This window comes from Brassica napus, chromosome A2 (genome assembly GCF_020379485.1).
Source record: "Brassica napus cultivar Da-Ae chromosome A2, Da-Ae, whole genome shotgun sequence".
In the NCBI taxonomy this organism is placed as follows: domain Eukaryota; kingdom Viridiplantae; phylum Streptophyta; class Magnoliopsida; order Brassicales; family Brassicaceae; genus Brassica; species Brassica napus.
This window is the reverse complement of record NC_063435.1, coordinates 21022323-21093869: the sequence shown is the minus strand read 5'-3', so window position 1 is coordinate 21093869 and position 71547 is coordinate 21022323. Positions and strand designations below refer to the sequence as shown.

Here is a 71547-nt window from a genome sequence, read left to right as displayed (position 1 = left end):
ATGCAAACCGATAATAACGCAATAGCAATAATCATCTATGCATGCAATCTAATAACCTAGCAAGCATGATTCTTCGAAAAAGCGCAGGCTGACTTGGAGTCAATCCAAGATAGAAACTGGTATAGTAACTGATCTCGAAATTGCTGAAAATGTGACCGAGGACTTGAGGAAATTGAAACACTGTCCCGATAGTGCTTTGTAAGATCGGATGATGTGTAGGAGGGCAGAGACACTAGAAACACTTGATCGACAGAAAAACATAGTATCGTTCGCAAAGAGTAAGTGATTGATCGATGGGCAGCCGCGAGCCACGCGGATACCCGCAAGAGATCCATTCAATTGCGCTTTCTCACATAGGGCGGAGAGTACTTCTATACAGAGTATGAAGAGATATGGGGAGAGCGGATCTTCCTGCCGTATACCGTGGGAGTTGTCCACCAGCTTATATATACACACTACACAGTATAAATTGCCTCACATATTTGAAACTTTTGGGCTCCACAATGGGGTTGAGTCAGAGTAACCCCAGTCCAGGACATTTCCTAATAGGATAAGATTTTCTATCTTGTTGATGATTTATTCTGTAATCAAGGCGATAACAAATAACAACCACTTTAAAAACAAAGTAATCGATCATTTGACTGCTATAATAACTTATAGATTCGACGCCCACTTTATCAAATAAGGAAAAGATAGACTCAATTCTAAATCATATAAAAATTATGGTTAATAAAGAGATCATTTATAAATAGGAAGTGATATAGCGGTAAGAAGATTACGGGGAGATACAGGTTCGAATTAACCCCACTACACTAAAAATGTGTAGCCACACAGATATAATTAAGGTTATGATTTAGGCCTTATTTGAATATTCGATCCATGGATTACACCATCCCTTTGGAGATTAGCTTAATCTTCTTTTATGAATCTGGGATACTCCAAAGATTTTAAAAAATGTTTCAAAAGACAAACAGAGAACGCAATCATTTTGCGGTAAAGTACCTATAATATCATAAGGATAAGCACTTTGTTCGTGTTCGGCTCGGTAATCTCGAGGGCCAGTTTTCAAATTTTCTTACAGATCCACTTTGGGTTGTACAATTGTATACGTTGTCCACTTAATGACTTCATACTATTTAAGTTTTAATTGAAGTTATAATAATTTTAAATATATATTTTCATATTTTTAGTTACGATTTGCTTATACTTGGCAATTATTTTTATTATATGTTTTTACTATATCCTCTCGGTTGATCGAGTCAGTTTCGGGAGGAATGCACTTAGTGCCACAAAATGAAATAATTACTATAATGTCTGATCCGAGTTTGAAATATTTTCCAATTAATACCAAAAGATAGACCAGTCATCTGTTACAATCCACCATGTTAACCAAATGTTTACTAACAAAAAGGTTAATATGTTCTACTTTGTTATATTTAGCATAGAAATTATTTGAAAGAACCAAATGAAAAGTATAACTAAAAAAACAACATTAGTCTACTAAGAAAAAAATTGTAACATACAAAGAACTTTGCTATATATTAGGACCCATATACTGTTCTTTATCAAGTTGTTTTCTTAGTTATATAGCTAAAATTTTATGAAAGTGTACAATGTTTGAGACGGGTTTGACACTTTTGTCAAAGTCTTATTAAATTCAAATCGGACATTTAATAAATGGAATCGACAAAGAATAGAAAATCAACAGGGAAAAGAAAATCGCATAGAGTAGAACATCGTGACAAAAGGAAAAATTTAGAAGAAAATGACAAGACGATGTTTCACCTTATATAATTACATTCAAAGTAGAAGATCGGATAGCATAGGATCCATCTATGTGTTCTTGAGTGATACTAGATCACTTTATATGTAAGTGTGGTTGAATTTTTTGTGGTCGAAAATCATGTACTACTTCAAAGTTGAAGTTGAGTCAAAAAAAAATAAAATAAAATAAAGAGGCTCCTCACAAGTAGATCATCTAAAAACATCTATAAGCATCGACAGCTTTCTACACAAAGCCAATAACTCCTAAACATCTCTCGATGACTAAAATGCATTTGTAATGAATTACAATTTGGCTTGATCCTTATTCAAATGGTACGTAGGTAGCCTTTAATCGGATTCAACTATAATAAATAAATCCTAACTTTTGTTCATCCCGAGTTCTGATCTCAATACGCAAACTTCTCTTAAACCTTCAATCGAATGGTGCTCTTATTAAGTACTCCAATTTCAGATTCAACAAATACAAGTTCATAATTACAGCTTCTTTGAATTTATAAAATAGTTCTAAATTCGTAAGAGAATGATACTTTTCTCAAGAATAATATTTTTCACGTAATTACTTGCGCAATTCTCTCAAATAGTTTTTTGTCACAAAAATAGTTTTCAAAAGAAAATAAATGACCAAAATCGTCTCTTTTTTATTTTAAAAATTTTAATATTTATTTTTTAGTTTTAAAAAATTTGAAACCCTATCCCCAAAATCGCACTCCTTAACTCTAAACCCTAAATCTAAATTAGTTAACTCTAAGATAAAAATACATTTTTAGCCTTGAATAAAATTTATTATGATCATTTTCTTCATTGAAAACTATGCTGTGACAAAAACTTTTAAAAAAACTATCCTAGGAAATTTCTCTAATTACTTTCTAGTTTGAAACATTACATATAAAATATCTTTCAATCTTTGTAAATTACATTATGGGATATAACATTAAATTATTCGTACACCATGATAGAAATGCGAACATACAACATATTCTAAACAAGAAACTCTTCACTAATGGATGCAATTGCTTTTTTAACAATGATTTGATACATTCTTTGTGTTGGATGGACTGCATCCCAGAAAATATATTTGGTAGGATCTTTGCATACGTTCATATCTTTGCATGTCTCTCCATATTCATAGGTACCAGTTCCACAACATCCTTTCGAAGCTTCAAGGAAACCTACAAGTTGAATTTTTTTATATAAGAAAATAATACTTATGAGATCTCTACTTTTGGGTTCTCTTATTACTAATTGAATTTTAAAGTTTGTGTATGAAACAATCAAATCTATGTTCTCACCAAATTTTCTTGGGGTTTTAATGGCTTCTTGGATGGTGGAATAAGCATCGACGTATATAGTTTTCAAACCAATTTTAGCTTGCAGAAGCTCGAGATTCTTGATGATTTTTGAGTTGAAGGAGAAGGCGATTTGGTTTAATTGATCAACGCAAGTCTTCTGCCCTTTTAGGTATTTTATTAGGGGCATGCATCCCATGGGAGGAACTCCTACCACCACCAACCTTCTAGCTCCAAGTCTATGCAACATCTATGAAACAACAAGAAGCAATCTCAGAAGCTGATTAGAATTTTATTTATATGATAAATGCAATATATATACCTATTTTTAATGATGTCTTTGTTTGTATGAACATGTACCTATTAGAGTTTTCTAATCAGTTCGGATTATCCAAATCAAACCAAAACTGGATTAAAAATCAAGTTAAGAGTTTGTGATTATAAAAAATATACTGCGTGAATTAAATCTACAGTTACTCTATTGTCATAAATCCTATTCAGTATAACATTCTGCCGATAGTGAAACAAAAATTGGACACCTCTAGTGGCCATATAAATATGGTTATAATAATTTCCCCAATAAATGGGAATCAAAGTTTATTAGCTTAGTGGTTCAAGAAAATAAATGCAAAAATTAATTTACAACTAACAAAAAAAACAATTTTATGTACTTGTGGATATGAGTTGTACCCTTGGACAGGTTAAAAATCCGGACATGAAAATCGGAAATTCATGTCGTTGTAGGGTAGAAATTATTTATGGAAATTAAATTTTGTCAACAACCAGATATGATTCTTGGAGGTATTTTCTTAGACTCCGTGTCTCTTTCTCCCTCTATTTTTCTTGTAATTTATGACTTTTCACGTAATTCATTATCAGGACCCACACACATGACACATACACAAGATATTTGTCGATTTAATAGATTCAATAATTCTATACGCATTTATAGTAGCAGCTAGACAGAGACGTTCTATTTGAGATAGTTGATAGTTCAAGTCATAGTGTAATATACAGTTGTTACAAAAGGCCCAAGAATTAACATGTATAAAACTATAAATATTGACGAAATTTATTAATGTATAAATATATTAATTTATATATTATGTAAACATGCATCATTTAAAAATAGAGGGAGTATCTAAATTTATACATGTAACATTAACATGTCGTCAAATATCGTTCTAGTTGTTTTGCCCGCACATGCGGACATAAACTTCTTATGAATACTTATTAGTTTATGTTTTATTAATCTAAAACCAACATAATAAGTTATTATTTATGGTTTTAAATAGTTAAATCAAACATAAAAATATATATATATCAAATATTTTTTTTATCAAAATATATACTTAATATTGTGTTAATTTTTTTTAAAACACTAATATCTTAGAAATAGTTTAGAAAATATCTTTATATAATTTTTTTGCTTGACTAATATTTAATTATCAATTATTTTTTTATCTTAACTTTTATAATAAAATATTGTTTTCTGATAGCAACACAATATATATAAGAATAATCTTATTTTTTTATAATCAATTATTTAATGTAACATAAAACATATAAACTTTATACTATTAAAATAAAATTCATTTTTAATTATATATAAAATTCAGTAAATATATTGTTTAAAATTCGTTTTTAATATAACATAGAAATTTAATATTATTAACATTCGTTTTTAATTATACACAAGATTCACTAATGATGATTTTAAATTAATATATTAATGACTCAGCTAATAACAAATAATAAATCAATGATTTAGCTAAAATCTATTAATAAAAATATGAAAAGTAAGCAAAATTACCTAAAATCATGGAGAACTTGACAAATAAACAAAATCACTTCATAAATAATAGTATAGATATATCCATAGATACATTTAAGAGGTTTAATGGAGATGTATGCGTACCTTGGCGTCGTCAAGCATACGGGAGGAGAGAAAGTCGATGTATTGTTCAACAGTGAATTGCTTTTGTCGAGTAAAATCGACTAAGTAATTTTGAAGAAAGTCATTTGATCCCATACTCATAAGAAATATCGCATTATTTATCATTTTTGCGCTCTCTAATGGTCCGACCAGTTTAGTAAGGTGAATTTTGTAATGCAAAAAGTAAGTTGCTTGCGTCGAGAAACTCCACACGTTCTGTTCCACCCGAGAAAAGCAAATTGATTACAGTTTGACTTTATATTATAAGGCAAATTTGAACTTTATGTTTTTGTTAAAAGTAACAAAAAAGGAAACATGTTCAGGCTTACGGATATATTAGCTGTGAGATCATCATAACCGGAACCAGCCGAGGCAAAACTTGCACCGCGAGGTAGATCAGCTTGGGTAAGGGTTGGATCAAGAAAAGCTGGTATAGGTGGGTAACCCATGGCCTCAGCTGAAGAAAATGTAAACTAAAAATGTAAGTTTGACGTAAACTATAAAATTATTTAGCATATAAAAGTCTTAAGATTAATATCTAGGGACTAATGTAAAGCTACCAAATACATAAGTGTTGATGTGAACATAATCCATAATTAAAAACAATATCTTTAGTGAACTTATAGAAATTTAAGACTAATAAAAACTATAATGTTAAACATACCAATAAAATCAGGTGCGAGCAATCCATCACATAATCTTCCGGTGGATTTATGGTTCACGAAATTGCCACCATAAGGTGGAAAATTTCCTTTCAAATCGGTGTTAAGAAAATTATTGTTTCCTGGATCAACACTAGAATCTCCAAATACAACTATTGTTGTTACATTGTGTTTTGCAGCTAGCTGGCGGAGGAGGTGGACGTCCAAAGCCACAACCAAAGATGGCGACTGCAAAGCCATTGCGGCGAAAAAAGACATAAACATAGCAAACAACATTTTACTACAGAGGAGACTGATCGAAAGACTTTTCTTTTGGTTAGAAAGTTCTTTTAGAGAGAAGGTGAATATGTCATGTGGTCTGTGTTGAGAATCGTCGTATATATAGAGGTATTTTTGACAGCTTGGCGTTCAGCTGTTGGTTGAGACATATAATGTAATGTAGTAGCTAACGGAGAAATTCAATTTTGGTTCTCGAGTTGGTTTGGTTGTGATATATAAAGTATTTTATGACTTTCTTGTCTCTCACACCTATTTTTGGTATTTTTTTACATATGTGCTCCATCACATATTACCTATATTCGCTTAAGTACATTGTTGGCTTTAATCCCGTACTTCTTTTCATAACTGAATCCAAAATAATTATCAAACTTAACTATCATGTATGTAATTAAAAGTCAATTTGGTTTATAATCATATTGAAATTTATATTAATTAGGATTTGTATTGGACAATATATTCATCCCATTGTATTAATGTGGCAAGTAACATCTTCGGCAAACAATACTGCATTATACTATTCAGAAAAACTGGTAGAAATAGTACAATACATTTCTTAGCTAAATTTTCTACCCTCTTTGGAGATAAATTGAAAAGAGATGGATGGAAAAGGCAGAAGTTACAGAGATGGAAACTCCGAAGAGATTGCATCTAAGGAATTAGCTCTAATCACTTAAAGTGAATCAGACTTGTAAGCAAATCTTTTTGAAACCCGGAATAACTGAGTGGTCTATTGCTACTCACACGGCCCATCCCTTCTATAAAGCAAGTATAGAGCACTTGCTTTAAGCCACAAACTATTTATGAAATTTAAGGGTCTCCTACTATATATGGGGTGGGGCCGGAAATTAGTGCATTCTCCCTTTTGGTCATGATAAAACACGAATGCTTATCATTTAAACTAACCAACGAGCAAATAACGATAAAGTTTTCGATGTGATAATTTATGCTAATTTGTTAAGCATGTGCTCTTCTTCTTTTAATTGTTTAGGTAGATAGCCATATTAGGAGAGAACTAACATTCATTGTTCTGTATTTTGTATTGAAAATGTTCCCATAATCAGTACTTCATAAATGATCATGGTCTCTTTAATTACTGTAAAAGTTTGTTGTCATCATTTTCCGTAATAAACGAACAGTTGTTATTCGTATTCGACATTTCGACTCACAAGAAATTCGCTGCGTTTCATTCATAACCGTATTAGCTGTTTTACCTTATAGGAGTATTCTCCATGGGTTCAGCTGATCTCACTACACAAACAAAATATCCGACTATTACATCGTTAACAATTGGTTAATATCAGTTGTTTTATGAAAAATAATTTAATACTTCTTTCGTTTCATAAAACACTTAGACACTTTTCACACATATTAAGAAAATGATTGAGATATATTTATATTTTCATTTATTAAACTAGTTTTTTTTGACAAAGAAAGACTATTCTATTACTCAAACTTGAGGTAATCTGGATAACCAAACCGAAATAGAACAACCAACAAAATGAAGCTCAATGCATTTTGCAATTAATATTTGGCCAAAATTGATTATAAATTAGAATGACATTTTTTATATAACAAAGAAAAAAATGCTAAAATGATACTTATTCAAAAACAGAGTGAGTAAATACATGTATGTCATTTATTTAAGTTATTTTTTCGGTGTAGTAAATTTTTGGTTCGGGAGAAGAATTCTGACAAGCACCATGCAATTTTTTTTAAACATTGAAATTTAGATGAGAAACAGAATATTGGGAGTGTAACTTTTAGTTTATTATACAAGTAAATGTTTAGTATGCTTATCATAAATTTTAAATAAAATTGATACTTTTTGGGATGTCAAATATATTCAGTGATTATATTTGTGAATAGTAATCTCTAGTACAAACTACAAAAAAAAATATTTATAGTTCTATTACTTAAACGCATAATCATAATATTTTACTTTAAAAATCATTTTAAATTTAATCTATATTTAATTGATTGATTATGAAATTACATATCTTGATGTGTATAATATACTAGTGTTTTTAGTATTTTATAATTATATTAAAAATTCATCTAAATATAAATGAAATAGTTTTAACTCATCTCATATGAGAATCAAAATAAGATAATTGGTTTATTAAACTCATCTCATATTAATTTTAGTTTAATTTTCAATTTGTTAAAAATGAAATAGTTTAATTCATCTTTTTAACACATCTGGTACTTGTCAAAGTTTGTTTTAGTTGTTTTATAATAGTAGGAAGTTAATATATTTGATCTTTGCATGGTCGGTTGGATTTTCTTTTTTGACAAAGCATGTTTTGGTAGGATAGTCGGCAAAATGCTGCAGATATTACTACATCAACCATAACTAGATCCACAATACAATCAAATGTTATATCTATCAGTTAACTTTTGATATTTTATGAAATAAAATTTGGAAGCAAAAAAATACACCTGATAATTTTATTTTATAAGCTACTTATTAGAAAAATTAGCATTAGTAGATTATTTGACTAATTTTTTTATAATATTGATGTTTTTGGATCATACGAAGCTTGTCAAATATGGTTTATAGCTTCACCTAAAAATTCATTTATTTAGTTAACATATTAAAATATTAAAATTTATTTATTTGAAGAATATTATCTTACAATATTCTGTCTATATTTTTCAAGATATTTTGGGCAACTTAAAAAAAAATATTTAGTATTTGAACGTTTATATGTTGTAGCCAAATTTAATTGACAAATATAGCTTTAATATCTAATCTATTAATTTAGAGTCAAACTTTTATCAGTTAATCAAGTTTGGATCTATTCATAACCCTTTTATTTAATATACACATTTATTATACAAATACTTAGTATTGATTAAATGACTTAATCTATTGTTTTTATAAGATACTAATTGGGTTAGAAATCTGCATTGTTACTATATTTTGTGGAGAATTTGTTAACTCTTTAAAGTTAAACATAAATACATAAAAACAAGAGAAATTTCAGCCTGTACACAAAACTTTCCCCCTAATTAGGTGAATACCCGAAATCTTAGATGATGGTATTTTAATTGCTAGACACCAAAGTTTACTAGGTAGATTGCTAATATCTATGCTCTTTTTTGTATTATGAACCAATTGACTCTTAAAACAATTAAATTTTATAGAAATAATTTATTACAGATATTCTAAATATGTCTTATATGAATAATCTGAAAATATCAAATAAGAAACTTTACTTACTTGATTTACCATAATGACCTTCAAATATAAGCAATTAAATCAAATAAAAAAAATAAAAAATATAGTGCCACAAGTCAAAAGACAATATGACCGTTCAACGATAACTCTATATAATTTTTTTTGTCATCAACTTATACAGATTCATACTAACTCTGTGAACCAAACCGGAAGATTTACATCCATATGAACGACGAAAGACAGTTGCTTCTTGACACTGCGTGCTAGGCTATCTGCTTTTGAATTTTGAGTATTTGGTACATAGATGATCTCTGATCGGAGGAAACTTTCTTTCAAGATCTTAATATCTTCTAAATAACTTGAAAAAAACTGGCCATTTTTCTGGTTCCGAAATCATCTTCACCAATTGAGAACAATCTGTTGCAAACGTGACCTGAAACTGACGTAAGTTCCTCATACATTCTATTGCCAAAAGTAGCACTTCCATCTCCGCATGAAGAGGAGAGAGACTACCTCGAACATACCTCGCCTCCATCAACCCATCAAATTCTTCTATAATGCTGAGCTAACCTTGTCCGGAGAAAATATCATTCTCTTTCCAGGAACCGTTAGTGAAACACCATCTTTCTGGAATTGATGGTAGGGTTGTAGAGGTGTGTGATACTATCTTGTGTTCGTTCGATATATGTGCCTCAGCCCAGAGTGATGATTCTATTTTTGCCAATTTAAGTGTTTTCCTAGTATCAATGTCTAGATTACTGAAAATTTTATTATTTCTTCCTTTCCAAATGCACCAAAGTATCCATGCAAACTAATAATCATCCATCTGCGGGAAAATTCTCCAGAAAAGATGATCCATGTTTGTGAAGAGAGAATTTGTTGGAAAAATAGTTGGATTTGATTGTATCTTTGAGAGAGCCCAAACCTAAAGTGCTGGAGGACATTCAAAAAACACATGGTTTATCGACTCCTCATGGGCTCCTCATCTTGCACAACATATATCCCCTTTTATCCTTCGCGCTCACAGATTCTTCTTGACAGCTATACAATATGTCACCAATTGCCATCGGAACTGAATAGATGAAACTGTCAAATAAAATCTATCAAATAATCTTCTTCAACATACATAAAATCTATCAAATAATCTCATAAAATAGATGAAACTGAAATATATAAAGTTTTAACTAACACTAGATCTTGACCCGCGCCCCTGCACGGGGGTTGGATTTAACTTGTGTTCAATGTAAATTTATAAACCATTGATTTTATTTATATTTTTATGTTTTGTAAAATATATTTAGTGTAGAATATATTATGTTATAATATAGATGTTTGATAATAATTTTTTATCTGTACGTAATATTATATTTATAATTTTATAACTTGATGCAATTTGATGTAAGTGTAATATTCATATATTAACCTATTGATTTTTTTATTTATTTAAAAATGATTTAATATTTTACAGTAAGTTTTTATGAATTATTATTAATTTTATGATATTTAATTTTCTTAAAAATTGTATTGTAGCAGATTAATATATACTTTATATTACAGTTTGTGTTTTTATTTTCAGCAAAAAGAAATAACAATTCATTGTAATTAATTAATTTAATTTTTTTGATTTTAAGTGAAGTGACAGATTTGTAAATAAGAAAAAAATGCAATGGCTAAATGTGTAAATAAAAAGAAATATTTAATCTGTTATTTGTGTTTCCAAACAATTCTCATTTAATATGTTATCCAAGTTTCCAAACGACAAAATCTGTAAATGAGAAAGAAATATAGTGACTAAATATGTAAAAACAAAATATTTAATATAATATCCTTGTTTCCAAACAACTTTCATTTAATCGACTATCTAAGTTTCCAAACAGTACCAAAAGGTACTTCAGCTTTAATAATATAGATATAATATTATGAAATAAAATATTCTTTCTTTCTTTTAAATAAAAACTATTATTTTAAAATATAAATCTAAAAAGGGAAAATCATCTTAAATTAATAATTCTGTAAATTTAATAAATTATCGTAGTCTCATCGTTACTAATTTATAGAGTTTTTACAGTATATTGAATGATTAAACCAAAAAAGTACAAAAATGAATACAAAGGATGTTGATATTTATTGACTTTGTTAGTGACATGAAAGTTTCCAAATAATTGTAGGTTACCAAAATGTGTGGTACATAACAGTTGGAGAATGGCCAGCCTTTGGCGTAGTATTAATTATCACTGTCCTCTTTTTCTTGCCAACTAATTTTCATTGCCCATGTGTGTACAATACACAATATATCATATATATTATACTTTGCACATATATATATGTATATGTTTTATATTTTTCTTTTTTTTTGTCAACTTATATTTTTCTATATACCTATACCAAACATATATAATCGGAATATACACAAGGTTCATCAATATATTTAATGCAATTCCGGGATGGAACCGAAATTTTATACTACTTTCTTTTTTAAAAATTAACATCATCTTAACAACATCATCTAAGCCCCTGTATTAATCTCTGTAGATTCAGGGGCTAATATATATATATATATATATTCAGTCTACTATGATAATGAATCATAATCTCATTCTTCCTTAGAAAATTCTACAAATTAATATATAATCGATAAATAAATAAGCTTTTGTGACTCGTATTAAAAAGGAATAAGAAGATAAGGAAATCATTATATTTGTAAGAAATGTAGGTGACATTAACTGCTGTATAGATCTCAATAAAGAGAGTAGAATGATACGTAAGAATATTAGCTAGTTGTGTGGCCTATATTTATTGGACACGTCACCCACTTTTTTTGTAAGTTGGGGACATTACCGAATGGTCATGAATTATTTTACAAAAGAAAATTTCTTTTTTTTTTTGGTAAAAGGTTCTTTATAACAAAAAAAATCATTGATAAAAAACAAATTTATGAAACATGCAGAACTATTGTTTATTTTTAATCATTGTAAATTAGTAGAATAGTAGGCTTTTTAATCATATACTCCTTATATTTCATGAAAGGGTTATTTGAAGTTTTTACACATATTAAAAAAAGGGTTTTTAGTAATTAAACCCCTCAACTAAAGATGAATCGTAAAAAAACCCTCAACTAAAAAATCCTGTAAAATAAACCCTCAACTTTAGTTCCGTTAACATATGTTACCCTCCGTCTAAAAAATCGTGACAAAGGGTGACATATGTTAACGGTTTATAAGTTGAGGGTTTATTTCACTGGATTTTTAGTTGAGGGTTTTTTTTACGATTCATCTTTAGTTGAGGGGTTTTATCACTAAAAGTCATTAAATATTATTAAATTATTTATTATCATTTATACATTGTTTTAAGATTTATAAGCCTTTAAAACTAATTTATAAATTTTAATACATTAATATATTTGTATATTAATTTATACATCTTAAATTAATAATTTTTAACAGTACTTACAACTTATTATAACTTTGAAATATTAAATTATTTGATATTTGACAATAGTGATATAAAAAAAATTGTGTGTTTATATCGTCATTGTCAAATATGAAATAATTTATAGTTTCTAAGTTATATTAAGCCTTAAGTAGTGTCGAGATAATTCATCCATGAAGTCAATCTTTCTATTTAGAGTATGACGCACTTTTTCCTATTTTCATGATTTATGTCATCCGGCTCATACTTCTCCCCCCTCCAAAATAATGCATGATTATTTTTATTCTCATTGATTTCTGAATAACTACATTATATTTTTATTTTCTTGATCGATAATATATTTGAAACATAAAGTAATACAATAAATCAAGAACAATATAAGAAAATAAGAAAGCATGAGCCTGATGACGAAAATCATGAAAATAAGAAAAAGTACGTCATACTCCAAATAGAAAGATTGACTTCATGGATGAATTATCCTCAACACTACTTAAAACTTAATATAACTTAGAAACTTTCAATTATTTGATATTTGAAAATGACGATATAAACACACAATTTTTTTGTATATCACTATTGCCAAATATCAAATAATTTAATATTTTGAAGTTATAATAAGTTGTAAATCGTGTTGAAAATTATTAATTTAAGATGTATAAATTAATTTTATAATAGATTAATGTATTAAAAATATAAATTAGTTTTAAAAGCTTAGAAATCAATCTAAAACAATGTATAAATGGATAATAAATAACTTAAAAACCCTTTAATGACTTTTAGTGATAAAACCCCTCAACTATTTTTGAATCGTAAAAAAAACCCTCAACTAAGTTTTCAACATTATAAACCCTCAACTTATAAGCCGTTAACATATTTCACCCTCCGTCACTGTTTTTTAGACGGAGGGTAACATATGTTAACGGAGCTAAAGTTGAGGGTTTATTTCACATGATTTTTAGTTGAGGGTTTTTTTTACGATTCATCTTTAGTTGAGGGGTTTAATTACTAAAAATCCTTAAAAAAATTATAATATGTTTTACTTCTTATTAATATACTAAATAAAATTCTCTTTCCAAGTAAATACAACATACTAAAAGAATAAGTTAAAAATGTATTTTATTCAAAAAATGCATTGGAAAAAAAAATTGACACTTTGTGAAACAAAATTATAAATTGACACTTTTTTTTTGTTCACTGTAAATTGACACTCCTTATAATATAAAGGGTGAATTTGCGAGATAGCCAAAATCTAGAGTATAATTAGGCAAATGACTATGATTTTGACATTATTGAGTGAATAATATTTTGCCTTCTCCTAAACCGGTTATACCCCCTGTTCGAAACTACGCTAGGCGCTAGTCGGGCGGCAATCCTGAGCCTAGCGAGTTACTGATAAATCGGGGATTACGCGGGGTATACGCGGAGCCTAGTTTTTGTATTTTTTAATTATAAATATACGAATATATAGTAATACATGTAAAAATAAGGCAAAGATACAACATAGTCCGGTGGTTGGTGACACTTTTGTTGCTGTTACTGGTACAGGGTTCGATGTGTAGACGTTACAGTCTTTTTATGTTTTTTAATTCACACGAATTAGAAAAAAAAAAATTAAAAACCCACTTGCTTTTGTCCCACATCGACAAACTAACACTAAGAAGGGTCTCAAGGTCTCCTATAAATACATAGTCAAAGTCTTATCTCACATATAATAATTGGGCTTGTTTTTCTGGCCCAAAATTTTTAAATAAAGTCTAATATTTTCGGTTTTGGTCCGCCTTTTAGGCGATTAATCGGATTATTAGGTAATTGTTCGGATTTCCGACTAGCTTAACCGAGTAGACCAAAATCGCGGCGGTTACTCTCCGTCGAGCACCTAATCGGTCGCCTAATTGGCTAGGCGGCTGAGTTTTAGAACAGGGGTTATACCCCTACTGAAAACAAGTTACCGGTCAAAACAAAAGGAGAGATGACATCGATGACTTAATAGATGGATCACATTCACTATGTACTGTTAATTAACAAATCAAGCAAATATATCCACGTCACATGCTTTCTTACCACGTATATGTTAACTGTGCTATATAAATGTTTTATTCCATTTATAAAAGTATTATGTTTGATAGAAACAAACATAACACCTTCATATGAAACAGAACTAGAAACCTTAAACTCAATTCCACACCTAAATACTACGCCCTAAACTCGAATCTCTAAACTAAAACTCAAATATTAAATCTAATTTCTAATTATAATAATTTTAAAAAATAAAATAAAATAAAGATATATAAAATTTGAACTATTGTTCTACTATCTAAAATAGAGTGGAGACTATTCTTCAGAACTAATGCATTTGTGTTCAACCTTAACCCACCTCCAACCAAAATAGTATATAACACCAATCCCATCCCAACCCCTCAATAATAAACCATATAACAACCCTACCATAAACCCTTAAATACTTAACCTTAAACCATAATCATTGTACCCTAAACTCAAATATAAACCCTAAATTCAAATATAAACTCTCAACCTAAATAGAATGGAACTAAATAAATAGCATAATACATATTGGTGAAAATATGAAATGTCTATGATATTATCGAAGAAGTTAATGCTAATTCCATCTTTACCTCCTTCACCTACAAAATACTATACCCTAAACTTTAATCCCTAAACCCAAATATAAACCATAAACCCAAATATTAAAAGTATATAAACATTACCATTCTACATTAGGCATATAGAATAGAAAATCTGAAAATGTAGTTACAATCTAAAACTCATCTTAACATATTTTTCAAATATTGATATGGTTATGCCTTCATGGAAGATGGTAATTCTTGTCACAATATCAACCCCAACCATACATAAACTAAACCCTACACGGAAATATAAACCCTAATCCAATATCAACCCCAATCTTTCATAAACTAAATCCTAGCCACTAATCACTAAACCCTATATGGAATATAAACTTTTATCCAACCTCAAACTCAATCTTTCATAAATTAAACCCAAATTTCGAAATGTATGTAACATGCATTTTCATTCTACATGAGCATATAGAATAGAAAATGTAACAAACGATATAGCACAATACATATATATTGTCCAAAATTTTGAAGTGTCTATGATTACATGGAATGATGTAATGCTTACACCAAATTCAGGTTGATTGTAGCGAAAAGAAATAAAGATTAACGGCATTAAAAGAGGTGGAAGAGACAAGATAATATGAATATCATTTCCATTCAACATCACACTGTATTCTGTTTTATTTGATGTCATAATAAATTATGTTCTATTTACATTCAGATATATTATTTTTTCTTTACAAAATCATATAAAGACTAATATAAAACACATGTATACATCGATACAAAACTCATATCAATGGAACATGAAACAACAAAGAACAAGATTGAACTATTTCTTTCAGACATCGAATGAAATATAACTTACTAAATAGTGCATTATATATTAATAAACGTGACAAATAAGAGAATACCTGTTCCATTTCTTAAAATAGTATAGAAATACTATTATCCTTCCAACTCATTCTTGACAAACCTGAAAAACACAATGAAAAATAAGCACACATTAGTATACAAGTTGAAAGGAAATGACAACATATGAGATAGGCTACTAGTATATGAATTACTCTCTGCTTAGGCTAAATGTTTAGTTGTGTCAATCGAAAATAGCCTATGCGAGTAAAAAAATAACACATGAAATTAGAATTATACCATCTGAAATAATATAGAATATATATATGGAAAGGAACTGAAGGTCAGATGGAATGGAAAACGAATAATATATTAGTTTTGATACGATTCTTCAGAAATAGCAGAGAATGGAATGGCACGTAACTAGTCTAAACCAAAGATTTTCCATTTCAAATAGCACATGTTCCATAAGATATTCCATTTCACAGAGAACTAAATTTGTTTTATCGTAAAAGGACTTTTCATTCTAAAATGACTATCCCCTTCGCAATAAACAAATGAGTACGACAAACCAAAAAAAGTTCAACCCTAAATCAATTTGTTTGCCTCAGCTTACTAGATCGGACAGGCAACATAAACGATGGGTTAGATTTATCAACTTAGAATAGACTAGGGCCGAATCTATTCCACATAAGGGGAAAAAGCATGGAAATAATATAATCTGTGGCACAAAACAGAGAACTTACAATATTGCAACAGATCTCAACCTAATCACCAATATGAAGGAGATGAGGCTATGGTGGTCGTTCATGCCGATCACACTTACGAACTCTAATGAATCTCCTTTGAATTTCGAATCGGCGCGTTCGCTTGACGAACCTATGACGAGTGACGAGTTTGAATGGAAGACGATGCCTCCGTGGTGGATGGAAGAGCAATATACGGTGGAATCTGCTGCTTGATTCTGCGATTCAACAAATATCGGCCAGAAACTTTTCACCTTTTTAGAAAGTGACGAAGAAGAAAAAATTACTTTTGGGAGATGTGTGACTTTCTGATGACCACGCGTAATTTTTGCTTGGTTGGATAATTAATTTTTTTTTTTGAACTGCAGGTTGCGTTGAAGGCTAGCAGGGTAATATTATAGAAAATACACTCTATATGGATGTATGGTAGGGCATTTGGCTATGGAGCTAAATATTGTTTTTTTCTTAGCCATACGCTCCAATTTCCCTAATATAAATGAAGGATATGACAGCATCTAAGTGTTCAAAAAAAAAAAAGATATGACAGCATTTCTAAATGTAGAATGTGGATTTGGTATGAGTCGATGTTAATTCCAAAGATAGAACTATAAAAATTACAAATTTGTAATTTTGATGGGTTTTTGTTAATGGTCGTACAGATACAAAAGCTGGATGGATTATCTGCAATGAGTCAGGACAGTATATAAAGGAGCAGGACAAGCATACATTAGGGAACAATGAATGCTTTAAAGAGTGGTTTTCAAACATTGATAGATGCTATTCAATGTTGTTGGAGCAAATGTATCAAACGAATCATTTTGAAGGGGATAATAAACAATTAGTGAGTATGGTAAACAAGGAATCCATGAACTTTAGTCTATTAAATTATGTTCGAGAAGTTTAGTATTGGATTAGTAAGTTTGAGAAAGCATCGATGATCGATCAAAGACAATCCAACAAACCAGAAGATTTACTCACCACCAAAGATGTTTCATATATTTTACTCTCCTAATGACACTTTTTTTTTTGAATTTTTTTTAAATTTATTCACTTCAAAAACCTTTGTACAACCTAATGCTACCTTTATGTAAAGAGTAACTTTATAGACTGTTTATAAAAAAGGAAATAAAAAAAATATCTACTCCCAAAGACTGATATCTCCATGGTTTTTTCATATTTTTTTCCAGCTTTCCTTCTCAGTGAAGAGATTCTGTTTCGGATTAGCTTATCCAAGAAGAGGAGCATGCGGCCAGCAGACTGAGGAGTCACACCCACTCTGCGGGTATTTCTTTCATACCAAATCGCGTACACTGCTGCTTGGAAGCAGTAGCGCAATAGAAAGGTTGTGAGGATGTCTTGTAACCCAACCACTAAACGATCCAACATAATAGGTCATTGGGCAGAGATTCCCGTACCTGCTAGTCCTCTGATCGTGCCTCTCCATACTTCCTCAGAAAACGGGCACTCAAAGAACAAGTGGTCTCTCGTTTCAGTTGCGGCATTGCATAGCCAACAAATGGATATTACTTGAGGGTTCTACCGGAGCAGCCTATCCCCGTCGATAGTCTGTTATGAACAGCTAGCCAACTGAGAAATGAATATTTTGGAGTGGCCTCTTTGAACCAGATCCCTTTAAACCATGGAACACGAGCAGCATGCGTTCGTGATAGGTTCCATGTTTGAGAGGTCATGAAGCCCGGTTTGAAATCACCATTCTCCCGCATCCAAAGACATATATCATCCTGCTGTCCAAAACCATGTTCTTTGAAGGTCATAATATCCTGCTCTATTTGCATCAAGATAGAGCTTACATACATGCGTCTTTGATATATATTTACAGCTCTCTCCACCGTTGCATTTATCGAAATACCGAGACTGATACAACCTCTTTCCCCTGTGAGATTGATTAAGATAACCAGCTGAGACCACTGATCAAATCAGAACAAAGTCAACTATCCATTATTAACTTCCATTCTAGTCAGCTGCACGGCCAATTGTCGGAGCTGTAACAATTTTTTCAACATCCAAGAGCCTAAAGAACTTACCTCATTAACATTCCAAAAAGACACCTTCCTGATCAGATATCTGTGAATCCATTGAACCCACAGAGAGTTTCGAGTGGAGAGAATACGCCAAATCAACTTCAAACAAGATACTCTATTAACCTCCTCGAGGGATCTCAATCCTAATCCTCCTTCTTTCTTCAGTTTACAAACATCCGGCCAAGCTATTTTAGCCTTTTGAGTAGGTAACACCGGACCCGACAAGAGAAAAGCTGAGCAGAGACTGATAATTTCCTGAATACACTGTTTAGGTAGTCTGAAGGCTGACATCCAAAAATTTGTCAAACTGTACAGGACGGAGTCAATTAACTGTAGTCGATCCGCAAAGGAGAGGTGCCGTGCAGTCCAAGAGTTGATCTTATTTCTGATTCTCGAAAGCAAAGGTGTGTAGTCTGTGACAGACATCTTCTTTGATAGCAGTGGGAGTCTAAGATTACGAACCAGGAGTGAACCTGCTTCAAAGGGAAACTGATCCAGAAACTCAGCGCTAATATCCTCCTTTACACCTGCTAGAAAGAGTGCTGACTTCTCCAGACTGATACACAGACCTGACATCTTTGCAAACTCCTTGTAAAACCTCCAAAATACCTTCAATAGAACTCTTCCTCCCATCCGAGAACACAAGAACATCATCAGCGAAGCATAAATGGGTTAGGGTTAGGTCCTTGCAGTAAGGATGATAACCAATGCGTCTTTGTAATGCAGCCTTATCCAAAAGTTTGGACAAAACTTGTATACAAATCACATAGAGATAAGGTGAGAGAGCACACCCCTGCCGCAATCCTCTCTTACTGTTGAAATACCCAGAGAGCTCTCCATTGATCCGAACAGAAAAGAAAGCAAGCTCAATGCATTTTTTTATCCACATGATGAACTTCTCCGGTAGGCTCATGGTTTCAAGAACCGATAGCAAGAATGGCCACTGAATAGAATCAAAGGCTTTAGAGATGTCTATTTTTACAGCACACCTCGCTGACACTGTGGGTTTGTGGTAGCTCTTCACCATTTCTGATGCCAATAAGATATTTTCCATAAGAAGCCTATCTTTGACAAATGCGGATTGGTTCAGGGAGCTGAAGGAAGGAAGCAGTCTCTTCAACCGGTTTGCCAGGATCTTTGATATCACCTTGTAGATTACGTTGCAACAAGAGATAGGCCTGTAGTCTTTCACTTCTTGGGGATAAGAGCCAAAATTGTAGAGTTAATCTCTTTCGGGAGAAAGCCTTTATCAAAGAAAGATTGCACCGCTTGGACGAAATCTCCACCAGTAATAGTCCAAGTTGCGCGAAAAAATTCAGAAGAAAACCCGTCAGGACCCAGGGATTTATCTGCAGCCATTCCAAACAGAAATTTTCTTATCATCTCCATAGAAACCTCACCAGTCAACATGCTCCTCTCCTCTTCAAAGCAATCAAAGTTAAGAAGATTTGTAGCTCCTCTATGCTTACTCCAGTGTAGTCTGGAGGAGTATGATTCATGAGCGTACTGAAGTAGTCCACAGCTTCTTGCTTAATATCTTCCTGGTTATCCGCAATAGATCCATCTTGACGCTTGATCTCTCTGATTGAGTTTCTGATCTCTCGAACCTTTGCAGCTCGATGGTACGTCTTGTTGTTACCATCTCCTATCACTAACCAATGAATCTTGGCTCGTTGACTGAGGACCTTCTCCTCCAACCTTGACAGAAAAGTCCATCTTGTGAAAGCTACAAACTCCATCGCCATATTGGCCTGTGAAGGCTCATTAAGAGTCTTGGTCTGAAGCTCACAAAGCTTGACATAAGCTTCCTTTGTCTTATTAATAATATCTCCTATCTCCTCTTTACTCAGATTCCAAAGCAGAGGTTTTAGAGCCTTTAGTTTCTTCGCTAGTATGAAGAGAGCAGACATTGAATTGAATAACGGTTCTGTAGTAGACCAGAAATCACTAACTAAAGGGAGAAACTCTGGCATGCCAACTAGGGCATTCACAAACTTAAATGGCTTCTTTGGCTTCATGCCCTCCGGTTTGATAGAGGTCCTACACCACTGATGATCCGAGCACCCTCATGCCTCGAAGACACTATAGGACTGAGGGAACATTCGCATCCATTCTTCATTTATTAAGGCTCGATCAAGTTTCTTACAGATAATATCACTGTCTCTCTTATTGCTCCATGTGAATCTCGGACCTTGGTAGGACATGTCTACTAGAGAGCAGTAGTTAGCCACATCTTGGAATTCTCTCATACTTGCTGAGTCATAATTAGTGTCAAAATTGGAGCGCTCCTCTCCACTCAAAATCTCATTAAAATCACCACAAACTGTCCAAGGCCTTTTTCGAATAATTGGAGAGCCTTGATGAGATTTGATATCTCTCCAAAGCTCCTTCCTATCGTCCTCCAAATGGTAGCCATAGACAAAAGAACAGAAGACTTCATCCACCATACCCTCTAGAAGAACTGAAACCGTGATCATTTGTGCGGTCTGGAAACACAGAGTAACTCGCACCCTCGGATTCCAGACAGCCCAGATTCTACCCAGACGATGATGCTCATAATTTGTGATAGAAGACCAGCTAGGAAAGACTTTTTCAAGAATCTTCTTTGCTTTATTTTCTTTCACCCTTGTTTCTATCAGGCAACCAAACTGAAAACCACACTTCTTTACCCAATCTTTTACCACCATATGCTTAGAAAGTTTATTGAACCCTCTGATATTCCAAAAGAACCCAGACATTAATGATGACGAGATTTCCTTTTATTCAGCTCGCTGGGACATGCATCATGCGCTTTCTGAACAGACTTATCACCTAACACCTTATGCTTGATCTTTGAATCTCTAGGTAGAGACTGACGAGGTATGACAATCTCCTTCTCCTTTGCTTCCACACTAGCGCGTAGAGCATTATCATCTACATGTTTAGTTTCAACTTCCTCCTCTTCAGCTTCAACTATTTCACCCTCCTCTTCAGAGCTCAGCACCGAGAATCTCGAGTTGGTGAGAATGACAACTTGACCAAATTTTAAATCTCTACTTTTCAAAGGAGAGCGACTCGACTTCCCTGGTGAAACATCTAGACATTCCTTTTCTTTCACTGTTACAGTTTCGATTGGTTGTAGCACCAGTCTTTATAGCCACTGCCTCATTTGACCCCACTACTTGCTCTACTACCCTCTCATCCTCTGTCTCCGTCACTGAAACTAAGACCTCCTCCACATTTTCTACTAGCACCTAGTTCAGCTTCTCAGTCCTCTCTTCTGAGCCTTGTTGTATACTAGCATTTTTCTCAACTCTTATACTCTGATTTTCCACTGTTTTCTCTTTCTCCTGAACTTCAAGCGTCTCCTGCTCCTTCCGAGCTTCCATCTGTGGAACCTTATTGTTTGGACAAGCTTTAAAAGAATGTCTCCACTTCTCGCACTTAGGACACTTTGTTGGCAGCTATGGGTACGAGTATTCAATCAAGAACTCTTGTCCCTGAATGTTGAAGTTCATCTTCTTCTGAAGGTCTTTCGTCAAGTCAACTTTCACGAATATCTTCGCAACCTCCATGTCTAGACACTGTGCAGTCTCTGGATGTAGTCTTACCGGCGTGCCAATCGGGCTAGCAACAAAGCTCAGACCTTTCCATGAGAACATGTTTAGAGGAACATTCTTTAAATGAACCCACATCAGAATCGACTGCGCTGAAGCTTTCTCTTTCTCATTCACCGGAGACCATTTTGTAACCACCACCGGAATGCCAGCGAGATTCCACATCCCCCGCCTGAGAATCCTGTTTCGATCAGCTTGGTTAGGAACCCTAAACTTCATCGACGTTGAGTTCACTTCAAACACGTCAATCATTTGTTTCTTATCATTGAGAGCCCATATTTTGTTGACTATGGCATGAATCTTCGCAATATGTGGAGCATCATCGAGAAACTTTCCAATAAGGAAATCTTTCCAGAGCGGTGCCACATCCTTCGTTATCTCCTTCGGAACCAAGACGGAACCAACACAATCCTTCATCAAAATCTCGACGTCATACTTCTTCAAAACTCGATTACCCTGAACCGCACCAACTCAAGAGTCCTTAGGTCCTCCAGGACCAGCAACCGGAACAGTCGGTGCCCCCTGAGAACCAAAAGCCTCCCCTTGTGAATCATCATCGTCACCCATCGGAACCACCGTAGACGGCGCCAGCGAAAAGCCCAACCAAAATCGAGAATCGCAAAACGATGCGTTTGGTTTCTAGTGACGCTATCTCTTATGACTATTTTGATTCTAATATATAATCATTTATGTTTGGAAAACAAAAATGTTACAAATTGTTCTATTTCTCGAAATTACTGAAGAAACCCATAATCCAAAAAAATAAGCACATTTTTTCATTTTGGTTGAATAGTTTGGTTTTTAATTTTCAAATAAAACAGCTTTAAAAGTAGGCGAATTTCAATTTTACGACAAATTTGATACAACTTTTTCAAATTTACACTTATAGAATAACCATTTTTTTAATTACCTTAAATTTATGATAGATAGATTAAATTAACTTTCCTAAATGATTAATATATATTTAAGAATAATTTATAAAACATTTATAGAAGTTTATAAACTTAACCTCATTCCCTAAATACTAAATCCTAAATAATAATCACTAAATGTTAAACTCAAGTTTTAGGGCCTGACTGGTTCAAACGCAGCGGTTGCGGTTGCGGGAGTTTGTGGATGCAGACGATTGCGGTTTCTATCGGTTTTAAAAGATTTGTACGACTGGTACTACGGTTAAAAATTGGTGCGTTTGCGGGTGACTTATGATTGGTTAACTACCAAATGCGGTAACAATCAAATAATAATTTAACAATATTTATATTTAATATAATTATAAAAATATCAAAAATCATAAAATTATAATAAATGTAAAATTTATATTTAGAAAGTTATAATTTTATTTTTTGAAAATTAATTGAAATTGTTTTTATTATAAAATTTTATAATATTAATTAAAATATAATAATATATTTTAATATTTTCATAATTTCAATTTTAAAATTTTTATTAAATATTTTTACTTTTGTATATATATTGTTTTAAAAAAGAAAAAAAATTTACCCTCCCGCAACCGCCCGCAACCGTCCGCAACCGCAAACGCTAGCTGGAGCCAGCTTTTGAATTTATGAGATTCGGAGCGGTTTGAAGCGGTTTAGAGCGATTTGAGTGATTGTTGCAAACTACCGACAACCGCTACCAACCACAAATGCTGCGTTTGCGGGTGGTAACGGGAAAACCAGTCGTCCCCTTAGTGTATTTTTGATTGAGTGTATTTTTTAAAAAATTGTTAGCTAACTTATGGTGTTTAAAAAACATTATTTAAAAAAGTTAATGGTTGTGTATTGATCAAATATACCATTTTAAAAGTTTTTAGGTTATATTTCAGTTTGGTTTCGATTAAATCAGGTTATCAAACATTGACTATGAAACTTTAATACGCAAATTAATCTATGACATGCTTTTTAATCAAGTTCTTTTGTATTTTTGAGATTAAACAATTCTTGTTAATTGGATCGAACCTCCTAAACCAAGAACCATGGATGTTACCAAATATTTGCTGTCCACCCTTTAACAAATCTGATTTTTGTATCAGAACAAAGTCCCTTTATTCAGATCTGAAGAACACAAGAGAACAAGAAACATAGTTCTCAAAGTGTTTAACTCTGTGTTCCAATATGTCCTCAACACCAACAGATCCTTTGCAATTTCTAATCCAACGGTTTCAAAACTACAAATCTCATCATCTTCTTCAACATTTTCCTGCAAGATCTTCAGCTGTCTTAGTTTGTATATACCAAGAACATGGAAAAGATGGGAAGGACCTACGTGTGATCTTAACCAAACGCTCTTCTACTCTCTCTTCTCATCCTGGTAAGATCAAAATCTGTCTTATTAAAAAAAAGATCTCATCTTCTTTAATCTTAACGTATGAAAACGGTTGTAGGAGAAGTAGCATTGCCTGGAGGGAAAAGAGACGAAGAAGATGCAGATGATATAGCTACCGCGTTGAGAGAAGCTCGTGAAGAAATCGGTTTAGATCCTTCTCTTGTTACAATCATTTCTGTTCTTCAACCATTTGTTAACAAGGTAAAAAAACTGAATCAAAACATCTAAATTCAAGTTACTTGGGGCTACTAAACAATCAGTCTCCTCGAGGGTGTTTGCAGAAGGGAATGTCAGTTGTACCAGTTATCGGTTTTCTACACGACAAGAATGCATTTAAACAGCTACCAAATCCAGCTGAAGTAGAAGACATCTTTGATGTTCCGCTAGAGATGTTTCTCAAGGTAATTTGACCATGTTTTTGGATAAAAGTTTTAGTGATCTTCAATGCGTTTCTATTCGGATTTACGCAGGACACGAACAGGAGAGCAGAGGAACGAGAGCATGAAGGAGAAAGATATCTTCTTCACTACTTCGATTACTATGTGGAAGACAAAGAGAGAAACTTTGTTATATGGGCACTCACTGCTGGTATTCTGATCAGAGTTGCCTCCATTGTTTATCAGAGATCTCCTGAGTTTCAAGAACTCAAGCCAAGCTTCTGGAAACAACCAAACTGATGTTTCTTGAAATGTATTCTTGTAATAATCGAAAAAAACAAAGCATGTAACTAAATGTGTTTCAAAGATCTTCTCGTCTTTACTCTTTTAGCTGAACACCTCGTAGAACTTCTCTGTAACGACAATGCCCGAATCCATAGACTCAAGAGGATCTTTCCTAAGACGGTGTCTTAAGCAATTCGGTATAACGATACCAACATCTTCTGCCGTCACATGATCTCTTCCTTTAAGCGCAGCAAGCGCTCTCGCAGCTCTGTTAGTCACAATATCACCTCTCAGTCCATCAACGTCAAGCTCAGCGCAGACCCTCGAGATCTTTACTTTCAAATCTTGATCGATCTCAACTCCAGAAAGATTGCTTCTCGCGCTCGTAATCTGCTCCTGAAGCTTCATCTGCTCCTCCAGATAAGACTCTCGAAACTCCTTTGGGTTACTATCAAAACGAGCTCTCTCTTCCACAATCTTGACCCTCAGCTCAGCGTCTCTAACTGTGCCTACTTGCGCGTGCATACCAAACCTATCGAGAAGCTGCGGTCTAAGCTCTCCTTCCTCCGGATTCCCTGAGCCAATGAGGATAAACCGAGCCGGGTGAGAGATGGAAATCCCTTCTCTTTCAACAGTGTTCCAACCTGAAGCAGCAGAATCAAGAAGAACATCAACCAAATGATCATCCAAGAGGTTAACCTCATCCACATAAAGAATCCCTCTGTTGGCTTTAGCTAGCAGCCCAGGCTCAAAGGCCTTGACACCTTCTGTTAAGGCCTTCTCGATATCGATGGTTCCGCAGACTCTATCTTCAGTAGCACCTAAAGGAAGATCAACCATGTTGATCTTTGTCTCCATGACGTCAAGCTCTTCGCCTTTTCGAACTCTCTCTCTCACTTCCTTCCCCATAAACTCAGGATCTCTAGGGTCTGAGTTGTAAGGGTCACCTGCAACGACCGTGATCTCGGGGAGAAGATCGACTAAAGATCTAACGGTTGTTGATTTACCGGTTCCTCTGTCTCCCATGATCATCACACCACCTATCTTGGGGTCAATGACGTTTAATAAAAGGCATAGCTTCATCTCATCTTGTCCAACTATAGCGGCGAAGGGGTACACTGGCCTTGCACTTTCCTTTGAATCAATCTTTTTGGCCTAATAAACCCCAAAAAGGCTAATGTCTTTAGCACAACAAATCATTCAAAGATTGATCCTTTTTTAATTATATGTTTAAGAAAGTCATACTTGTTCTATAGAGTTGATCCCAGTGGCGACATTTGTAACCAAGACATGGTGACGAGATCTGCTCTTCTTTGTCTCTGATTGTATTCTTCTGTATAACTTTCCTCCAAAAGTGTTACCTGCAAAAAGAAGAACACACACAATCAAGCTTTACTGCTAGAAATTGAAGGGCTAGAACATGTAACAGTGAGGAATTTAAGGGAGGTTTATAGGGAAGATTGGAACCTGGTCGGAAGCAGACGGGGGATGTTAAAGGTGTTGAAGAAAGACGAGGGCAAGACAAGATTGAGGAAGGAGATGTTCCGAGAAGAGAGACCATTGTTAATGAGCTCTAAAGCTCTCTGGTTTCGTTACTTTCTCTTCGAGCATTCGTTTCTGTTTTGGATAAGGAGATTGATAGTAGATTTTCCGGTAGAGAATATTCTGAAATACTACTTGAAAATGAAAATACATATTATTAAATTTTAATTTAAAATTACAAAACTAAACCAAATAAACATAAAACTAACTAAAATAATACTCCATGTTTAAGAACATACTAGAATTTGACCCGCGCCCATGTGCGGATGGTTGATTTAACTTATGTTCAACGTAAATTCATAAACCGCTGGTTTTATAAAAATATTTCATGTATGTTTTTTATGTTTTGTAATTTACATATAGGGTCAAATATATTATTTTATAATATAGACTAGATTTTAATCTGCGCTTCGAAAGCGCGGGCTTTGGATTATAGATAAACTTTGATATGAATTAGTACTTTGGGATTGTTGTACATTATTAGGTTGCAAAATCTTATTATATCGAGAAGAGAATCTGTTTAAAATGATATGACTTATGAATTAGTTTATTTGAGATTTTGTATATACATTTTTATATAACTCTCTCTCTAAGTTTAGGCATTTATTCAAATCCAAAAAACAGGTCCAAGGAAATGTATATATTGGATATTTTTTCGGACCAACATATCTTGGTTTAGTACGGATCCTACTCAAGACTCGGATACCGAAAGTACTTGAAATGTTTTGAGTATATTAGTATATTGAGTATTTCGAATATATTTTTGGTACTATAGATATTTTTTTTTGTTTGTTTTGGGTTTGAGTTTTCAATTATACTTTTAGGTTTCAGGTAAAATTCTAAATTAAAAAAAAAAGATATTTCGGATATTCAAATAAAAGTTTGGATATTTTTAGTTTTTCGGGTTGTATCTCGGGAAGAATTTTAGATCTTTTTCATATATTTTAATATATTTTGAGTATTTGTTAGGTTTTCTAATATTTTTCAAGTTTCAGATCATTATGTAGGTTTTCAGGTACTTAATTTTTTTTAGACTTTAAATATCTGAACTGACCTAGACCTCCTTTGTATCCAAATATTACATGTATTTAATATGTATTTGAATTATGATTACAAACCAATTCTGACATGAAAAAAATTCAAATATCCATTTGGGTCCAACAGTTTTGGACCTATAAAACTCAGATAGAAAAGAACCGACCCGAATACTTAAACTTACTCTCTCATTATATTTTGTGTGTATTTTATAAGAGTTACATTTGTTAAATTGATATGTCTTAAGGTTTACTTGGTAGATTTTTTTTTTTAAATAACTCAATAGAACATATTTGTAGGGTTATTAATAGTTATAAAATTTTCTTAATAATTTTTTTAATTATAATGCTTATTATAAAAATTAAGTTAACATAATATATATCTATATATATATATATAATTTTGTTTTAACATATGATTTGTGAAAGTGGTTTTATTAAATTTTATTTTGGAAATATTTGAAACTATATAATGTAAGATGTTATTGTACAATATGTTTAATGACATTATTATATAGTTGATGTATGGAATATGGAATATTACTTTATCTTTCATATGATTGTGATTTAGTGACTTTAATATCCACACACAACAAATATTTGTGATCCCACGATATTAGGAGATTTTATTAATTTTTCATAGTAACACAAAAAGATGAACGGGTTGTTAGAGTTATTAATTGTGTATAATTAGTGTCATTAATTTAGGACCAAAACAAATTAATTCTAATGAAATAGTCTAACAACCTTTCATAAGTAGATTTTTTCAGAATGTTTCTCTTTTAATAGTATAGATGTTTGATAATAATTATTTTTATTTGTGCATTATATTATATTAAAATTTTTATAATTTGATACAATTAGATGTAATTGTACTATTCATATATTGATCTGTTGTTTATTTGTTAATTTATTTTAAAATGAAACTACATACTAAAATTTTTAATTTTTGCATTAGTTTTCTAAGAATTATTATTAATTTTATGATATATTTTTTCTTGAATATTGAACTCTCGAAATTTTTATATTGACTAAATTAAATAGAGTTTAAAAAGTATTTATAATATATACTTATATACTATATATTTAAGTTTGTGTTTTTATTTTCACCATAAAGAAACAACAACTATTATAATTAATTAATGTAATTTGATATTAAATACAGTGGCAGAATCTGTAAATAAAAAAGTTATAAAAATGAAGTATTTAATTATTGTAAATACAATGGTTAAATATGTAAATTAAAAAAAATATTTAATCTGCTATTCCTGTTTTCAAACAATTTTTGTTTTAATTTTTATTCATGTTTCCAAACAGTACTAAAAGGTACTTCAGTTTTAATAATATAGATAATTTCACCTTGACATTGTTGTCCTTAAAGATATATACCTCTTGAGTTTGTTCTCCTTAAATTTAATCTCTTCTATAGTGAAATGTTTCATATTAACTAAGCGGGAGTTGGTCTAGATGTACTTGAGAGAAAAAAATCTCAATACACATGATCAGTATGTCGGGATTCCACAGATTAGTCGGCTCCACTAAGTGGGATCCGGAAACCGTGGTTAATCAAAACAAATGTTTGATATTGAGATTCATGACAATCTAGCTTGAAATATCTTGCTTTAGGTGAAGTCACTAAAATGCCACAAAATTCTTCAGAATGGACTGTGGCTCACTAGTGCTTGGAGCCTTGGGAGTTCTTGTTACAAATTCCCGAACCACAGGGTACTTAACATGTTACTCAATATATTTTGACTAAATAATATTTCATCTGTTAAACAAAAAGTATTATTTTGATACTCAGTAATGTAAGATGTTTAGAAGAAATTTTATGTTCCAATATATAAAATATTTTCATATTCTTAGGTAGCTTAACTTTATCAAAATTTGTATAAACAATCAAATTTAATAGTTCTATTTTGTAATTGGTTGAATATTTTGTAATTTATAGTTTCAATAATACTTTTTAGATAAAATATTTTTTTAATAAGCATATTTTACCTAGAACATCTTATATTTAGAAACAGAGGGAGTATGTTTTATACAGATAAATAAAATAATTAAAATAAATTTATGTCTATAATAAATGAATCTATTTAATCAATGGCTTGTAAGAAACAAAACTATTTATAAGTTCAAAATATTTTGTGATTAATATTAAGTTCAAAATATGTATATATTACATTGAAATTCTAAAGTGGAAATTTTTATATAACAAAAAAAATGTTATAATGACACTTCATGAAACAGAAGAATTGGTATTAACAAAATAGACGTCCAAACAAAATAGATGTTTATATATTATTTATCCATCTATTCAAAATTTTGGGGTAAAAATGTTAACAACCATTTATTCATTTTATAGCTAAACACATTTAGGGGACAACTGGTTTTCCCGCTACCACCCGCAAACACAGCTTTTGCGGTTGGTAGTGGTTGTCGGCGGTTTGCAACAATCACTTAAATCGCTCTAAACCGTTTCAAACCGCTCCGTATCTCATAAATTCAAAAGCTGGCTCCAGCTAGCGTTTGCGGTTGCGGGCGGTTGTGGAAGGGTAATTTTTTTTTCTTTTTTTTAAAACAATATATATATATAAAAGTAAAAATATTTAATAAAAAATTGAAAATTGAAATTATGAAAATATTAAAATATATCTATTATATTTTAGTTAATATTATAAAATTTTATAATAAAAACAATTTCAATAAATTTTCAAAAATTAAAATTATAACTTTCTAAATGTAAATTTTATATTTATTATAGTTTTATAATTTTTGATATTTTATAATTATATTAAATGTAAATATTGTTAATTTATTATTTGACTGTTACTGCATTTGGTAATTAACCAGTCATAAGTCACCCGCAAACGTACCCATTTTTAACCGCAGTATCAATCATATAAATCTTTTAAAACCGCTAGAAACCGCAACCGCTCGCATCCACAAACTCCCGCAACCGCTGCGTTTGAATCAGTCAGGCCTTAATTGCCGATGTTTCCAACGTATGCTAAAATGTTGACAATATGGAAATCATTTTGTGCAAGTAGAGCATCATTCTTTTCTTTCATTGACAATATACATGGTTGAGACACACATTGAAATCTAAGTAGAGCATCATTCAACCACTGCGATTGACAAAAAAAAAAAACAGAACAACAATCTCTGTCTCGCTAGAAACACGAAAGAGAAAAATATTTGTAGTATTTGGTACCCTATTAAACCATGATTCCATATAAGATCCATGCCTATAAAACGGTCTTTAAGATTGATAGGCCTTCGAGGTTAGTCGTATCTTTCTCCATCAGGAGGACTTCTTCAAGTTCTGCTCTCGCTGGATAGTGTTATATTCACACAACCAGTGGCGGAGATCAAAAAAATAAGCAAACATTAAAAGATTTTTAGAGCATGATTAATCCGGGCCTTAATTTGGGATTCTTAACTCATGATTTAACATTTTTTTTAATACCTTTCGGCTAAGAACCAGCTATTAGAGCACCTCCAATAGGGGATTCTACCTCTTGAACTCTAAAAATGAATATGTGTGTATGTATACATTGTATATGTATATGTAATTGTGGGGTCTACTAAATAGTGTAGAATCCCTATCCAAAGGTTTTAAAAACAAAACTTTTAGAATCTTTGGATAGGGCTTCTACATTATTTAGTGGACCCCACAACTACATACATATACACAATATATACATACATACATATTCATTTTTAGAGCTCCAAGGGGTAGAACTCCCATTGGAGGTGCTCTTATATCTCTTATTTAGGAGACGGTTCTTAGCTTTTCTTAGTTAAAAGTTAAGAAACGGTTCTTAGCCGAAGCTTAGAACCCCATCCTAAGAGCCCGAATTATCTTTTTTTTTTTTTTTTTTTTTTTGAACACATAGCCCGAATTATCATTGTTACGATCATTGCTTACAAGCTCCAATGGAAATAAACTCAGTGTGGTAGATGATGTGTGAATATGACACTATCACCGGTGATAGCAGAACTTGAAGAAGTTCTCGTGATGGAGAAAGATGAAACTAACCTCAAAGGCCTATCTGATGTTAAATCCCTCATTGGAAAATTAGGAAAATCCCAATTAACATCAACTACAGGGACATTTTCTTTTTCATTCAAGTACTTTAATCACAATTCTCATTGACGGCCGAGACCTTCGTCTTTGATGTCAACATAACAACCCGACCATGAGCGCTAGCCTTGCCTCTCTATGGTTACGAAAGTTGAGAGGCAAGGCTATCTCTCAGAGTGGGACTGCTATGTTGCCACCATAGACCAGTGTCTCAGCCGTGGATGAGAATGGTGACTGACTAGCTACTTAAAGGAGCCTGACATTGATGAAAATTGGGGTTTTTCTGATTCGCTAGTGAGTCAGATAGGCCTTCGAGCTCAGTCGCATCTTTCTCCCTCAAGAAGACTTGCTCTCAGTGGGCTTTCGAGCTCAGCGCATTTTTCTCCGTCGAGGACATTTTTTTTTTTTTGTTTTGAGGCGCGTTGATAGAAAGTTTTAAAATGAACATGCATTTATAACGTGCTATTTTATTTGCATCTTAGATGCCTTATATATATAGGTGAACTGGTTTAATGGGTTGTGACAATGGAGTATGGTTACTAGGAACAAGACACCATCCAAAAAAGTAGATTTTCGCACCAGATCCTACTGTAAGACAAGGAAAATGAGGCTTTATTGTTATTACGACCCATACGATGAAATCTTTACTTACAGAGAAGCATGTCATGTGGTCGTGTTGATTAACGGGTTGCTTTTAGGGACCATATCTCCACATGGGTGAGTTAACAAGTTTAATTAACTAGTCTCTATAGCAGTTGATAGGATGAGTACACATACTTTTAGATGATCCCATATTTTTACCAAAACGGTTTAAACATTGCATTATATATGCGTAATATTATATTGTGTATTCATTGGTTATTTTTCAACATATTATCTTTTTAAGTGAACATCCAATTCTAAATCTTAGGTAGCGTTTCAAATCGGAAAAACTATAGAGAATAAGAAAGGAGTGTAAAATTTATCAACAATAAGACGTGAATCAACACTGCTATGAATGGCAACTAACTAATGTTCTTAGCGAAATTAACTTGGAAAATGATGGTCCCGACACTTGTGATTATCAACAAGACGACATGACCACCATATAAAGTCTGTAATGAAAATAATTTATTACATATCTACAGCTTCATCGTCGTCTTCATCGTCTTCCCAATCGAGGCTAAACGAATTAGCAGCTTTCTTAAGCTCGGTTAAACCGGTAAGATCCTCCAGGTATGTAGGATGGTTAATAGCTTCAAGTACGAAACTGTTTCCTTTTTCTCGATACTCTGACACCACCTGAAAGACAAGTATTTTGACATCCATAAGAAACCGTGCAAGCCACGTTTTGTTAAGAAATATCTCATGTAGAAACTTACAGTTTCAGAACAAGCTGTGCAGCTGTTGGAGGCTTGTCCTAGCAGTGTGATCTGTGAGAACTGAGAAACTGAGCCTCTAATCTGATGAGGTAAGATCCCTAGAGGTGATTCATCGGTGTTTCCTCCATTACTCGAGCTCGAGTTGTCTCCTTTTGCATATATACTGTGAAAGAAAAACAAATGTAAGAAGACAAGCTTGTGGACTGAGCCAAGACTTTCAAAAGACTTACCCAAGTGGATGTTGTAGAACTCCGACTAAGAGTTCAACGGCCAGAGCTCCTGCAATGGGAGCTAACCCCGGGCGTGTAACAGTGCATTGCTGGTCCAGTGTTCGATCAGTCATTGACTGCAAAATGTAAAACAACAAAATAAGTTCACCACAAGTAAAAGCTTGAGGTAACATAAAACAAAGACTCAACCAAGTGCTATTACATCTTGAGGTGCAACAACGTCGTTGCAGAAGTAACAACCAAGTCTCTGTCTTCCTGCCTTGTTCATGTCAAGATTCTGCATATCATCAGTTAACGAGGTGGGGCCAGCGCCATGTCGCATTACCATGTAGCTATCGAAACCTAAAGCCGCGTTTATAGCAATCTGAAAATTCAAATCAAAACAGGTTGTGTTACTTGTATAAAAAGAAAACAAACAAGAAAGAAAGAAACAGAGTTAAATGTTGTTACCTTATTAGCATTAGCACAAAGAAGAGAAGGTAACCACCTGCTTTCTCTTGTATCAGTCAACAAGAACACTGCATCATGAGATTCAATCAAATCACGAAGGCGTTTGCAATCACCGAGAACAGACTCTTCTTCTTGGCTAGAGATGGGATGTCCAGGCATCGGTATAGCCATAACAACTCCACTAGATTCCACAGCTGGAAAGATCTGTTTAAGGCTTTTAACAGCAGCTACGGCTTTGAACTCGCCACGGCCTACACAGTCTTCAAACGTGTACAGAGATTGCCTGACAGGATTAGACATAGCTACTTTGCCATAGTCTACAAAGGTTATGTTGCGGATTCCCCAACCCTAAAGGAAAAGGATAGAGAGGTTCTTAAGTTAGTAAGTGAGTTTGTAAGTGAGTTTGTAAGATTGTTTAATCTCGTATTCTCGTTGATGCATTACCATAAGAGTACGAGCAACTTGACAACCCAATGTACCAGCTCCAAGAAGAAGGCACTTCACAGAGGACAGAACGTTTAAGTCTAGAGACGGTAACGCACGCCATCTCATTAACTTCAAGTTTAAATCACAAGCAGAAACAGCCAACCTGCGAAAAGGATCGTTAATCAGATCTTATCCGTTTAGTTAACTAAAGCATTGACAGAGAGAGCAAACATGTACCTTGTTGGATCCATGGAGTTAGCAAGGCTAATGGATCGGGGGGCTCGTTTTCCTTTGTTAAGCTCCCATCCCACTGAGTTAGGTACAGATGAATCAGAAGAGAGTGTAATGGAGGCTTGACCAACAAGAGAAAGGCTCATGTCAGCGAAACCGCGGCTCTCTCTGTAGCAGAAGAACCAAACAGTCTCGAGGTTCCATTTTGAGCGAATAAGTGCAAGATAATTCCGAAGTGGCCAGCCAGGGTTACTAGGAAGGTGACACGGGTCATAGAAACCGAAAAGTAACTGCAGGAAGAGAGGTAGATCAAGGTATAAACAAAAGGAAAACAGCGTCTAACGTATTTGGAAGAGACACATACCTTTTGGTGATCACCTTGGCAAGCTTCCCAGTCTTTAAGATGTCTGATGGTAGCTTTTGAATCATCAGAAGAAATCGAAACCAAAAAGAATGGAACATCTAATAGCATGACAAGGAGAAGTAACAAGAATTCAGCTACCATTCTTTAAATTTGCATAGTAATAACAATTAAAGAAGAATGTCGTTGAGTACCAGTTGTTAAACTTGAGTCACGCCACTCATTACAAGCAGCAGATACTGATTCTGCTTCTTCTGAAGTAAAATACTCCGAAGCTGGCTTTAACTCAACCAAGCTTGCAGGAGGATCAAGCACAAGTGCAGGGAACGCAAACCAATAACGAAAGCTCCACTTCTTAAGGTCGGCAAACGAGATAACGAGGAACCTAGATAACAAAGCACAGTCCTCGAGAGCCTTTCCCGATTGAATATCTTCCCAAATCTGAAACTCAACAAACATGTTAAGTTAGATATTCTGTAACAGTCAAAACAAGAGTCAAAATCATACATATACCTTGTTTGCTTCTGATTTTAACAAGCTTTGTTTGTCGAGTTTAGTAAAGCTTTCGACGGTGTTGGTGTTGTAGAGAGTCCCTGGAACAGGACACTTGTTCCTATTCCCATGACTAGTACTCTCGGTAGATGACTGTTCATCTGAAGAAGAAGGCAATGACTCCGAAAGAAGAGTCAGATGGTTTGAGACTTGCGGATGAGAACACGGTGCATAGAATCCTGCAAGTTCCACAATCCAAAGAAACAAAATACCTCAGCCCATTTAATCTCCAATGGCATATACAAGAGAATCTGATAAAACCAACTCGTTATACATAGTTTCAATCCCACATGAATTACATAAAGTTTTAAACTTTATTCAAAGTTTAAAACTTCGTGAAGATAAATCTATAAACAGTTATATAATGGTGATTAGAGCAAACCAAACATGAGCTATATAAAGTTGTCAACTTTTTTTTTTTTGTTTGTTCTCTAACAACCTAAAGGGATCGGTGAAATCAATGTGAATGCATCGAATTACGGAGTTCTCTAAATTGGAATCGATGTTGTGGGGGTAATTTGGTAATTGGTCGTACCGGTGATGGAGATCGGAGAATCGTCGATTCCGAGTTTATCGAGTTTCAAAGAGGAAAAGCTGTGCCAGAAACCTTCGTCGACGGAGCTGTTCAATGGAGCGAATTGAAGTATCATCGTCGGTGGAGATTCTCTCTTATCGTCCATGCCCGAATCTCTTTGCAATTTGATTTGTGTCGACGAGAGTCAATGGCTGTTGTAGGAAACAAGAAAGAGGAGTCGTGCAAGGAACACAGAGTCAATCAATCATGGTCCGCTTTTAATCGAAGCAAACCAAAACCGGTTTACTTTTAACAAAAATACCAAAAACCGGTTTATTTCTCAATTATCTATATTATTAAAAGGAAAACAGTCTTTAAAAATTTACTTATAAAAGGTTGTTGGCTCTTTCATTATAATGTTATACTAGAGCTTGACCCGCGCACCCGCGCAGGTGTTAGTTTTTTTATAAATAAATATTTATTTGTATAAGTGATAATATATATTTTAAAAGTTACCCGTTTAATTTATTTTTAATATGACATTTCTAAACACAATAATTCTATAGTTTATATTGAGTAGTTTTATTTTATCATGTAAACCCTTAGTTATATCATCTATTTATTTAGAATATGACCTGTAAAGTCACACAAATGTATTTTTATTTTTTATGGATCAAAATTTTATGATTATATATAATAAAATTGTTGTATAAACTATTTTTATGGATCACAATTTTATGATTATGTATAATAAAAATTTTGTATACTATTTACTATGTATATGTGGAATTAGTAAAATAATTACCGTATAATGTATGTAATTATGAAATGTATATATGGAATTAATTATTTTCAAACACACATATGTATAATAAAAAAAAAGAAAAGACAATTAATATTAAAATTTAGGTTTATTAATTATTGTTACCATGATTTTTTAGTTAGAATTTGATTTTGGAAATACATTAATTGAAGAGAAAAGACAAAAATCCTAAAAGATAGGTTAATTAATAACTTCAGTGGCATGCTATTGTAAATATAGTGGAAAACTAAGGGATAATCTAATTTTGTACTCCTCTTTTAATAGATTAGATTTTATATCACTTTAATTAATCAACTCCACATAATATATTTAATATTTATGCCAAACTAAAAGATTCTGCCACCAGATTTTGTGCTTATTAACAGAAAATAATTATATTAACATTTATTTTTAAATACCAAAAAGATAATATTTAGATATAGTTTATATTGTCAGCTATGATGATTATTTATCCGCTCCACATAAAGGCTGATTTACAACATTTATTAACATATTATATGAACCAAATTTTTTTATATACAGAATGTAAAACTTTTATGTAAAACATAATGTATAGAAACATGACAATACTTTAAAGTTTTTTAATTATATTCAAAATTTATGCGTATACACGAAATATGTTTCTAAAAATCTAACATTTTATTTGAAATCTGAAACATTAATCGAAAACCGAATCTGAAACACAAAAGAATAATCGTGATACCGAAGACATATTTGAAACAGAAAAATATATTTAATATACACAATACATTTTAGATACTCAGGGTACCGGTTCAGATCTCTGTAGAATCCAAACCTAAACCGACACTGTGGGTCTGAAATATACCCAATCGATACTTTACCGTAGACTTGGATCTGAACCGATTCGGATCGTTTTTATTCGAACCAAACAAAATGTTTGATTAAGAAAGAGTTACATAACAATATACATACAAAATTTTAAATAAATTAATTCATAAATCATATAATTTTATAAAATTCTATGTTTTGATATAATTCAATATTGTAACATAATAACATACAAAAATCATTAACATTATTAAACTTTTTATTGTAAGAAAATCCGCGCTTCAAAAGCGCGGATCAAGTTAAGATATTAAAATCTTTTTAAGTTTTTGTTCTCTAAAGCTAAATCAGAAGAACAAAAATATGTAGTTTCTAATCATCTCAGTAAATATGATTGGAAGAGATTTGGTGTTTTAGAAAGAAAAAAAATTGGATGTGAAAAACTCTACAAAGACCTGTCAATCAAACCCTGAATCGAACTTGGCTATAAGGAACCAAAACGTGTCGTGAAAGATGAACAAAATGTGATTATCACAAGCAACAGACAAATCCACTACATCCATTTTCACATCATATTGCTTTAGGCATTAAATGAAATCTTTACTTATCATCCGTTTTTATATTCTTTTGCGTACTTGTTTGAAGTTACACCTAGCTATCATCGTCAAGATTCATTGATATCAAACTTACGTGACTAGAGAGTTGTAAAACAAATGGTCAACAATTTTGGAAAAAACGATGCGTTTTGAGAAAAAGCAATTTTGAGGCGACTTTGAGAGCGATTGTGACCTAGCTTTTCGATGGATTTGGTGAATCCGCAGGAGTTCTAAACCCTACGGAGGTGAGATCGGCGAGTCTAGGAGATGGGACGAGTGATTCTATGGACGGGAAAGTCAAGAGCTGGGTTTCGGTGGTGAAGGATAAGAAAAGTTTGAAGTATGAGGTAGAGATATTAATGAAGGATGTGAAAGCATACGGTTGCGATTCCAAATGAGGTTCTCGTGGATTCAACGCCGTTGTGGGATGATTTTGTAGTCGGGAAAAATTTGGATCTCGCTCCTCATATGGCGAAGGTACACATGGTAAGATATGGAGTTATGGAGAGCTAGCTTGGAAAGTGGAGGTCTATGTGGTTAACGCAACGACGATGCTATTCAGGATCTCAAATCCCAAAGCTCGTGAGAAGGTTCTTAAGCGAGCTATGTGGAACATCGCCGGAATTCCCATAGTGGTGACTAAATAGACTCCACAGACAGAGGAAGAAAAACAGGAGGAGAATGTGATTCCAATGTGGGTTCATTTACGTAAGGTTCCTCTGCATATGTACTTTTGGGAAGGCGTTAGTTTCATGACCAGCACTGTGGGCTTTCCTGGTAGATTGCATCCGGAGACGCTGGCGTGCACTAACCTTGAGGTAGCAGAAGTCTTTGTAAACGTTGATGTTTCGAAGACTTTGCCAAAAGAGATTGAGTTTTCTAAAGAGGGAAAGGAGTTCATAGTTGAGTTTCACTATCCTTGGTTGCCAGGAAGATGTAATTTGTGTGAAAAGTGGGATCATACAGAAAGAGTTTGTGTGAAGAATGGTAAAGAAAAGACGAAGAGTGAAGCTATAGCAGGTAGTGGTGAGAAAACCAACAAAGAAGAAAAAGAGAAGGAGCATAATTTGGAGGTTTCGAAGGAGGCTTTGCAGAGTGAAGAAAGTAATGATAAGAAGAAAGTGACAAATGGTAATTTGTTGCAATGTCTTATACAAGGTAATAGAAGAAACTTCTGCCTAGTATTATCAGTGAAAATCAGTCAGCTTTCATTAAAGGACGATTACTCATGGAAAAAGTTATGTTAGCTTCAGAGATGGTGAAGGATTATCATAAAGAGTCAATCTCCCCGAGGTGCGTTATGAAAATCGATATTTCTAAGGCTTTTGATTTTGTTCAGTGGGAATTTGTTCTGAAGGGGTTGGAAGCTTTGGGATTTCCTGGAAAATTTATTCACTGGATCGGACTGTGCATCACAAGCTTATCCTTCTTAGTTCAAGTGAATGGTGAACTTGTTGGTTACTTCCAAAGTTCGAGAAGACATCGTCAGAGATGTTCTCTTTCCCCGTATTTCTTTATTCTATGTATGGACATTCTGTCAAGGAAAATTGATAAGACAGTTTCAGGAAAACAGTTCAAATTTCACCGTAGATGTAGTTCTCTCTCCCTCACTCATTTGTGCTTTGGAGATGATTTCATGGTGTTCGTAGAGGGATCAAAAGCGTCTATAGAAGGGGCACTTGCAGTGTTTGATGAGTTCGCGGTTTGATCTGGGCTGAAGATAAGTATTGAGAAATCTACAATATATATGGAAGGTGTATTTGACGAAGAGAGGGGTAAGATTCTGTTGAATTTTCCTTTAGCAGAGGGTACTTTTCCTATAAGATATCGAGGTCATCCTCTTATGACTCAGGTGATGAGGAAGCATGACTATCAGTCACTTGTGGAGAAAATTAGAAGTAGAATTAATACTTGGACGAGCAGATTTCTATCTTATACTGGGAGATTGCAACTGATTAAAGTGGTTATAATGAGCATTGTAAACTTTTGATCTGCTTCTTTACGATTGCCAAGTCAATGTGTCAAAGAAGTGGAGCAACTTTGCTCAGCTTTCCTTTGGTCTGGTCCTATTCTCAAGACTACTGGTGCTAAAGTTTCATGGAGGAATTAGATCAATGGTTGCACTTTTTGTATAAATTTTTTTTTTTTGAGGAATAAAATTTAACATTTTTTCAAAAAAAAAAAAAAAACTTACGTGACTAAATTTGAAATAAACAATCTGAACTTATCAAATCTTTTGCATCCTTACCTTTTTCACAGATTACATACAACAGTCTTTAATTATAACCATACAAACTATTCTTTGTTTTTTGTGACACCCATACAAAGTATTCATATCACCATTTTAAGACATAAAACCCACACATATACACATTTTAACCTTGTGTTCAAAAAAAAAAAAAAAAAAAAATACACATTTTAACCTTGACCGGGTATTGAACCGGTTTTTCATATAGTTGGGTAAGAAGCCTTCATGGCAAGACCACATAATCCTTCTTTATCCTTGATATCTTTTTTAATCCTCATGTATCCACCTTCTCCCCATTTTGTTCCCCATGAGTTTTTGATGATCCAATACTTTGATCCGGCGGAAGATTGGCTGTATCCTACGGCAGTCACCGCGTGATCAAGATACGTTGTGCACTCTCCGGTAAACACACCGGACGAGTAGAATTGGAAATCAAAACCACCTCCTTCTATTCCAACGCTAACCGGTTGGTGTGCCACTGCCTTCATTAGAGCATTCTCGTCGTTAACTGGGACATCCTCATAGCCTATGATTCGTGAACAAATGTTTGGAATTCAAAGCATGAGTACAGTACCACTGTACCAGTATCTATTTCTTTTTCTCCTTTTTTTTATAGAAAAAACAAAGAATAACTAGTAACCTAAGGATGAACATTTGCTCATTTGATTTGGTTTGGTTTAATTACTGGCTTGAAAATTATGATCTAATACAAATATATTGGTTGGTCATGACCGAACATGGGATAAATGAAACATTGTGTTTGTGTAGAGACCCCAAATCTTAAAGAATTAATATATACATATATATAAACAAATTGTGTAAAAATTATTGGAATTCGTACCCAATTATATGTAACTCCCAAAATCTCAGGACTGATCTTGTTTTGTATACACAGTTGTGAGAATTATGATCGAATTTTGAAAGTTGGTGTGGTTATGTATGATAATTTGTTATATTCGGTTTGGTTTGTGGTATTCTCTATAAACAATTTTTTTTTCTTATTTTTAATTATTTAGAGTTTGTCCGATTAACTTTGGGTTTATTATGTGCATTTCAAATCTTTTGTATGACTTTTATTAGAGAATAAAAGTGAAACCTGTGATAGAAGCTGCTGACGGTTTAGTGCTCTTGATCTTGCAAGTGGCGTCTTCGCCTTTATAAGGATAATTGGATTCAGTGGTTAAGCCGCCAGTGGCCATTATGTGCTCAAACGCAGTATCCATTAGACCGCCGCTGCAGCCAAAATCGTTTGTGTCGCAGTCTACAAGCTGTTGTTCAGACAAAGAAATAAGTTTCCCTTTCTTTATCTGCGTTGCTCCTTCTATAGCCGCAACCGCTGAAAACGCCCAACAACATCCTACACGTACACTCCCTCGTTAATTAGTTTCACCATCCATGCAAAATTATCTTAGGGATGGTTATTTGATCTGGTTGGGTTATATATTCTTGTTTTTTTCGGTGTTGAGCATTCATAGCTGGAATTTTTAAGTTCGGTTTAAAATCCTCAATCATATTAGCTCCGGTTTTGGAATAAAAGCTACTTAAAATATATATAAAAATAATTTTCTCTCTTAATTTAGTATACAGAAATCTATTTATATTTTGTATATACAAATAAGTAAAAATGAACTTGTAATTGGTTTGGTTGTATTTTGTTTATATTCGGTACAAAATTAAGTGATCAAATCGTTTGGGACAAGGACACCAACTTCTTTTCAGTTTCAACAACAAAAACGATTCAAAATCTTAGCTTGCTTTAGTTCTTTAATTTATATACATGAATAAAGATTATGAATTATATTTACCACAACTGCCTTGATTCTTGATAGGAGTCACAGCTCCTTTCTTCCTCCAATCAACAGCAATCGGCAGAGCACCAGAAGAAACGTTTTGGTACCTAAACGACGTGGATTTTGTTTGACTTTGGCTAGACAAGACCGAGTCTCCTTTGTAACCAGTGTACATAGAACGGAACTCGTCGTTGGTTAGATCAGCAAACTGGTTTACTGCGAGTTTAAACGTTCTTCCGGCGGGAACGTTGTTTAAGCGTTCAATGCGTTCCACGTTGCGTTTGAACACAACGTAGCGACTGTTTTTCTCATTCATATCTGCGTAAGTACGTCCATGTTCGGCCATCCACTCGTCGTGCTTCTTTTGCATGATGAGTTCATCGTCGAGAAGACGAGAAAGAGTGGTCGAGAAACAGAATGATGAAACTAGAGAGACAATGAGAAAGATTTTGATGTGTTCTAAAGCCATTGTCTTAGAAAAGTTGAAGGATTTAGATACTAGTTTGATTACTCCAAAAGGGTTTCGCAGTGGGGTTTTATAGTGAAAAAAGTGTGATACTACTGGTAATGTTCCTATGAAGTGATTATGACAAAGTATTTTTAGTTTACAAGTAATGATCATCTTATACATCTATGTAGATAACTAGAACTCATCATGGTTCGAACCTATTAGACTTTAATCTCCCAAGGCTTAACGATACTCGAACTTGGATACTGATTGGTATTTGGACAAATATATTTATTGATATAAAAATTGAAAAACAAATATTAAGGAAACATTTAAAAATTATATTTGTTACAAAAACCTGAAAATAGGATCAGAAAACATATTTGTTGGAAACTAGCAATTTTGAGCTACTAAACTTATATCATTTATGTATGTTTACCCTGTTTTTATTAGGATCATAGCGTCTTTTTTTTTTTGACATCGAAAAAAATCAATCCAGCTTACTGGTCTGCATCCGTATGAGTTATGACCAGTATTAGGTACTAGCCATCGTGGTGAACAACCGTTTACAGAGGGGAACCTGAGGACTCATGATCTAGCGCCTGCCATGTGCACGGACATTTTTTTTTTTTTCTGTTGTCTATCCATCTAGGCTAGATCAAGTGGGAACAGACGAGCCGATCCTCCGAGGAGCATCTCCATCTGCACGGACGTTTAAAGCTCTAAGGATAAACAATATCGAAAACTCCATAAATCTTGTTGCATAGGCTTTAATCTCATCTAGCTCCACTGCCATCGCTGGTCAGTCTTCTTCTCTGTTAATTAGTTCCACAAGTTGTTCACAATCTGATTCGAAGTCCATAGCGTCTTTTTTATTTAAAAGGCTAAGATTGGAAGCTTGCAATTTGCATAATTTAGAAATTAAAATAATGGGTTTATGGTAACAGTTAACGCTTTTTTGTTTGCTAAATACAGTTAACCAATTTCTACTACATAGTTCGTTTCTGAGGTTTTATAATATGTTCTCTACGATCATTATTTTTTCAACTAGAAACTGGAATTTTCGTAGTTCAAAATTCTCAGTTTTGCTGATTAATGAATTTGTTTCAAATATGCCGTTAATGCATCAAAATCATTAATCTTATCAAAACATGGAATCTTATTTTGTCTTCTTATTAATTAATTAATTTGAATTCAAAGATTCCGTTCAATCACAAGAGAACCATTCGTGCAAGTTAAATGTTTAAACGAAGAAAGAAGAAAATGATTCGACAAAATTAACTAACTGGATCAAATCATCGAATCATAATCACTCAGAACAAGTGAACTTCATTACGCTAAGTATCCTTTTGCAGATAAATCATGATGATTTGCTTTCCTTTTCAATTATGTTTCCCACCAATTTCATCTATTCGAATTTCTATGAAGTTTTCTATTTTGTCCATAAAAATACAATACAATTGCTTATAAGTTACAGCTAGGGGATGTTAAAAAAAAAAGGTTACAGCTAGGGAAGAAAAATGAATGATCCCACTGGCCGGACGCGTACGGAAATTCATCATCTATTCTATTAAAACAGCAGTGTGACCCATTGATAAAAAGTTATGTCCAACTTAAATTTTAATAATACATACCTTTTTAATATAACTGCAATGAAATATATATATATTATGTAACCCCCCACTTAAAGTGCCTAATGATCGGCAACCACCACTTTTTGTAACTGTATCCATATATCTTATTTTTGTTATGTAACCACCATTATTTTTACTGTTCAAATCCCAACAATTTTTTCGATGATGTTCATGTATTTTATTTCTCCTAACATAATCCCAACTATTACTCGGATTCTTTTCTTTATTTTAATTAATATTTTTTATTAAATATTTTTACTTTCACCCATAAATTTTTGAAAATTTATTGAAATTGTTTTTATTATAAAATTTTATAATATTAATTAAAATATAATAGATATATTTTAATATTTTTATAATTTCAATTTTAAATTTTTATTAAACATTTTTACTTTTGTATATATATTGATTTAAAAAAAGAAAAAAAATTATCCTCCCGCAACCGCCCGCAACCGCAAACGGTAGCTGGAGCCAGCTTTTGAATTTATGAGATTCGGAGCGGGTTGAAGCGGTTTAGAGCGATTTGAGTGATTGTTGCAAACCGCCGACAACCGCTACCAACCGCAAAAGCAACGTTTGCGGGTGGTAGCGGAAAAACCAGTCGCACAATTAATAGAATTTATGATATATTTGTATTTTAATATTTTTACATAATTTAAATGAATATCCATATTTGAACTGAACCCGTAATGATCCAAACTAAATCCGAACTAAAATTTATAAATATCCAAATAGGTTTTAATCTCTCATCTAAAGACCAATATCTGAATAGTCGGAATCGAACCTGAACTCTTATCCCTACATGTAGTCTATAATATGAATATATGATCACAGATAAAAACACAAATATGATTACAAAAAAAATACATATATGATATAAAGAAAGACACAAATACATATGGAACTTGATTTATTTAATATACTTACAAAAATTATCTATTCTATTAAATTCATATCATACAAAAATATGATTCTACAAACACACAATCATATAAATTATATTAGACAAAAAAATTTAAAAACAAAACATATACCCGCCCTCTCGAGGGCGGGTCAATATCTAGTTACTATTAAGCCCGAAGCACAAACTGGACCAAACTTTTGTCCACCGGGTAATATTATCTAATTTAAACCATTACTAGATTTTATTGAAAATTTTACTAACCCGTCAGTCCACTAATTTGTTTATCCCTGGGTGTTTGGTTTTAGGTTCAGTTCCAGTTTTTTTTTTGATTTGTGCCAATTCGGTTTATTCGGTTCAAGAGATGTATGAACTGTTTGGTTATTTATGAATTTATGTTTAGTTTCGGTTTGGTTATTTTGGTTTTTAGTTTGGTTCAGATAATAACGTTAGGAACCTGGTAAAATTTGAGTTTTTTCGGTTCCTACGTTTGGATAATTTTGAATAGTTCGTGTAAAAATCACATTTTGGATTTTGTTAGATACAATATTGTAGATCCTAAAATCTACACTAAGTATTTGATAGTGATCGATAGTGTAATCTAGGAAAGATAAAATGATGTAGGCAACGATATCTTTAGAACACAACGATATAATCAGATTCCAGTAGGCAAAGATGGATTTATTTATGAATAAGATTAAATACAACGAATGAGACGAGATCGAATGTTACAAATGAGATCGACAAGACAAAAGACTTAAAGCTAGGTGAAAACAATGCCGATGTATGGGTGTAGCTCTCTCTAGGGTTTTCAACGTGTCATTTTTCTCTGTCTCTCGATCTCTTCTTATAGTGGGTTGACTCCGTGATCTCTACAACCGTTCCGCGATATCCGGATCCTTGAATCGATCTCTTCCTGCTCGTCAGAGTCGGGCTTCTTTGTTGGTCTGTGTGGCCCAAATCATTCAAGCCCAATTACCTAATTGACCGAAATTGGGTCCAACATTTGTCCCCGAAATCTCTTTTCTTCGGGATGAATGAAGGGAGATGATATAAATAGGTTTCATACGTTGCTTCGTGCGCACTTTTTGGTTTGCCCGCGTAACGGCTATATGCGCCGCCTCAGGGCGAATCATTAAATTCCCCGGGCTTAGCAATACTGCTGTTAGGGCTTGTGATGGCTTATAAGTACCCGAGAGCGTTTCTACGCTGCCTTAATCCTCTTTTTTTTTTGCAGTCAAAGGCTTTTAATTGCCGTATTCTGATAAGATGGCTCTGTCGTTCTTCTGTCCTATTCCAACGACCACAGCTAAATGTCTCGAGGAACTTTATACTGTCCATGGCGTCGATCGGGCCGTTGTAGTTGATTTGGCTTCCACGACTGACTCTCCGGAAGCTGTTCGCGATGGATACGGTGGGGCGTATCTTACCTTCTTTGAGACCTGCGGTCTTACCTTCCCGATCCCAGAGCCTATCCTTAGTACTTTGGCGGAGCGGAGTTTGTCGCTCACTCAGATGTGCCCCAACTTCTTGGGACATCTTTTGGCACTCCTAGTCAGGGCTCGCGAAGAGGGTTTATCGTTTGGCCTTTACGAGCTCCCTCATCTCGTTTTGATGAAACGAAACAACCAAAACTCCGAAATCTTTATTATGTCTCCCCATCCAGGACGTCACATCATACAGGGTTTCCCGTATCGCGATCAGGACTGGCGTGATGAGTTCTTCGTCTTCAAGATCGACGAGGCGTCTGTGGGAATTTTTGATTTCTCGAGGCTTCCCCAATATTGGGCTGAGGACATAGGTGAGTCATTCTTTATATTTTTGTTTTCTCTATATTAGCATGCGCGGGCAGTTATTGACTGATTTTCTCTTTTTTTTGTTCATTTTAGTTCATTCGGGGAGATCGGACATGACCGACGGGCTTCAAATTTTAATTGGAGCTCTTCGGAGAGGTCGTTCGACTTGGTCTTCTATCGATCATGCTCGAATTCGATCTGCCTTCTTGATGCCAGACGGATCGGGTGTTGTCCCGGTGATCGCGGGCGCCTTTGAGGATGAAGCAGAGCGCTCTCCGGATAAGGTAGGGGCTTCTTCTAGCAATCCTCCTCCTTGTGATAGGTTGGAGAGGCAGCTTGCGAGGAGGTCGTCGTTTCGTACCTCCAGGCCGGCATCGGCAGGCAAAACTGCTAGTGGGCTGCTTACAATCTCGATTCTGGATTCGGACGATGAGGGTCTCCCCGAAGGTCGGAGGCCTCCTGTCCCTTTGAGTCCTGGCTTGCAGGATAATTATGCTGCCGCGAGCCGTACACGGCGTCGCTCGTCGAAGGCCGTTATGAAGGAGCCGTTTTGTTCCAAGCGAAAATCGAAAGGTCGCTCTAAAGGTTGATGATCCTTCATCCGTGGGCCAGGATGACCATGTTTTGCTCGTCGTACGAGGTTTGTGGGTTGTCGTCCCCCGTCTCATGCTTCTTCTGAAGAGGAGGAATTCATTGAGCTATATGTATCTATGTTATAGGCGTTAGGATTCTAATTCTTAGGCTTTTTCCCATTTCCAGGTTATGGAAGCTTTCAATGAGTTCGCTGTGACGATGGAGGATCGCATGCTTACTCTTCGCAATGAAAGCGAGGTAGAGAAAGGGAAAGTCGAGGTCCGGAGGCTTACGGAGGAGCTTCGGGTGGCCAAGGAGGAGGCTAGGAAGAAAACTTGAGAAGCTATGATTCTGAGGGACAAATGGCAGAGAGCTCGTCAAGAAAGGGCAGTTTTTGAGACCGAGGTCGCTACTCTCAGAACCAAGGTTGCGGAGCTCGAAGTGGATCGTGACCAGGACATCAGCTGAGGTTCTCGCGCTGCTCGCCGTGAAATTGCCAGTGGCTTCTGAGAGGTCTTAACTTCTTTGAAGAAGAGATGGGTTGATAAGAAGAAAGAAGTGTCTACTGAGATTAAACTCCACGGGGTGGTTGCCAATCTTGATTTGCTAAACGAGATCAAGGATAAAGGGCTGGTTGTCGAGGATGAGATAGCTCCCCTGAAGGAGATGGAGAAGGACTGCGAGGCCATTGCTAGTTTGGTCACCGTTCCGGATTAGTCGGTGGCGGGTCCCGACTTTCCTCAAGTTTCTGAAGATTCGGTTGTCAGTGACGAAGCTGCGGACTCGTCTTCCGGCGAATGAGCTAGTTATTAGGTGTTTTTTTTATCTGTTTCTTTTGTATCGGATATAAGCGATCTTTTCTGTTCCGTTTTTTATATCTTTTTGTTTTGATCGGATGAACATATGATTTTTTATTTTATTCTCCTTTCTTGTTGAGATCATGCGGTGTGTTTACCCTTTATAAGATTTTATTTTTCTCGGTATCGATTTCATGTTTTGAGCGAGGTCTTTTTCCTTTACTTTTTCTGATATGTCGTGGAGAAGAGTGGGTCTCCGTGAGTCAGAGAGGATACGAGGTCGGAGTGGAAGTGTTGGCGTAGAACAAATTTGTTTTGGTGATGTGAGTGAAGCGCTTACAGTAGTTGTTCGTTAAGAGACCCGACTTCATCATGCTCCCGTTAGCAGAGAGGGGAAAAGCCTTTGAGGATATAAGGTGGCGGTTTGTACGAGCTAGAACAGTCCGACTTGCTCGGATGGTCGAGACAGCCCTCTGAAGAAGGCAAACGTGGCTGGCGATGATCATTGTCCTGGTGTTTCGGGTGAAAACGCTGTTGCGAAACCGTTTCAATGGAAATTTTCTCATTTCAAAGATTACCCGATTACGGAAGATTCGGATAGCGTTGCTGTCAGGCAATTTAAGCCAGTCGGGTGTCCGCTCCCTTCTCTTCGAAACATGACATAGCGTGATGCCTTCGTTAAGATGGCTGATGCGCACGCTAAGGTTGGCTTTTTGATACTCGCGACATTGAGTCCTTAACTTGCTTGTGTTCATGTTGATCTGTCATGTTCCAAGCTATGGAGGATAACAACGAGTTTGCGGCGATTTTAGAGAAGCGTTTGCAGGATGTCCCGCGCTCCAATGAGCTTTATGAAATCAAGAAGGTCGTTCGGGAACTAAATATTGGTTTGAAGATGGCTCAGGATCGAGAGCATGCTAACGCTGCTCAGCTGACTTCTGCTGAAAAGCTAGGGAATCAGGCAGCTTCGCTCAAAGCTCGTTTGCGAATCGTGAGTAACGAGAGGAAGTCGGTCCTCGAGTAGGTTTCTTTTCTGCATGCGAAGATCGTGTCTTCTTCTAGTAAGTTCGCTGACGATCTTCATCGCACAACCTATGATGCTAAGAAGACTTTAGCCGATAACTATTTAGATGTGTTGATATCTCTGAAGAAGAAGTGGGAGAAGAAGAAGGCAGCAACTGATTGTGAAGCTCGTCTTAAGGAGGTTATGGCTAATATAGATCTCCTAAAGGAGATTATGAATAATAACTTGTTGGCTTCGGATGAGTTGTTACGTCTTCGAGCGAAGCAGGTCGAGCTCGGGTCCGAGCTCGATGTGATGGCGGTGTCGGATTTTTCTATTGGGAAATTGGATCTCCCTCAGATTTCTAAGGATCTACCAGAGGATTTCTTTGCGAAAGTTCCTTCTGAGGTTAATGAACCGGGTGACGAGACGAAGATCGTGGGCAATCAGTTTTAGGATGGCGAGTTTGACGCTGAGGAGTAGTTTCAGGGATTTAATTTTTTTTCTTTTGTTTTTCCTTCTGTTTTTGTCGCATTGTTCTTTTTAATAAAAAACAGGACTGCGAGTCCTTTAGTTATCGTTATTATTTTTATAATTACGTGGGACGATCTTATGAGGCTGTGGGTCGATTTGTCGTAGATACTCTTAGCGACGTATGTCCGATGTAGCAAAAGATTTTGTTAACGAGTTTTTGCCGCGTTGGTTGGCGGGGCTGGCCGTTTCCAAAGACTTGATCAAGGTCTTGGTCTGCAGCCATCCGTTATAAGTATTCGAGGGATTGTTTTCTTCGGATATAGGATATCGAGAGAGCTCGAAGTGTGAAACATAGAAAAAATTGGATTTCATTAAAAATATCAAGTGTCGTTTATATTACAAATTTGTGAGGAAGCTGGTAGCTTGACTTTCTATTCGAGGTCGATGTTGCCATGCTAGCATGCTTCGGGTGTCGCAGCGTGCATCTTTTGAGTTTTGCAGTTGGTGGGTAATTGAACTCGTGTTGTGAGTTGCCTACGTACCCTCGGTGAGGGATCAAGTCATAACGTAGTTTGATTGTTTTCCCTAGAAGTAGGGTCGTTTGTTCGGTCGTTTGTGTACGTGTGTACGTCTGTTCAGGGTCTTACATTTTTTATTTTAGGGATGCTGCTCAATATCCTTAAAGCTTGCGACGTAGCACGTTCTGGAACTCTTTTGACTTCCTCTAATAGTTTCGATCCCTTTTGGAGTTAAGAACTTCAAGCATTGGTGATAGGTTGAGGGAACTGCCTTCATGTTGTATAGCCAGGGTCTTCCGAGGATTGCGTTGAACGGGGCTGGACGGTCTATAACGATGAATTCGACGATTTTCTTGACTTCTCCGGCGGTTACTGTGAGTTCGATTGATCTGAGGGAGTAAGTAGTTTCTCCTGCGAATCCGATTAGTGGGGTCTGTTCTTGTTTAAAGAGGCCCTTGGTGAATCCCATTTTTTTGAACACGTCATAAAAGAGGATGTCAAGCGAGCTTCTTGTATCGATCATGACCCGAGAGAGTTTGCAACCGCCGACGTCGAGTCGTATTATGAAGCATCGTCGTGCGGTTTGTCGAGATCTACTGTTTCATTTTCGTCGAAGGTTATTTCGTGGTCTTGGGACCTGATAAGGGCTCTTTGATTCCTACGTTGTTCTCGGCTTTTCGTTGGTATGCTTTGATCGAGTTAACCGAGTTGCAGAACTTAGAGCCTCCGTAGATAAAGTTGATTCGTTTTTTTTTTGTCATGAGCCGGGCAATTCCACTTTTTGGTGGGTGCCAGTTGGTAGTGTGTCTGTCCCCCAGACTGGTTGCGATTAAGATTTTGTGTTTTGTCTTTTTTTTTTCGAATTTGTGGGGCAATCGGTCTTTTTAGTAGTTCTTAGATTTTGGCCATCCTATGCTTTCACTTGAAGTTGGAGATTTCCCTGAAGGGAGATTTCACATTTGGATTGTATTGAAGAACACTAGATGGAGGGGAGGCTTTGTCGAGGTTCTCTAACGTGCGGATTGCTACCGTGATATCGATGCAGACTTTTCCTGCGGTATGTCCTTCGATTTCTTCAGGGATATCATTTTTTTGTCCCCATGAAATCATGTCGATTCTTTTCTTTGGTGCTGGGGGCGGAGAACTAGGTGATTCTAGCTCGGTTTTCCTACCTCTTTTATTCGAAGAGCCTTTCACTTTTTGATTGGCTTTCGGCGTTGTTGGCGCTTCTTCTTCCTCTTTGGTATCTTTGTTGGTCTCTTTATTTTTACTTTGACTGCAAAGTGTTGGTTGACATTCTTCGGTTGAATGACCCTTACGGTTATGGAAGCACAAAATTTGTTGAGATCGTATGTCGATGATTTGTTTTGCGGCGAATTGTTTATCGCATAGGAGTGCTGCCCTTTGATCGCTGGTTCTTTAGGAGCATTAGTCTTCTTGGAGACGTTATTTTTGTTTGCGTTGTATTGTTCTTTTAAAGCTGTGACTTCTTCCTCGTGGGTTGTGAAGTAGGAGGCTCGGTGTAGGGCGTCGTCCAACGAGATGGGTTCTCGCACTGCCAGCTCTTCTCTGAATTTGGACGAGAACCAGACGCCGTTCTTTAGTGCTGCTAAGGCTACAACTTCGTTCGGATGTGAAATTTTGGCTATGATTTCTCTGAACTTGTTTATGTATGCTCTTAGCGGTTCGAAGGGTGCTTCTTTGAGAATCCAGAGGTCTGCCTCGGTAATCCTTGTTTCTATGTAAACCGAGTATTGTTTGAGTAAAGTAGACACAACCTGGGTGAAGTTGTCGATTGAGTTTTTTCTAGGCCAGTGAACCATTCAAGAGCAGCCCCGGTGAGATTTTTGGCAAAGAAGCGGCAATAACCGGCCTCCTTTTCATTGTCATTGAGATGTGCTCTCGACATCGCTAGTCGGAAGGCTCGTACGTTTCCTTTTGGGTCTGTGTCCCCAGCGTATTCGGGGAATTTCAGCTTTCCCACATGGTGTAGCCTCACGCTGGCAATTAGGTTCGTGAATGGAGTCCTTCTTGTCTCTTCGATGACCATATCTTTATCCGGGGCAGAGCTGGTCACCATATGTACGATAGGGAGTATTCATTTGAGCTCGGCATCGTTTCTTTTGATATAGTTCTGGAACGTTCCGTTTTCGTTCGGGATCCTCAGGTCTTCTCTTTGAGGATCCGCTTTGATGGGTCTGCGGGGGTTGTAACCTCGAGCTTGCCCTGTTGGGTCATTGAACCCCATTTGCTGAAAGGTTCTCGTAGTTGGTGGAGTTTGATTCTCGGGGGTTAAGTGGACCAGTGGTGGAATTCGCGTTCTTGGCTCCCAGGTCTCTCCGTGTATTCATTTTTCGATTGGATCGGAGTATTCTTTGACCTCGTAGCCCGGTATCTATTTCGTCCAGCCCGCTGTAACTTAAGCTTCGTTGTGCAATGCCCTGTTGCGGGGGTCGTTGTAAGCTCTCTCCCATGTAGGACCCGGATCGGGCGCTTGGGATCTCTGGAATGTTGAAGGCTCCGGTACTTTGGGGATTCAGCGATTTCCTTAACGGATCAGACGGCGGTTTGTTTTTTTATCGGGCGTTAGCTCGGTGCTCCGCAAGTTCTCGTTCAGCCTGATCCAGTCGGTTAGCGATGGTTCGATAGGCGACCTTTTGGTTGCGAGTTTCATCGATTAATGATGAGACTATTCCTCAGAGCTCGGTCACTTCTTCCCGAGTCTGGGCTAGGGGGTCGGAGATATCGGCCTAGCTAACTGAGGTCGGGTTAGGTCGTCAGCGGCCTGCCTTTCTCCGGTGCAATTCCAGACCCGAGCTCTGGTTCGGTCTGGGATCGAGGTTTAGTCTGGAACCGAGGTGCGATCCGATGGTGATGATCGATCGTGGCCCGATGCTCAGTCCTGGTTCGAGGCACCGATTGGAGGGATTCGTTGTGTCTTGGTTATTCCGGCCGTCCCGCCGGTATTCGTTGGTCCAGTGGGTAAGGTTTCGGTTCTCGAATCGGATCCAACGGGATCGACGTTTTCGACTTCTGATGGCGTGGTTTTGATGGTTTGATTAGAATCCATAATCGCGCTTAGGAAACTTAGATCGGTTTTCTTAGCAAATATGTTTCTCGTTTATCTTCCCCACAGTCAGCGCCAAAATGTCGATCCTAAAATATACACTAAGTATTTGATAATGATCGAGAGTTTAATCTAGGGAAGATAAGATGATGTAGGCAACGATATCTTTAGAGCACAACGATATAATCAGATTCCGGTAGGTCAAGATGGATTTATTGATGAATAAGATTGAATACAACAAATTAGACGAGCTCGAATGTTACAAAAGAGATCTACAAGGCAAAATACTTAAAGCTAGGTGACAATAAGGTCGATGTATGGGTGTAACTCTCTCTACGGTTTTCAACGTGTCATTTTCTCTGTTTTTCGATCTCTTCTTATAGCGGGTTGACTCCGCGATCTCTGCAACCATTCCGTGATCTTCAGCTCCTTGAATCGATCTCTTCCTGCTTGTCAGAGTTGGGCTTCTTCGTTGGTCGCGTTGGCCCAAATCATTCAAGACCAACTACCTAATTGACCGAAATTGGGTCCAACAAATATCATATAACTTAAATAAATTTAAATATTTCGAATATATTTTTGGGTGATTCAGTTCTATCGGGATATTACGATAATTTTAAATATCTCAGATAAAAAGTAATAGGGTAATCCATCTTTTGGGTTGTTCGGTTATAAGCAGTATTTTTTAGAATATTTGATAATCTTAAAACTAAAGATAATTAATATTTTAAAGTATATAAACTGTATTTAAGATATTTTGGTACCCATTCGATTCTCAGTTTGGTTTCGATTAGGTTTCGGTTTTTCCGTTTCAACGATATAGGAACCATTAAAATATTTGTGAACGTTGGTTTGGTTTTGGATTTTGTTTTGTGTTGTTTCAGTTCGGTTTTCTGTTATCAATTTATATGCCAAGACTTAAATATGTTTATACCATCTGTCTTGTATGTGATAAATAATAGATTTTTAAACTTATTTTTAATAATAAATCTATACATCAATACTGTTATTATATAAAATTCTTTGGAAGTATCCAGTTAATAATAATATAATATTTTGAGTATTTTGATGTTTATTAGTATGAAAGTTTATTAGATTTCATTCATAATATATGAATAAAAATATTACTATGTAAAATATATGTTGAAAATATTTAGTGATTAGTGAGAATTCGGTCGGATATTTATAATGCCCCGAACACCCACGGCTAATGGGCCACCCACGCCCACTCTCTTGTTTACTGACCTTGCAATCACCACCCGATCTTTTTCTGTGTGTTTGGCCTCACTCGCACGGTATCGCGAATAACATCCCGATAGGTTACCCATCCTTCTACTACTCCAGCTCAAGCACGCTTAATTCTGAAGTTCTAAACGGATGTGTGATGGAAAAGGTAAGTCAACTTTGGTGACATAGGTAGCCAAATCAATTCTCTTAAACCTTTTCCAACATATCACAACTTGGGATGTTACAATTTACCCCCTCTCAAAGAACACAACGTCCTCGTTGCGCCCCATGACAGGTCTCAAGACGCCTCTCAGGTCAGAACTGAGATGGCTAACGAGCTCTGATACCATTTGTAACGCCCCGACCGTCCACGGCTAATGAGCCACCCACGTCTGCTCTCTTGGCCCGTGGGCCCCATCCCATCCAACGGTCGGTCCGTTAATTTTCCAAGGTCCAAAAGTATTGTTTACTGACCCTGCAATCACGACCCGACCTTTTCCCGTGCTTTGGCCTCACTTGCACGGTATCGCGAATCACTTCCCGATAGGTCACCCATCTTTTCACTACTCCAGACCAAGCACACTTAACTCTAGAGTTCTAAACGGATGTGTGACGGAAAAGGTAACTCAACTTTGGTGACATAGGTAGTCAAATCAATTCTCTTAAACTTTTTCCACATATCACAACTCGGGATGTTACAATATTCTTAAAGGTGCTACATATTTTTTAGTTTCCAAAATCTTTATTAAAACAATATTCAAATTTTAATATTAAAAATCTCAATCTGGAATTTCTCGCACGGTATCGCGAATCACTTCCCGATAGGTCACCCATCTTTTCACTACTCCAGACCAAACACACTTAACTCTAGAGTTCTAAACGGATGTGTGACGGAAAAGGTAACTCAACTTTGGTGACATAGGTAGTCAAATCAATTCTCTTAAACTTTTTCCACATATCACAACTCGGGATGTTACAATATTCTTAAAGGTGCTACATATTTTTTAGTTTCCATAATCTTTATTAAAACAATATTCAAATTTTAATATTAAAAATCTCAATCTGGAATTTCTCTCATTTATTTTCTCCCAGTTATTTAAAATAAATTCAAATTGTAGATTTGATCAAGATTTGATCACATTTATTTTTCAACTAACCTGATTATGTTTAAATTAAAAGTTTGAAAATCACTTTTGTATTTAGATCTTTCTCTATGAAAAAAAAAAAACTTTTTGCAAATATGACTCAAAATTCAAAGTCAAACACAAAATTAACCTATGACTTTTTTAGAACTTTCATTGCCATATTCATCCCAAAAGTTCAGATTATTTACAAAAATGCTATTATTATTATTTTTCGAAAATAAGTTTTTTACTCTCTCATCCTCATCTTCTTCAAGTATTTACAATATTTTCATTGCTATGAATACATAAACCACCATGAACAACCAATTTGAAGCTCTTAATGCACCTAAAAATCGATTTTGACTCCTTCAATCTCATTTCTTATGAACTAATAACAATATCTATTTCACTTTCTCTCTATTTTCATCCAAAAAATCCGAGAATTTGATTATAAAATTTTTAAGGTTCATAGAACCATTCAAGCTCATGCTTCATGGTCATTAACAAGTAGATTGCTTTGGTGGTGAAGTATTGTATGGTTGGAGAAGCTAAACAAGTTATCTCACTAGTTAAAGCTATCAAATCAATTTTTTTCAGATCTGTCCGACGAGAAGACTTACACGGAAGTCTTCTGGTCAACACATAGGTTAGTTTCGCAATTGACTTTATGTGTGCCTTTTAGAGATGACTTCTCTGGAAGTCTTCCGGTTTTCCTTGTTTTCAAAAAATTATAAAAGACTTCCCCATAAATCATCTAGGTTAAACAAGTTAGTTTTGCATTTGACCGGATTGTGTCAGAAATTTGACTTCTCCTAGACGACTTACACGGAGTCGTCCAACAGAAAAATATAATTTTTACTAGACGAATTTCAAGTAAGTCGTTGCAGGTTACTTTTGCAATTGAAAAATAAAACTTAAATATTTAATTTTATCCGGACGATTTTCATGTAAGTCTTCCGGTGGATGACTTCTATGTAAGTCTTACGGTAAACGACTTACACTACCTGAGAAGTGCTTGGTTCCCAGACGAGATATATGTTGCAAAAAACTCAGATAGTCCACCTTCTTCACGGTCCTTACAGGCGGATTGATCTCGACCACCTCTGCCGTTTCCACAGCTGGACCATCGGCGACAGGTGTAGTCGTAGCCACTGGTGTAGCTTGACCAACTGATGAGTTCACCAATAGTGTGAACAGATGAGTCATAGCAACCACCTGGTTACCCATCACCTTCATGTTGGGGTCAAAAACGGTTACGACGGAATTACCACCCGAAAATCCTCGTAGATCGTATTTCCGAAAGAGTTAGTAAAAGAAGAGACGTAATTTTCGTAAAAATAACATATACGAGATTTTTACGAAGAAGTATCCTTTGGGATTCAAACCGAACAAATTAAACCATGCTCGGTCGCTACGTAGCGACCGAGCGATCGAGCCAAAGCTCGGTCGCTACGTAGCGACCGAGCAATCGTGCCGCTCGGTCGCTACGTAGCGACCGAGCTCAAACCAAAGCTCGGTCGCTACGTAGCGACCGAGCACTCGTCTCACTCGGTCGCTACGTAGCGACCGAGCACTCGTCTCACTCGGTCGCTACGTAGCGACCGGGCTCGAGCCAAAGTTCGGTCGCTGTGTAGCGATTGAACCTTTCCGAACATCGATACGACACCAGTCCATGCATTCTCGTCAAACCTTCGAATGCTATCTCCCGAAGACCGTAGCAAGCTCAGTCCATGTTTCCCGCTATCCTAATTCATCGATCAAACTTCGCGGATTAGAAACCGCGGAAAACTCGTAGTAAACGTGTCGAGTCAGAAAACGGCCCAAAGGGACCTAAAACACGATTCGAAGCCCATCCTACGATTTTCCTAACCAAAAGCCCGTAAACCACAACATGGTTTACGCTTGGCCCACGAGGAAGGATAAATGTCAAGTTTCCGCGGATAAATACGGAAGTTTTGAAGATAATTATGAAGAACGGGAAAAATGGAAAATCTCCATTTTATGCTACGACGGCTTAAGGGCAGAAGAGTAAAAGCGTAAACCGACCTTAGAGCTAGTATATAAGGAGTCCTAGGCGAGGAGCAGGAGAAAGAACTTTTTCAGAGCAAACTTAGCACTTAGAGCAATTTAGGCAATTTTCCGTTTTTGTTATTTCGAGCTGCGACTCAATTAGGTTTAGCCGTCTTAGGGTTGCTAGAACTAGGAATCTCGCCGACAGCTCTCGAGCCCAGGCTTATACCTTGTTGTAACGCTCATACGCAGATTCGAAATAAGATCTACTTTGCTCTCTTTTCGATTTCTTATTTTTATCGTTGTTATTCTAGTGTTCTGATTGCTTGACGTGTGGTAATTAACAGATATCCGGGTCCTCTGGGAAACTAGGGTTTTCTTAGTTTCCTTATTTAAACGGAAATCGACAGTGTGAATTTCGGTTCCCACAGTTTGGCGCTAGAAGGAGGGGGTATATACGGATCAATCTAACCTGCAAAAGCCACACACAATCTGACATGTCAACCAACGACGCGGATAACGTGCAAACTCCTCTTAATGGAGGCAGCGGCACCGATCTCCATACTCCAGTAGCGGACGTATCCGCGGCCAACGCGCAAGCCAACGCCGCGACGCTCGAGGAGTTCAAAAAGATGTTCGCCACCTATGAGAAAAGGTCGGAAGAACAGGATAAGCTCGTGAATACCTTGACCAAACAGGTTGAAACCTTAATGGCAAGAACCCAAGCTATCCGTCCCCGCGGAACCACCAAAATCCGCGGGAAGAGGCTCGATAGAGCAGGACTCGCGCGGGAACGACCTTCCGGTCAAAACCCTAGCGAGAAATCTCCCGTCGAAAAGGGGAACCCTGAAAATCTTCCGCCCCCTGCAAAGGACTCGGAGGATAACGAAGCCGGACACATTGACCTGGATCCTAGCGATGTCTCCAACGACACCGACGAGGATGTAGACAGACATCTAAGAAGGACCAGAAGCCGATCCGCTCGGGAAGGCTCCCCGTTCAAAAAACCAATGACGGAAGAAGAAGAAGTCGCCTATTGGAACGAACAAGAGGAACTAGCCGAAAGGCAAACCGAGCTCACTCGCAGTAAACGCCGACAGGCTCGGAAATCTACTGACGAGACATCGGATATCCGCGATCTTCGCGACTACATCACTAAGACTGCGGCAGAAGTGAGAGCCGTAAAGTCTCAAATCCATCATGCTACTAGTGCTGCCCCCGAGATCGATCGACTGCTGGAGGGAGCTCGAAAGACCCCCTTTACCAGTCGCATTTCGGACATGAGGGTGTCCGATCCAGGAAAGATCAAAGTACCGAAGTACGATGGTACGGCCGATCCAAAAGCGCACCTTCAGGCTTTCCACATCCCAATGGGAAGAGCAAGACTGAAGGACGGCGAAAAAGATGCCGGCTATTGCCGCCTGTTCGTCGAAAATCTCGAAGGAGCAGCGCTCGAATGGTTTGCACGCCTTCGTCGCAACACCATCGGGAGTTTTCGACAGCTCGCATCGGAATTCCTCAAACAGTACTCTGTATTCATAGACAGGGAAACCTCCGATGTTGACCTCTGGAGTCTCTCCCAGAGGGAAGACGAACCCCTCCGCGAGTTTATTAGTCGGTTCAAGCTGATAATGTCCAGGGTCAGCGGGATAAGCGACAAAGTGGCCATCGACGCGCTGAGAAAGACGCTCTGGTACAAGTCGAAATTCCGAAAATGGATAACTCTCGACAAACCGCGAACGATCCAGGACGCCCTCCATAAAGCAACGGACTACATCATAGTCGTAGAAGAAACTAAAGTCTTATCGCAAAAACATAAGCCGGCAAGACCATCCTCGAAAGACGCAGATCCGAAAGGGAAAAAGAAGAACTCTCGTAACGACAAGTACGTCCATCACGAGGGGGAAGATCTCCAAGGGGCGCATAACTATGCAATCAGTTCGGATCAAGGCCGGACTACGGGTACAACATGGACTCGCAATCAAGGGTATGACGAAAAAACCTTCTGCGAGTTCCACCAATCCCGAGGACACTCCACGACCAATTGCAAAGTCTTGGGAGCAAGACTGGCCGCGAAGCTACTCGCTGGAGAGCTTTCGGAAGTAACTAGCGTCAAGGATCTCATCCTCGATTCTGATCGGCCTCCAAAGACGGATAGAAATCCGCCCGCTGAAAAATCCCCTCAACGAAACCATCCTGGGGATAAGCACGGTAGGAGGCCGGATGACAAAGGAAATGATAACAATCGTCGCAGAGTCAATATGATCATCGGAGGATCACAATACTGCGGCGATACCGTGTCTGCCATCAAGGCTTACCAACGGAAGGCAGAATCAAGTGCAAATTGGCCTACATGGTCTCCTCCTCGAGACGTCCAAAGTTGCTCGATCACCTTCACAGAGGAAGAAGCCGGCGGTATCGACCAACCTCACTGCGACCCGCTTGTCATATATCTCGTCATACGAGATCTAGAAGTCAGAAGGGTACTCGTCGACACGGGAAGCACGGTCAACGTAATCTTCCGCGACACTCTCAAGCGGATGAGTATCGAACTCGGAGAAGTAATTCCGACGCCAAAACCGCTCACGGGTTTTTCAGGCGAAGTGTCGATGACTCTCGGATCAATCCAATTGCCAGTCATGGCCAAGGAGATCACGAAAATCGTCGAATACGCGGTAGTCGATCATCCCGCTATCTACAACGTAATCATGGGAACCCCATGGCTCAACGCCATGAAGGCAGTTCAATCAACCTACCACCTGGGTCTCAAGTTCCCAACGCCGAGCGGAGTCGCGGCCATCTGGGGATGCCAAAAACAGTCGCGACTGTGCTTCCTCGCGGAGCATAAGTTAAGGCAAATCACAGCTTCCACAAACGGCAAACGCGCGAATATAGATCGATCTTCAGCCAAAAGCGCCCCGGGAGAAGACAAAATAAAATCGTCTATCAACGCAAACGCATCGGACGTCGAGGCTCGACATAAATCCGAAGCCCACGCAACAACTGAAACGGAACATCCGGAAAATAGCGTCGACCCAGCCACGATCGATACGGTCAAGGCGGACACCGCGACATCTACCGCCGAGTAAGAACACTCGCGGCATGAAACAGAACTACGAGATGGCTTGATCCTCGAAAGGGGTACGTAGGCAGCTCGTCAAAAGATGAGTTCAGCTATCCTCCTCTCTAAAAAGGGAGGGGGGGGGAGTTGGTGCGTATACTCGTATACTCCCACTTAGAAAAATCTTCATTATTGTAATCGAGCTTTTAGAAACTTCAAAAACTTTTATTACAATATACGTTGTCCTTTCTTATCGAAAACGTTTATGCTTCAATAAAACGCAAAAGAAACTTTCAGGACACGCCTGAAAACGTTAAGACTCTTGTCTGCGGCCCCTTCCGGCCCAAAAATCGTAAAGATTATCATCTTTCAAACACACAAAAATACACGCATAATCCTCGAAATAGCTGCGAGACGTCGCAAAAGTTAAAATTCGAGGACAATGCTAACAAATTGTCCGAACGCGACCACCAAAAACCTTACACCCCGTTCGTCGATTGGCCCCGACGAACACGCCAGCCGTCTTAAACAAACGCAATTCGATCACTCTTTTGATCTTTAAAAACGTCCAGCACAAGGACAAAAGCGCGCTACAACAAAAATCCGAAATTTTGGTTTAGCACTTCCAGTTGATTCTGAGAAGATGCTCGATTCATACCATACAAGTCATATAAGCCGAGAACATATCGCGGACTTTAAATCGGTGCGAGTCAGGAAGAAATCGCAACAGGAAAAACGATAGCCGGCTAGTCACCGCACAAACCTTAACCGAAAGTAAACCTAGGTCTTGCCCTAAACCCAACGCTCTGGTCTCAAACATCTCAAGGCATGATATCTAAAAGATACGAGATCCTAAACCATGTCTCTCCGTTCGTATCTCAATGTTCTCGAAAATCGTAAAGATATGTAAATTTTTACGAAAATCACGAACGAACCAACAGATTGAACGTCTAATCAGAACTAAATACGAGACGACAACTCATATTTACTTCAACCCTACTATGGAAAATTCGAAACAAAACATTTATCATATAAATAAACCGCGTAAAGCGGCAAGGGATTCAAAGCCACCAACGGCCAGTCCCGGTAAATACAAATACGGCCATCTAGGCCTAAACGAAATCCAAATTCAAAGGGCCACACTCGGCCGAAAACAGATAAAAGGATAACTGATTCATCCCTCATAATCCAAAGTCAAAGTCCCCGGACAACGAAGCACCAAACGCATCCGCGGGACGATCCACTTCCTCGCCACCATCGGGAAAACCGGTCGGAACCTCCTCGGTATCAGGGGAAACCGGGATGGAATCCCAGAACCCTTGAATCCTCTCGTCAATCAGAGGGATAAGCGCCTCAGCATGGGCACGGTCACTCATCCCACTCTTCATCAAGCTCATTTCCTATTCAAACACATAGTCGTCGGCTCGCGTCCTCCAAAGACTTTCGACCGAACCGCGACACTCGCGAAAATCACCCACCGAGGTAAAGGCATTCTTGAGGTTCCCGTACTCAACCTGGAACTGCGATGCATGAGTCTTCATCACCTCGACGATTTCTCTTTTGCCTTTCCTCTCCGCTTTACGAACAGCCCGCGCATGATCACGAGTAAGCTGCGCCTCTCGCTCCAGCATCTCGCCTTGCACGCGAGCGAGATCCCGCTCTGCTTTCTCCGCCTTGAAGCGGTAGACCATGGCTTCTCTATGGCCCGCCTCAATGGCCGAGCCCAGCAAGCTCAGGCCCTGCAAAAACGACTGGCATGATATGAATATATACATAGGACAATCACCAAAATATTCTCAAAAAAAAACTAACCCCATTGATGATGCGAGATCCTTCCGCAACGACTCTCGGCCTCGCTGATTCTTCCGTAGAAGGAGGAGCATCGAAACCCGATGGCAGCCCAGCAAAGAAATCATCGAAATCCAGAATAGGGGCCTCGCTCGAACCGCTCCCGTCGCCGTAAGCAAGGTTTGGATCCCATCCTGGAAGCATAGAGTCATCCATCGAAAACTCTATGTCGCCAAGATCGACATCTTTTCCCTTCCAAGAGCTCGACTCCGGCGCAGCTGTCGGAGCTTCGACGGGATTCTGGTCATCGGATTCGGAGTCGCTTCCCGTGTCCAAAGCAGGACCGGGTTGCACGAATCTCAGTGTCTTCCGAACCCTCTTCGGCGTAAAAGAAGTCCAGAAGAAGGGACCGTTCCTGAGAAGATCCCTCACCGAAATGATGTCCTCGGGGAATGGAGCAAGAGGGTTGATGAAGGGACGATCATTCGGCAACCTTCGGAACAATGGAATGCAACTCTCTTCGACGGATGCAGCGTCTATACGGACAAAGAAAAAGAACTTCTTCCACGAGTTGAAGTTCGAAATAAACTTCTTAACCACTGACATAAATTTACGAGGTACCAACCTATGCTTATCCGTATCCGTGACAAGTTGAAGCCTCAAAAGCGCTTCATAATGATCGACGGAAATGGAAAGTCCGTGCTCGTAACTTAGGATCAGGATCCCAATAAGGTGCTGAATGGCAAGGGGTGTCAACTGATTTATCGCAACTTCGAAACGGTCCAACACTCGGACGAGAATTTCGGGTATGGGGAACCAGAGGCGACAACGCACTACGAACGCCTCATAACAAGTAAAGTAACCCTCCGGGGGATTGTTAGCACATTCCCCGCGGCAGGGAACCCGGAATTCCACAGCATCCGGGATGTGGTAGAACGATCGCATCGTCGCGAGAAACTCGTCAGTAGTCCTGCTCGCATCCTCTTCCTCGACTCCACGATGGACCAGGACCGGGAACGGCTTCTCCTTGGGAGGAGTCAACGAGCCATAATGAGCAACCCACCATGCCTCGTTCTCGGCAGGATGCACCGAGTGAGGCACGAACTCCATCTTCGGAACGACGAGCTCTTCATAAGGACTCGCGGACGAAGACCCTTTTTTCGCAATCTTTTTCTTGCTCGACATCTTTACACTTCTCTTGAGAGAATAGAGGAAAAGGGTGGAGAGATAGATAGAAAGTTCTTTTTGAAAGATCTTAGAGAAAAACAAGAAAGTGAAAAAATTATGGAACAAGTTACCTCTCTTCTTATAAGACATGAGGATTTACTATTCAAGCTCGGACTTTCGGATATTAATTCCATCCATCACGCCTAACTTGCCAAACATGCCTAACCGCACGCTAGGATCCTACGATACATGATCCTAACGGGCTGGGGGGCTAACTGTTGGGGTCAAAAACGGTTACGACGGAATTACCACCCGAAAATCCTCGTAGATCGTATTTCCGAAAGAGTTAGTAAAAGAAGAGACGTAATTTTCGTAAAAATAACATATACGAGGTTTTTACGAAGAAGTATCCTTTGGGATTCAAACCGAACAAACCAAGCTCGGTCGCTACGTAGTAGCGAGCGATCGTCCCGCTCGGTCGCTACGTAGCGACCGAGCTCGAGCCAAAACTCGGTCGCTGAGCAATCGTGCAGCTCGGTCGCTAAGCTCGGTCGCTACGTAGCGACCGAGCGCTCGTCCCGCTCGGTCACTACGCAGCGACCGAGCTCAGCCTAGCTCGGTCGCTACGTAGCGACCGAGCGATCGTCCCGCTCGGTCGCTACGTAGCGACCGAGCGCTCGTCCCGCTCGATCGCTACGTAGCGACCGAGCTCAAACCAAAGCTCGGTCGCTACGTAGCGACCGAGCACTCGTCTCACTCGGTCGCTACGTAGCGACCGGGCTCGAGCCAAAGTTCGGTCGCTGTGTAGCGATTGAACCTTTCCGAACATCGATACGACACCAGTCCATGCATTCTCGTCAAACCTTCGAATGCGATCTCCCGAAGACCGTAGCAAGCTCAGTCCATGTTTCCCGCTATCCTAATTCATCGATCAAACTTCGCGGATTAGAAACCGCGGAAAACTCGTAGTAAACGTGTCGAGTCGGAAAACGGCCCAAAGGGACCTAAAACACGATTCGAAGCCCATCCTACGATTTTCCTAACCAAAAGCCCGTAAACCACAGCATGGTTTACGCTTGGCCCACGAGGAAGGATAAATGTCAAGTTTCCGCGGATAAATACGGAAGTTTTGAAGATAATTATGAAGAACGGGAAAAATGGAAAATCTCCATTTTATGCTACGACGGCTTAAGGGCAGAAGAGTAAAAGCGTAAACCGACCTTGGAGCTAGTATATAAGGAGTCCTAGGCGAGGAGCAGGAGAAAGAACTTTTTCAGAGCAAACTTAGCACTTAGAGCAATTTAGGCAATTTTCCGTTTTTGTTATTTCGAGCTGCGACTCAATTAGGTTTAGCCGTCTTAGGGTTGCTAGAACTAGGAATCTCGCCGACAGCTCTCGAGCCCAGGCTTATACCTTGTTGTAACGCTCATACGCAGATTCGGAATAAGATCTACTTTGCTCTCTTTTCGATTTCTTATTTTTATCGTTGTTATTCTCGTGTTCTGATTGCTTGACGTGTGGTAATTAACAGATATCCGGGTCCTCTGGGAAACTAGGGTTTTCTTAGTTTCCTTATTTAAACGGAAATCGACAGTGTGAATTTCGGTTCCCACACTTCATGGCCTCTAACATGTCCTTCATGAACAGTGCTGCGGCCTGCTTAGCTGTACCATCGGCCGCTACCTCTTGTCGGTCACCATCACGGTTAGCATTTGAGGATTCTACTTCCTCTTCACCCTCCTGATGCTGTTGACCTTCCTCATTTCCCTGATGTGTCCCAGTAAGGTTAGCCGGATCAGTCGGTAACTCACCCCCGGTGTTAGCCACAACCGGATTGGTTGGTAACCCGGTCGGATTAGTCCCATCTGCAGCTACCTGACTGGACTGACCAGCCGCTTCCTTAATTTTCCGAGATCTTCCTGATTTGCTTTTTCCACCCTAAGGATTCCAGACAATTTTAGTATAGAAACATAACATAAGAAAACACAACAATCCCTAGACTAAGCAATCGTGATACCTCACCATGAGACTTCAATCAGTTGGCTGCGCGTGTGAACTACCATAACCCAAACTATCCTAGAATCAAGCATGCTCTGATACCAACTTGTAAGACCCGTTCCTGGCCTTTCGACCCAACTGAACTCTAAATCTTACTTTCAGACATTTTCCCTTGTTTGATTCATTTTCAAGTCTATTATTTACTAAGTCATATTCTCATATGAGGTTCATAAACAATTGACCAAATAGTAAACAGAAACATAGGGTAAATCATTTATGTTAATAATTAAAATGAGATTTGATACATAAGTTGCAATGTGTCTTATCAGTTATATAAGCTATTATGAGTTCATTCCTAACACGATCTACCCACATGCTACAGCCTCTCACTGATAGAGTCTTCACGGCTCCTTGGCTTTACCACGATCAGCCTCGTTTCCTGAAACCACAATCCATCACATAAGTACAATCAGATAGCCTAACAATCGATTCTAGCAATGTATGGTTTGGTTCAACTTCCTAATCATAAACATCTATCAAGACAACTATAGATCAAATGGCTAAGCCTTAGACTAAGTCCCAGCCAAGCCCAAACGATCTCAATCCAACCATAGCCGGATCGTCCATAGACCCGTCTAACCGTCCGGTTAAGATCTAGGTGCGATCGGCCATTTTTAAGTCTGGTCCAAAGGCTCACATACCTTCTTACCTAATCCGGCCCAAGGCCTGGATCCATACAACCAAGTAAGACCCAAGCCCAAACCAGATTGCCTTGCAACCTATCAGACCTTGCGACACAACACTCCGGTTAAACGAACCGTCCGACTATGAAGCCGCGGATGTCCACTTGGTTCGGCCAAAGCCTGGAACCAATGGCATCGTTTAGAATCACACCCTTTGGAAACTTGTACCCTTTGGACACACGTGCCTCTTGGCAACACATGACTTTTGGCATCTCGCACTCATTCAGGTGTTCCAACCGTTTGACCTAACCGTCTGTATGGACTGTATGGTCCGTGTGTGTGTCCGGCCTATGGCCAAATGACCACGCCTTAACCTACACAAGTCATGAAACATTGTGACTGTTCAGGAAAGGGTTGCAACCGTTCATATCAGAACTGAACCACCCCTATCCAATCGGATCACCTGAGGCCGGTCAGACCATGCACGCGCCTAACTCGTCGGTTATGGACCGCGACCACATTACTAAACCAGAACCATGGTTATAACCAATATCAACACATCAACAAGGCCACACCAATATGCAGAAAGTATTATAAGAAGAAATCGATGAGAATAATAAGAAGAATAGGACATAATCCAACCGCCCATGACTAGACTGGTTCGGACTGTCCGATTGTCTTAGCCGATGGGTCGGTGGTTACTCCACTAACCTTAGATGATTGAACCACGGGGTTGGAGTCCTTCTCCAGACCTTTCTATTTGCCTCCGGTGTCCATAACAACACGGCCTCCTCTCTCTTTAATTCTTCTCCTTGCCGAAGATAGTAAACCACCACAACCGAGCCTTTTTTGGCCGATCTCTCTCTCTCTCTCTCTCTCTCTCTCTCTCTCTCTCTCTCTCTTTCTATTTGGCCTTTGCCTTTTATTTCTCATGAAACTGATGTCTAGAATGGACAGAGAGGGCCTATAGTTATAGAGAATGGGTGGCCAGGACTTGACACACGAACAGTACAACTTGCTAAGCAAATGGGTATGACTTGACCAAAAGGTTGCAACCTTTGCTACTTTCACCCCCAACGCCCATAACTGCCCTTTCTTGGATTGGTCCTGAGCCCAAAGAGGTACCCAGCCTCTCTGGGCATAGCCCACGGTCTTGCCGAAAGACCCATCATCCCTAGCGCAGATGGCTGACCAATCAGCCCACCACCAGCCCGGACCCGGTCAAACTGCCCGAGATCCGAACACTCCGTCCAGCTGAGTTGAGCTGACTCCCACCTGACCCAGCTGGGTGAGCTAGTATTCCAGATGGTTGAGCTGACATAACTTGGAACGAGCTAGGCTGACCTTGAACGAGCTTCGTCCAGCTTGATCGAGCTTCCTGAATGCATCGCCCAACTACCGTCTAGCTTGTCCAGCTGACTTATCCTTGTTTCTTCTTTGTTTGGTTAAGTCTCAGTATCATGACGTCCTTAACCTTCTATCTTGGCCATGGAACGCTTGCCTTAAGGTCCTAAGACCGGCTGGTACGTTTTCTCGAACCATGGCCCATCTCGATGATTCTATCTAGGATCGCAGATGTTACATGGTTGGCCAAGATATCAAAGTACACAATCATGTCTAGAATAGATAGATCTCTTACAAACTGTGAATGGTTAAAGATGTAGCCACTACCCCTAAGCTTATGTATCCTATATCCCTTGATAGGATCAGACCACAGACTTTTGCTTTTAAATACTGAAAATTCGAAATGGAAGAGAACTAACCTATTTAGATATGATAGTCAATGGATGCTATTTCTGAGTTAAAACAGGTGACTGAACAAGTCTAGAACCAAGAATGTTCCGATTAAAAGATACACAATTGATTTAATAATATTATATGCAGAATATCTTTTTAGTGTAAGATTTGGTGTAATGGGTTGGAGACACCAAGAAAATTGGTGTCAAAATTGCACCAAAATAATAGGGGTGGGCGTTCGGGTACCCGTTCGGGTTCGGGTCGGGTATTTCGGATTTTCGGGTATTTCGGTATAGAGGTCTAGAACCCGTTCGGGTATTTCTGTACTTCGGATCGGGTTCGGGTATTTTTAGTTCGGATTCGGTTATTTCGGATCGGGTTCGGATATTTAGATTTTGAAAAAAAAATATTAAAATTTTCATTTCTCAAGTTTATTGTATTTAAAAATATAACTTTTAGTTAACTAATTTTTATTTTTAATAGATTGAATGGTTAATAGATTTGGACATAACATTTTAAAACTAAAAAGACACTAATTTAGTTATTTTTTTTTAATTTTGGATATAACTTTTTGTTAATTTTTGAAATAAAAAACTTGACATGCATTTTAAGTGAGTAGCAAATCATTTTTTCCGGAATTGTATGTATATCATATGAACTTAAATTATGTGTAGTATCAATATAAATATTTTATATAAAATGAGAGATATAAACTAGAAACATAAGGTTAATTATACATATGTTCGGTTATCTTCGGATATCCATTCGGGTTCGGATATTATCCGTTCGGGTTCGGGTATCCAATCTCTCCTTATTCAATACCCGTTCGGGTATTTTGCTACTTCGGTTCGGATTTCGGTTCGGTTTTTTCGGATCGGGTTCGGGTGCCACTTCGGATATCGGGTAAAGTGCCCACCCCTACAAAATAATGTAATTTTTACATCAAAAATGGTGTAATGGACTTACATCCTACAATCCATTTTCGTAGTTTATATATGTTTATCGTCATTGCTAAATTATTCTTTGATCTTTTTTTTTATATTTCTTCTCTTGTAGGAGTGATTTGATTATATATTAATAGCTCCGGCCGGCTTCTTTCTACCAAAGAGAAAAAGGGTGGTAAAAACAAATTTAGAAACCTATTCTATAATTAAGTTTTCATAAATTAAGCATTCTTGTATTTAAGACCTGTGAAACTAATTTTAAATAACAAACCAATGATTTACCTTTTACTTTCAGTCTAAAAATAACAATGGGTTTTTCTAATATAAAACAAACTCGGTACGCCACAAAAATAGTTGTCTTCTTCTCAAACATATCTCAACTTATTGTTTGAAACTAAAAAAGAAGAGACCACCAAACAAAAACAAAAATGGCGTCCAAAGCCATCTTCTTCTCTTTCTTAGTCGTCTCCACCGTGTGTTTGTTCTCTCTCGCCGGTTTTGCGGCCGCTGATGCTGACGATTTTGACCTTTTCCAGATTCAAGGATCTGTTTACTGTGACACTTGCCGTGTCCAATTCGTTACCCGTCTCAGCAAATTCCTCGAAGGTAAATTAAATTTAAAATAAGTATCATACAAATAAATTATGAATACGTGAATATATGTATTTAAGCCTCTAATCCAAAAACATCAAATACACGTTTGATAAACGAAATGGTTTGAGACGACTATGTGTGTGCGCTCTCTATCTTGCATAATATAAGAATGCATGCAACGTCTTACAATAACCATATCGGTTTCTGAATCCGAAGGAGTAGTCTGACCACAGTTACTAGATCAATCTTATAATATGTTCAAACAAATAGTTAATTTTATTTAAGCGCTAATCTCTAATCATGCACAAAATAGCTAGATTCAGAATCGAACCGCAACTATATTTGTTTTAAAATTACATGTTCCAAATATCTTATACATCGGTTTCTAAACATTCCAAGTTTACTTAAATCAAAAAGGTCACGCGTATCTTTTGAGCATTCCCAATGAAGAGCTTTCAAAATGTGATTCTTAACCGACATATATATATAGTGGTAGTATTTAATTGCGGTTATTTCAACATACTATTCGTATTTTATAGTAATAGTTATGCATTGTTGCCATTTGAAGGTTTTGAACTAGTCTATATCTCTTTCATATTGTTTTATATTAATAAGACATGAAACCAATATAGCCTTAACAATTCCAAACCATTCATGGTACTTAAATCAAGTGCATAGGCAAGTGAAAGTGAGGGGAAATCGGCCAATTCACTTTCTCATACTTTGGACTAATTTATGCCTCTTTTGTTTTGTTTTCGTGTTTGTGAAGGTGCGAAAGTGAAGTTGGAGTGCAGGAGCAGAACAAACGGAACCCTAACGTTGACTAAAGAAGCCGTTACCGACAAATCAGGAAGCTACAAGATGGAAGTAACCGGTGACCACGAAGAAGAAGTTTGCGAGCTCGTGTTGGTCCAATCACCAGACAGTGGTTGCAGTGACGTCAGCAAAGAGGCCTATTTACGTAACGCCGCTAAGATCAGTTTAACCGCGAATGACGGAATCGTCTCTCACGAGACTCGTATCGTTAACCCTCTCGGTTTCATGGTTAAGACGCCGTTAGCTGATTGTCCCGCCGCTTTCAAGGAGCTCGGTATTGTCCCTGACGTCACCTTTTAAGCGAAGAAAGAAAATATATTACATGAGAGATATTAATTAATTTCTACTTGCTTGATCTTAAAGGGGTTTCCGTCAAGTTTATCAATGATTTATTATCATGAATGAATTAATATCTTCATCATTTATTGAGGTTAATTTTTTGCTTTTTGTTTTTGTTTAATTTGAATTGTGAGGGGAACAAAAACCATGTGTTAAAACATATATCAACATATAATAAATTTAAATTTGAACAAAGATATTTAGGTTTACACATACATTGACCATGTTTCCATCAGTCAAATGATAACTGATGCTTATGTGGATTTAACGAGTACTTACATGATATTTATATTTTAATTAATTAATAAAAAAAAGAAAAAATATTTTTAAATATGTAGAGGGGGGGGGGGGGCGTCAAACCCGGGTACAAATCATATTTAACCATATGCTCAACCACTGTGCTAAACCAAATTATTAGTTTTATTATCTGTTTTATATG

The 71547-nt window shown here is 37.0% G+C and overlaps 6 protein-coding genes across 7 annotated transcripts; 2 read left to right on the top strand and 4 right to left on the bottom strand.

The window, feature by feature from the left end:
- Positions 1-2664: 2664 nt before the first annotated feature.
- Positions 2665-6130, bottom strand: LOC106381690 (GDSL esterase/lipase At5g45950). Its single transcript, XM_013821615.3, has 5 exons — positions 5672-6130; positions 5337-5464; positions 4990-5223; positions 3075-3321; positions 2665-2954 (listed from the first exon to the last, which is right to left on the bottom strand). The coding sequence occupies exons 1-5, from the start codon at positions 5943-5945 to the stop codon at positions 2764-2766; spliced, it is 1074 nt and encodes a 357-aa protein (XP_013677069.1). The 5' UTR covers positions 5946-6130; the 3' UTR covers positions 2665-2763.
- An 18019-nt stretch (positions 6131-24149) lies between these two features.
- Positions 24150-26036, top strand: LOC106381689 (nudix hydrolase 11). Its single transcript, XM_013821613.3, has 4 exons — positions 24150-24701; positions 24775-24917; positions 24998-25117; positions 25187-26036. The coding sequence occupies exons 1-4, from the start codon at positions 24506-24508 to the stop codon at positions 25391-25393; spliced, it is 666 nt and encodes a 221-aa protein (XP_013677067.1). The 5' UTR covers positions 24150-24505; the 3' UTR covers positions 25394-26036.
- On the bottom strand, positions 25260-27071 carry LOC106381688 (magnesium-chelatase subunit ChlI-2, chloroplastic). Its single transcript, XM_013821612.3, has 3 exons — positions 26846-27071; positions 26624-26739; positions 25260-26533 (listed from the first exon to the last, which is right to left on the bottom strand). Exons 1-3 carry the CDS (start codon positions 26937-26939, stop codon positions 25481-25483), a joined length of 1263 nt encoding a protein of 420 aa, XP_013677066.1. The 5' UTR covers positions 26940-27071; the 3' UTR covers positions 25260-25480.
- A 5893-nt stretch (positions 27072-32964) lies between these two features.
- Positions 32965-36429, bottom strand: LOC106381687 (ubiquitin-like modifier-activating enzyme atg7). The gene is made up of 11 exons (XM_013821611.3): positions 36188-36429; positions 35614-35831; positions 35295-35541; positions 35104-35201; positions 34746-35029; positions 34527-34671; positions 34083-34430; positions 33835-33996; positions 33633-33748; positions 33403-33565; positions 32965-33322 (listed from the first exon to the last, which is right to left on the bottom strand). The coding sequence occupies exons 1-11, from the start codon at positions 36330-36332 to the stop codon at positions 33155-33157; spliced, it is 2094 nt and encodes a 697-aa protein (XP_013677065.1). The 5' UTR covers positions 36333-36429; the 3' UTR covers positions 32965-33154.
- A 4166-nt stretch (positions 36430-40595) lies between these two features.
- LOC106381685 (senescence-specific cysteine protease SAG12) lies at positions 40596-43055 on the bottom strand. 2 transcript variants are annotated; one of them, XM_013821610.3, is made up of 4 exons: positions 42425-43055; positions 41716-41976; positions 40795-41145; positions 40596-40751 (listed from the first exon to the last, which is right to left on the bottom strand). In XM_013821610.3, the coding sequence occupies exons 1-3, from the start codon at positions 43038-43040 to the stop codon at positions 40820-40822; spliced, it is 1203 nt and encodes a 400-aa protein (XP_013677064.2). In that variant the 5' UTR covers positions 43041-43055; the 3' UTR covers positions 40596-40751; positions 40795-40819. The 2 variants fall into 2 exon arrangements, with proteins under 2 accessions (XP_013677064.2, XP_048616045.1); XM_048760088.1 differs by having other exon boundaries at positions 40596-41145.
- Positions 43056-69710: 26655 nt separating this feature from the next.
- LOC106379617 (pollen-specific protein-like At4g18596) lies at positions 69711-71229 on the top strand. Its single transcript, XM_013819532.3, has 2 exons — positions 69711-69965; positions 70723-71229. The coding sequence occupies exons 1-2, from the start codon at positions 69788-69790 to the stop codon at positions 71067-71069; spliced, it is 525 nt and encodes a 174-aa protein (XP_013674986.1). The 5' UTR covers positions 69711-69787; the 3' UTR covers positions 71070-71229.
- Positions 71230-71547: the final 318 nt, after the last annotated feature.

Bases quoted from the DNA above. Each gene is read 5' to 3' on its own strand.
- LOC106381688 (XM_013821612.3), bottom strand. From the start codon at position 26,939: ATGGTCTCTCTTCTCGGAACATCTCCTTCCTCAATCTTGTCTTGCCCT. The intron at 26,740-26,845 runs GTTCCAATCTTC...TTCTTTTTGCAG, and splicing joins CCCCGTCTGCTTCCGACCAG to GTAACACTTTTGGAGGAAAG. The intron at 26,534-26,623 runs GTATGACTTTCT...GGGGTTTATTAG, and splicing joins GGATCAACTCTATAGAACAA to GCCAAAAAGATTGATTCAAA.
- LOC106381689 (XM_013821613.3), top strand. From the start codon at position 24,506: ATGTCCTCAACACCAACAGATCCTTTGCAATTTCTAATCCAACGGTTT. The intron at 24,702-24,774 runs GTAAGATCAAAA...AAACGGTTGTAG, and splicing joins TACTCTCTCTTCTCATCCTG to GAGAAGTAGCATTGCCTGGA. The intron at 25,118-25,186 runs GTAATTTGACCA...GGATTTACGCAG, and splicing joins CGCTAGAGATGTTTCTCAAG to GACACGAACAGGAGAGCAGA.
- LOC106381685 (XM_048760088.1), bottom strand. From the start codon at position 43,040: ATGTATAAGATGATCATTACTTGTAAACTAAAAATACTTTGTCATAAT. The intron at 41,977-42,424 runs GTAAATATAATT...GTGTACGTGTAG, and splicing joins CAAGAATCAAGGCAGTTGTG to GATGTTGTTGGGCGTTTTCA. The intron at 41,146-41,715 runs GTTTCACTTTTA...CACGAATCATAG, and splicing joins GTCAGCAGCTTCTATCACAG to GCTATGAGGATGTCCCAGTT.
- LOC106381687 (XM_013821611.3), bottom strand. From the start codon at position 36,332: ATGGACGATAAGAGAGAATCTCCACCGACGATGATACTTCAATTCGCT. The intron at 35,832-36,187 runs GTACGACCAATT...TGGAACTTGCAG, and splicing joins TTCTCCGATCTCCATCACCG to GATTCTATGCACCGTGTTCT. The intron at 35,030-35,103 runs GTATGTGTCTCT...CTCTTCCTGCAG, and splicing joins GCCAAGGTGATCACCAAAAG to TTACTTTTCGGTTTCTATGA.
- LOC106381690 (XM_013821615.3), bottom strand. From the start codon at position 5,945: ATGTTGTTTGCTATGTTTATGTCTTTTTTCGCCGCAATGGCTTTGCAG. The intron at 5,224-5,336 runs GTAAGCCTGAAC...CGGGTGGAACAG, and splicing joins ATCTCACAGCTAATATATCC to AACGTGTGGAGTTTCTCGAC. The intron at 3,322-4,989 runs GTACGCATACAT...GTTGTTTCATAG, and splicing joins GTATGCTTGACGACGCCAAG to ATGTTGCATAGACTTGGAGC.
- LOC106379617 (XM_013819532.3), top strand. From the start codon at position 69,788: ATGGCGTCCAAAGCCATCTTCTTCTCTTTCTTAGTCGTCTCCACCGTG. The intron at 69,966-70,722 runs GTAAATTAAATT...GTGTTTGTGAAG, and splicing joins TCTCAGCAAATTCCTCGAAG to GTGCGAAAGTGAAGTTGGAG.